Source organism: Cryptomeria japonica, chromosome 2, assembly GCF_030272615.1.
Source record: "Cryptomeria japonica chromosome 2, Sugi_1.0, whole genome shotgun sequence".
NCBI lineage: Eukaryota > Viridiplantae > Streptophyta > Pinopsida > Cupressales > Cupressaceae > Cryptomeria > Cryptomeria japonica.
Window position 1 is genome coordinate 599,255,728 of NC_081406.1, and position 72,089 is coordinate 599,327,816.

The following is a 72,089-nucleotide window of genomic DNA, read 5'->3' on the forward strand; positions in this document are numbered from 1 at the left end:
GTGCATGAGATCATGAAAAATAGTGGTCATCGCTCTTTGATAAGTGGCGCCTGCATTTTTCAGCCCAAAGGGCATGACATTCCAACAGAAGGTTCCCCATGGACAAGTGAATGATGTTTTATGTTGATCTTCAGGTGCAATCCTGATCTGATTATATCCAGAAAATCCGTCCATTAAAGATAACATTTCATGGCCTGCTGTGAGATCAACGATCAAGTCAATGTTTGGTAATGGGAAATCGTCCTTTGGACAAGCCTTGTTGATATCTCTGAAATCTGTACATATTCGGATGCTGCGATCTGGTTTGCTGACAGGTACTAAATTGGAAATCCATTCGGGATAATCAATTGGGCGTATGAATCCGACATCCAGTAATTTCACTAGCTCTGCCTTGACTAGCAATGCCACTTGTGGATGCATTTTCCTTAATTTCTGCTTTACTGGTTTTGCCCCCGGTTTGACTGTTAAATGATGCATCACCAAATCCGGGTCTAGCCCAGGCATATCCGCGTAAGACCATGCGAAGTTGACTTGTCGTCCCTTAAAGAAGCTTATGAATTTTGCTCTCTCGGCCTCTGTCAATGATTGAGCCAAAAATATGTTGTGTGGAACCTCTGCTGTACCAATGTTTGTCTTTATAGTCTCCTCTACCAACATAGATGATTTGTCCTCGTATGATGCTGGGAGAATGTCGAGCCTTCCATCTTCGGGCGCCTCAAAGAGGTTTTCACCCTCAGATACGTCCTTTCTTTTTACTTTTTTGGAGTCAGATAGCGCCACAGTGTGGTTTTCGCCATAAGACCCTTGTTTTGTTTTTATTTTCACATTTTTGCGACTAGAAGGCCCGACACCCTCACCAAAGTATGCTATGTTGTTGAGCTCTATGGCATATCCTGCTTTGTGGTCTCCAGGGGGAAGATCATCTCGAATGCCAAGGTAGTCGATAATAGCTTCGTCATTTTGAAATGTATCAAATTGTGCTGGTCCTTCATGATCCCAATCAATGAGTTGAGGATGAACAAGGGGAAGGTCATTAGTGTTTTCAGAGTTTGCTGGACTAATAGTGAAGATGTGGTTATATTCAGGTATGTCAAGGCAATCGTCGAGGTCATCGATGGCACTCTCCTCATCAGTTTTGATCTTGAGCGAATCCAAATTGTCATCACTAGTAGAGCCTTCTGGGACAGGTGTCCTCATCCTATGTGATTTTGACCTAGGACCTTGAAACGAAGCTTGTGTGGGATCCTTATGGGTTGGTTCTTGACCAACTCTGAACTTTTTGTAAAATTCCTCCTCCTCTGTGGGTTCATCTAGCTCTCTGAATGTTTCAGTGAGCTCATAGTCTCTGGAGGATTTGTCTGAACCCCATTCCCACTCATTGGAGTCTGTGGAATAGTAATCCTCTTGTTGAACTTCGGCAACTTTGATTCGCCATACCTCTTTTGTTCTTTTATTATGTAGTCTGGGATTCAGAAAACCAAGCCCCTTGGAGTGTTCCCTTCTTGTAGTTAGCTCAGGTTGTAAGGGCTCCATGACACCTTCTTTGCATAGTCCGAGAGGGCTTTTTCCATCATACCCAAATCTTTGCAAAATTTTGAAGCCTTTGCCATAGTTCTCACAGGGTATAATAATCTGATCATGTGTGTCCTCTTCAACGTCCTTATAGAGCATTTTATATAAATTTTCTTCTTCTAGTTCACCCCATTTTTGAAAGATGGTAGGATCCCATTTGAGTATCATGATGGAGATTTGCTTGTTAGGATGTGACCTCCCATATTCCTTGGGAGAGGTCATGACTTGTCGTAAAAACATTGTTTGATTCAAGGTGTATTCTCCCATGCCTTTGTCTTGAAACTTGGCTCTAAGTTCACCTTATTTGGATGTCGAGGGCTTTAATGACTCAGGATCAATATATGCTGAAGAAGGAGTAGCCTCACGATTACTGGGAATGATAGTTTCAGTATGTGATCTCAAGTTATTACAATATATGAATGGATTTGGATCACCATTGACGGTCACTTCAACTCCATTGTGAGGAAACTTAATGCACTGATGGTATGTTGATGGGACTGCCCTCATTTCATGAATCCAAGGACGCCCTAGCAATATGTTGTATGTGAGATCTAGATCTAGGACTTGACAAACCACATCCTTTGTAACTAGCCCTATTCTTAGCGGTAAGGTGATTGTGCCCTTGGACGAGCGCTCTTCATCATCATAAGCCTTGATGGTGATTTGGTTTGTAGAATTCACAGCCTTGTCAGAATATCCCAATTGTCTGATGGTGCTCAATGTACAAATATTAAGACCTGCTCCTCCATCTATCAGGACTCGCTTTATTCGATGTTTATGTATGAAGGCTTCAACATGTAGAGGTGCATTATGTGGCTGACTTATGGAGGCGTCATCGGCTTCTGTGAATGTGAGGGAGTGTGGAACAGATAGGTATCCCACCATGGCTTGAAACTGGTCCACGTTCAGATCAGTAGGGACGACAGTATCTCTCAAGATTTTGTCAAGGATAGCTTTATGCGCAGGAGATATACGTAAGAGCTCAAGAATAGAGATAAGTGCGGGTGTTTTCCCTAATTGTTCTACAAGGTCATACTCAGGCTTGGTTGATGAAAGATTGGTATTCTTAGTGGAGGTACCTGGCAATGTAATCTTACCTCGACGGGTTGTAACATGACATTCAGAGGTAGATTCGGACGAAGATCCCACACCTTTTAGGACAATTTTGGGTCTCTGAGAAGGATTCTCAGGATTTTTGTTTTTGATAGTAATGGTAGAGATATGATTGTCCATTGAGATGTGATTGATAGTAGAATCATAATTTTAAGGTGCTCTAGTATAATTGGCTTGATCATCTGTGACTTTTCCTTTTCCTTTGTCATGTTTTGGGAATGGTTCCTTAAACACCTCATGCTCTTGATTAGATGAATGTCCCTCAATCTCTATATCTCCTCTGTCAATGAGATCCTGCACAATGTTTTTCAATCGATGGTAATTACCTGTCTTGTGACCCTTGCTCTTATGAAACTCACAATACTCATCATCATTCCACCAATTTGGTTTTACCTTTGGTTCATAAGGAGGAAAATCTGGAACTGTAATTACTTTGTTTGCTACAAGCTTTTTGAATACTGATTCAAGTGGTTCCCCCAATGGAGTGTACTTCCTTCGTGGTCTAGAAGTTGTTTGAGTGTTCACCTGATTGTTGGTAGAACTTGATCCAGAAAAGACGAACTTGGGTCTCACTGTGTTGGCATCAACAACACCATCATTAACTGTGTTCTTGTTCTTATTCCAAAATTTTGGTTTGTCCTTTCCTTTGAAGTCCTCTTTGTTTTCTTTGAATAGTTTGATAAGTCCTTGTTCAATTAAGACCTTTTCTGTTGCTAGGCCCTTTTCAATGACATCCTTGAATGTAGACAAACAAGCTTTTCTGAGATCATAGCCAATAGCCTTGTTAACATTTTGTGTGAACATCTCCACCATTTGTTTTTGCGGGATTTCACAAGAGCATCTGCTAGCTAGATTTCTCCATCTTTGTAAAAATGTTGCGAAAGATTCTCCTTCCTTTTGTTTAGTATTGCACAAGGTAGTAACTGAGACATCTGTTTCAATGTTGTAAGAGAAATGCTGAATGAATGCCTCTGCCAAGTCGCCCCATGACTTAATACCAGGAGGTAATTGAGAAAACCATTCCATAGCTTGATCGCCTAAGCTTTGTGGAAACAACCTCATCAAGTATGTTTCTTCTGCCGCTACCTCAATGCAGGCTGTGAAGAATTGTCTTATGTGTGCCTTGGGGTCTCCTCTCCCTCTATATTTGTCAAATTTTGGCGTTACAAAGTGTGGAGGAAATGGAGGCATTGGAATGCTCTTATCGAAGGGATAAGGACATATATCTCTCATAGTGTATGTAGGTTTTGGTGTACTCATGTCCTCCATTTTCTTTTGTAGATCTCTTATTTGTTGCTCCAAATTGTTCTTGGGAGGAGATGGATTTCTTGTAGCATACCCCATGTTTGAAACACCCATTTGAGGAGGAGCTTGTTGCATGTATGGATGATACTGATCGTAGACATGTCCATATGGAGGTCTATATTGTTGCGACATATATGGAGCACTTGGCATAACTTCATGTTGAGGGACCCCATATCTATTTTGTGCATATATACCATATTCAATAGGCCTTTCATTTTCCATTGTGTTGCCCCCAATTTTGACATGAGGTCTCCTTGCGTCAAAATTTTGAGGATGTCCTTGAGTATCCACTTGTTTTGATTGATTCATACCTTGAGCATGTGATTGAGCATAAGGCCTCCATGATGGTCCTTGAGTGTAAGTATCATATGTTTGAGCTTGTGTATGTGGGATTGCTGGTTTTTGAAGCAAAACTGATGGTGACTCAGGCATCATATTATTCGGTCCTCTATTTCCTCCACTATTTGGTCTCCTTTGATCCATGTTAGGTTGAGTTTGTTGTGAGGGTCGACTTTCCATAAGTTGAGATAAGTCAAAATCATGCGGTATTTTAGCTCCACTTTGTGCCATCATGTTTAAAAAGTATTGACGATCTCTCCTCATTATCTCTTCAACCAATCTATTGAATTGAGGGTCCATTATGGATTCTTGTATGTCTGCTGATAGTATTGAAGAGTTGTCCACTGTGTCATTGTGTGTAGCATTGTTATTTATAGTGTTTGCGCTTTCCACATTTGGATTGTGTCTATAAACATTCATGTCTAGTAATGTAGTGTGCTCAGGATTGTAGAATAGATCATTGTCATACTCATAAGAACTCATATTTACGGATTCTTGAGCTTCTTTAGCTATTCTCTTAGATTTTTGAAGGCGGGTTTCAACCATGAACTAGGTGTTAGACCAAGATGTGAGAAACTAGATGAAGAATGAAAAAGTATGGAAGACCAAGAGTTGTATGGAGTGTAAGTGAATCTTGAGGTGTACTTGCAATGTCCAAAGTGTAAGACCAATAATGTAAGTAGTAGAGTAGGTGTGACTTCCAAAGAGAGGATCATTTCTCTTGATGAGGTAAGCTGACCTTGACTCTAAGTAAGACCAAATGAGACCCAAAGGTAAGAAACCTTGATGAGGGACCACTTAGCAAAGTGTAGTAGTATGTAGTGTGTTGAAAGAGTATAGTGAGGACAAACAAGTGACCTTTTTGACCCAAGTTTTTAGACAAGTATGAATGTAAAATGAGGTGTGAAGCAATGATGGACTATGTGAAACCTTAGAACAGGCTGAATGCTAGATGAAACCTGAAGAGACAACCTAAGAAGCTCAAGTATGCCGAAACTGATTTTTTTTTTTTTGCTTGACTGTTAAAGTTTTCAAATCCTGACACAGACGCCTCTGTATACTTCACAGACGCGATTCCCAGACACAGACGCCTCTCTGTTTGACACAGACGCTGATAAAAACACAGACGCTATTCTGTACTTCACAGACGCGCTTATCCGACACAGACGCGGTTTGAACAGACACAGATGCGTTTCTGTAACCTTAGTGCAATTTTTCCTATCTGTGAAGTTGTTTTGTTGCGACCAAATCCGATTTTTCGACTGTTTTTCGTGACAAGAGGACACAATGTTGATGACTCAATGTTTGCAAACTGTTTAGACTCCAAAAGTGTGTTGTTTGATGTAAAAAGTTTTTGCATACACTTGAAGACACAAAAGACACAATGTTTTGCTGTTTTGTCTTGAATGTTTGAATGTTTAGCATAAGACAAGCACAAATCTTAGGGCTGGCCAAGACAATAGTTGTTGATCCCACATAGGGTTTTACCCCCGAGGCTACGCTATTCAGAGCGGATACTTAGATGCTTGACCTCACTGGCTCCACCCTCGGCACTCACTTCTCAGGTCAGCCAAGCATCAGTCCCCATGAAAACTCCCCATGGCGAACTTTGTATCTCTACTAAGAATCGTATGTGTGTGGGCCGCTACCAGAGGTCCGACCTCCTGCCTCAACAACTAGAAGGATTTGGGCATCTAAAACAAAGAGGTGCTAGTAAGGGCATCCGCTCGTGTGGCCATACATGCGGCACTTTCAGCTCTGTAAATACAGAAGGCTCCCAGCCGGTAGGGGTTACGCCCTACAAATGATCAAATAAATTTGATCAAACGGGTTTATGGGGAGACATAGTGTCGGTATGAACTAATCAGCACACGTTATTCATAGTTTTCACCATGAATACATTTTGATTATAGTGGTTTGGATGAGGTGGGTTTTCCTCGCTACCACTTGGGTCGTTCTCTTCTCACTAGTAGTCCTAATGACCACACGGGAAGACAGGCCCTCTAAAGATTAAACAAAAAGAGCCTATTGCTCAAGACACAAAAGACACTGATTCAATTTTAGTGCACCAATGGAAGTGTTTGCTAGTCTATGAAAACAAGGCACACAACAAAATTACAAAACCCTAGCCAAGGCCCTGCAACAAAATTTGTTAGTAGTTTGGGTTGTTTCAAATGATTACCCCTTCCTGCAAGCACACAAGTTAGGTAAATTTTTAGAAAACCCAAAAGACTTTGTGAAAAGGGGGCCTTCAACAAAAACATTTTTTTGCCTCCAAAGCAAGCTGCACAAACTAGGTTAGCTAGATCTGCAAGAGTTAGCCGAAAACAAACTAGATCTGAAACCCTAAGTACAAAATCCGAAAACCCGAATCAAAGAAAAATTGAAAAAATTGCAAAACAGAATGCACAGACGCCTTTATACCAGACGCAGACGCGTCTGTACGACACAGACGCGGTTCTGTAGTTCACAGACGTGATCAGAGATCACAGACGCGACTTCCGAGTGCAGATGCGATAAGATCCAGCACAGACGCGGTTAAAATTCTCAGACGTGATTCCAGAAACCTGCAAAAAAAAAAGATTGGCAGAAACACAGACGCGATTCTCTATATTGCAGACGCTTCTGAAACACAAAAACGCGATCCGAACACCCGCAGACGCGGAAAAACCTAAAATGTTGTCGAAAACTGTCCGATTTGCAACTTTAAAAATGCAAAATCTGCAACAAAATTGTTAAATGCAAAGGGACAAGAGTCCCACCAGGCGTGCCAAAATGTGTATGGTGAAAATGGATAACAATAATAACAATATTGAAAGGCTAAAATGAATCCAACCACTAAACCCTAGCCTAACAATCAACAAAGATCCACCATAACATATGAAGATTACCTAAGACAATGCAAAATAACTCAAAATCACAAAGATTATATCATTGTAGATACCTCTCCGCATAAACATAACAAGTAACATCAATGTACTTTTCTAACTTGACATTTACCAAAATTACTTTGGCGTTGCATTTACTGTTTGTTATGATTTGTTTTGCCTGTGCATTCTTGGCAATGCAGGTGTTCAGTAGTTGAAGATATGTGTTTCAGTCTGGAGGAGGGTTGTGGGTTGTAAGCACAATGTCTACTGCCTCCTCCAACCGATTCTCTCTACACAATGCTCTCAGTTTGGGATTGAGATTGATACGGGCTATGGATGACATCGTATGATTATTATTTAAGTGCACGCTAATATTAATTTCAATTCTACTTCTACCGCAGTGATAGCCCATCAGTATCACTGACTTCGCCCTCGAACATGGTACTAAATCCATCTAGTTATATTTCTGGGTTAGATTTTATGCTTGACTTCCCAGTGAGAATATATTTTGTCTTGGCAAACTGCTTTGATGGAAGATTGCACTTTCCCGTCTTACGCTAATAAAATCCCACTTTCCTTATTCGTTTTCTTCCCATTGACCAATTTGGTCATTTGTGTGCTTAATCATCTTTCATTAAAATGCATAATTTCTTTATGTCGTTTTCATTTTCTCAGTTGATCTCAATGCTTTTTTTTTTCAGTTGTTATAATTTCAGTAGTCAAGCGCGTTTCAATTGTTGTGATAGAAGTTGTTGATTTAATATCCTAATACTTGTTGATTTAATGTCCAATTTTTGTACAACATTATACCAATAGTTGTGACTTTAAAGTTGTTATTACTGATAATGAGTACCAATAATTGAATAAAATATACCCTTTGTTGTAAAAAGCAACCAATCATGTGATGCCACATTAGCTGCACAAGTATTGGGGCACCTTTTTTTGGGGCTGTTTTGGACACCTTGACAAAAAGCATGCTGATATGGCATCATATTTGATGATGTGGCCCTAAAACCTTAGTTATAAGCAAGGGACTTGCTAAGTAATCTGCTGTAAAAAACTAGGAGTAATTTGAAATTTTCACATAGGATTTCGAGAAGCGCGAAGTTAGGGTGCACAACTACTGGGTCCTCTCCCCTAGTTCTACTTTTTTGCCATCTCTTTAAGTTGATTTGTAACAACACCATTTAATTTTCAAGGCATAATGGACACAGGGGCATGCAGAGCGTCCCTCATCCATAATAGTAGCATAACTTCCAACCCATGCAAGACAAGCTTGCAAATTCAATAGGTAAGAATAGGGTCTAGCAACAATATATTCAATTTTTCAAGAAAATCCATTGCAATGGTCCTCCAAGAAATAGGCTCCCCATGTTTTCCACTCTAATTGAGCCAAGACATGTTTGATCATGCTTAGGGTACCCTGAAAAGGCTGGGAGAAAATATAGAGGAGACTTTCACTAGCAGTCGTAGCCCTTGCTCAAGGATCCTTGCTACCATTTGCCATGGTGAGAAGGAGAGCCAATAGCAAAGAAGAATCTATTGTCGTTGAATTCGAGTGAATGAGTGCATAAAAGTGAATTTACTTACACTATGTATGGGTAAATGTTTAAGAGATACTATACTCCACCATTTTCATCCTAAGAAAATCGGATGGCCACTAATTTCCTTTGTCGAAGGCATGGGCCCCACTCCTTGGCTAGCCAAAAAAATGAGCCATCTTAATACATTTTAAGTACTTAGAAATTTTCTTGTCCAATCCCATGTATTTAACATGGTCCCTTGCAATAATCTTGGAGCCTTGTATCAATATTTTCCATTCTTTCTTATTATTAGTTTTATGGCCTAACATGAAAGGCATTGCAAAAATCAACCTATTTGAGTAATTCTTATGGTAATACCTTAACCCAAGATCATTTAGATTATTTTTCAAGGCTCTATCAAATTTCATTTCTAAAAACTTAGAAGAAGTTTTTTCTAATAGAAAATAGCTCTTACCCAATTTTTATCTACCACCCATGAATAAGGTAGAGAGGTTGAATCTACAAAGTAGACATCAAAGCAACCTTTAAAATATAGGGGGTAAAAGAAAATTTGATCTAGAGGAGGCATAAAATCCCATATCAAAGATTTGATGCATGCCTAGATCCTCTCCTAAGGTTCACTAAAGTCATGAAAAATGAGAGATGCTTAAAGCTACATGGCCACTTAAATAGGTTCCTAACAAAGGTCTTAGGAAAGATTTCTCTCATAATTAAATTCATAAGGAGGCATTGGCAAATAGGTTAAGAGTATTCACAATGAAAAGGGAGGTGATTGAAAGTTTCATCCCCCTATAAATAAAGGATCTATCTTTAAGGGTCCTTAAAACCTCATTTTTTATGATTGTCAAATGCAAGGCTTTTGTTGAGAGTAGTCAACCAAACAAAAGCATTATGTTTGGGAGAAATCACTCTTGGATTTGGAGATAATCAAAACTACATAGCCATTCACACCCATCTTTATTTATGTAAACCCTAAAAGAATCAACATTTCATATGAGGAAACCATTCAATTACTTTGTGAGAAAGATTTTTGAGGATAAACTTATTAAAAGAAAAGAAAAGTCCTTTCAAACTCTAGATCTACTGCTATTTTTCACCTACTAAATCTAATAATCTCTAAGTTTACCCCTTATTGTGCTTCCTAAATAGTATGAGCAACCAATAGATCTACATTACTTTCCCTATGAAATATCCATCTAGAAGTTGATAGATTTGTCAATGCTCATCATATTCAAGGTGTTGGGATTATATTCACACACCTTGCAAGTCCCAATGTTCTAAATGTGTATTTAATTGTATTTATTTATTATAACTATTTTATTTGGGAAGTGAGTTTTGCCACTTATGAGTTGGCCAGTATATTATAGGTATGCCTTTGTATGATGTGTGAAAATGTAAAGAATTATGTGATGTAAGATGTATAAGAGTATCTACAACATTGTAAGAGATTCTATAGTGCATGTAAGAGCATGATTTTAGGGAGGTACAATGTAGACAATCATGACCAACATTATGACAATGTATGATGCATGTCATAAAACATCTTTGAATGGGAGAATAATGCCAAAATGGGGAACCCAAGTTGGTGGGTAGGATAACATGTCATTACTTCTATGATACATGTAAAAGGAATATTTTATTATTAGCCTCAAGGCCCATGATTAATCATCTCTCTCTCTCTCTCTCTCTCTCTCTCTCTCTCTCTCTCTCTCTCTCTCTCTCTCTCTCTCTCTCTCTCTCTCTCTCTCTCTCTCTCTTGCTATACTGCCCTTTTTAATATCACTACCTCTCTATTTATTGAGCTACCCCTCCCTCTCTTCCTTCATATATCTCTCTCCATCTCTCCTACTCTATTTCTCTATCTATCTCCCTCTTACCCCTCTCTCTATCCATAGCTTTCTATACCTATATCCCTCCATATCTTTGTTTCACCCTCTATCTATATACCTCCCTCTCTCCACCTCCCTCTCACCCCTCTTCTCTTTCCATCTCTACCCCCCCTCTCTCTCCCTCCCTCTCTTCCATATATCTATAACTCTCTTCTTCTCTTCTCATATTTCCTTATCTCTCCCTCTTTCCCTCTTCCTATCCCAATCTTCCTCTATTTCTCTCTCCCTCTCCCTCTATCTTCATCTCTATGTCTATCTCCCTCTCTCTATCCTTCATCCTAGACATCTATGTATCTTTTCCTCTATCTCTATCTCTCCATATTTCTTCTTCCATCTATCCATCTATCTTTATCTCTTTATCTCTCCATCTCACTCTACCTCAATATCTCCCCCCCTCTCCCCCTCTATACATTTATCTCTCCCATCTCTATTAATCCTTCTCTCATCTCTCTTTATCTCCTACCTCTCTCCCATCTCCCATCTATGTCTCCCTCTCTCTCTCCCTCTACTTATTGCAAACATAACATGACACTGTTTATAATGGATTCTAAATGTCTTCCTAATTCATAGGTTTTTCAATTGTGTTTTGAACCCTTTAAGTGTATGCATAGTTGATTTGAAGATAACAATTGTCCATTAAAAATATTTGATTCAAACACAAAATTATTTTCTAAATGGCCTACCAATTGACCTTATTTATTGCACAAAAACATGCCAAAAATAGATCAGTTTTTTACTAATTGACCTTCCACATCTCCCTGACGTACCCATTGCACACCAAAGTGCAATTGCTAGTTGATTATCATTTATATATCACATAGACTTCAATAAGAAATGATTCTAAAAGTCATTTGTAGAACACTAAAAGGAACCAAATTCTACATCATCATTCTAGGATATTTGTATGATTTTTTTTTTTAGATTGCAGGAATCGGGTATAGAACCCCCTATAAACTGCAGTGCGCCAGGTAAACTTTTTAATGTGCTGGCGCAACATGTCCTCCAATACCACGTGGGCTGGGGGGAGACTAGACCTCGTGACCTCGTGCTTCACCACTGTAAGCTCTCACTAATCGAGCTAGGCCCCCAACCCCAGGATATTTGCATGATTAAATATTGTTGTCTTCAATCATTTTTTGTGATTGTAAAGATAATCAAATCAATGAAATTGTCCTACCATAACATGAAACTTGCAATTAAATCATTTCCTCAAGGTATTTTTAAGTACCACAAATCATCAACAAACTGTAGAGTGGAGTTTTAAGTAACAAAAGTTGTAGAAGTCAACGATGCACAATATCACTTCTACATATTACGAAGCACCTTTGCATGCTAGGTCAAGTCCACATGATATAAGATTGGTATCGTACTTGCATGGATTTGACTTGCGGCAAAATTCACACTATTCCATTACCGAGGCAAGGTATAGACAAATAACTTATATATTTCAAAACTCGAGGTGAGTGGATTTGAATGGAACATTAGTCTCATTCAACACTTTTGTTCCTAAAGCTTATCCATTGCGTTTAATTTCCTAAAGTACCATTCACTTTACATGCTTTATCATTGTTTATTATCATTTTAACTAGTCTAAGTTGATTGTGTTGATGGGTATGCATTTCATTCAATTGACCCATATTTTGCTTAAGGAAATCTTTCCTTTTCATCAATATTAATTTCTTCATTTTAGTTATCACCCACATTTTAGTCAAGCAAAATCAACATCAATCCAATTTCTAGATACAACTTATAATCAATCTTTCCTTTTACTTATTATATAATTTTTACTAATTAAAATTTTTACCGACGAACCAATATTAAATTTTACTTATATCAATTACTTAGTCATCAAGTTAAACCTTTTAAATTAATATTTTAAACTACATTCTATCTAAAATGTTTGACAAATCAATAGGACCAAACAATCTATAAGATAAAATGTGGCAATGTAATTATGTCTTTATCAAATTGGTCAAACAAAAAAACATGTGCACTCAATTATCCCCAAGAAAATAACGGAGACAACTTACCGACCGTTTCCAAGGCTAAACGTTGAAAACATAGTGCTAGTAAATTTTTTAAAAATATAGATATATAAAGAAACATAGAGAAAGCTGCCGGCTAAAATAAGTACACTTTCCAGACGTATAAACCAACGCGAACATTTATTTTTTCTATTTCCATGTCGGTGTTATAGAGAGCGTGCAATTACCAATGGATCAGCATTAATTTTGCAAATTCGTTATTTTATTCTTCCGAGCTGCTGAATTTAGTTGCAGCACATTTTTCTCTCGTTTGCAGCGCTAAATCTTGCGCAACGATTACTGTTTTCATTTAGAAATAAAATTGGTATTTTAGTTTATACCGAACAAGCAGATACAGACGCCCTAATGCAGAAGACGAAGGAGGAGAAGAAGAATTCTTTTCATGATTTGCTGGGGATTTTAAACAAGGGTTTGGATAAATAAGAAGTATTGTCATTTGGGAATGAAAAATAAGGGTTTGCACAGACAATAGAATGGGGTCTATTTGTGCTGGCACTGTGGAGAAAACGACATCAAAATTGGTTGTAGCAGTGGCGGGGATCATGAGCACCCTGGTTGTTTATGGTGTATTGCAGGTATGGATTTTAGTTTCCCATCCAAATATGTACATCTCTTCAATTCACAGGCTATTTGATGACCAAAATTTTGGCTATTTTGTTTAAAGCGCTTAAATTCTGTCTCTGGGATAGCTTGAAGTTTTATTCAATTTGTTGTTTTTGATGCACGATATAAATTTATTGATTTATCAGGTTAATTGTGTTACATACGCACACCATTGCCATGAGGCTCTTAGCTTCTAAATTATAGGGTAGCGTGGGTAAATGCCAGAAAAGTCTTTGGGTTTGTGTAAAGCATTAGTTTTCACGACGGTTTTTTATTGGGGGTCTTGCTTTTTGATAAGAATTTTTAAATTATTTGGGTTGTGTGGGGTAAACATGAATTGCATTCTTATGATTTATAAATATGGTAACACTGTCATTGGTACACCACAAATTCTACAACTCTGTTGGAACACAAATGTATTACAAAGTTTCCGTTGCAAGATTCAATATTAACCCTCTATGATCCTGGAAGAGAGAAATGAATATCATACCTCTACGATCCTGGAAGAGAGAAATGAATATCATATTTTAAACGACCACAATAAATACATTCAGAAGTCAAATGTATTGTAGAGAGGACTTTCAACAGCACATTCTACCGAAAAAATATTTAATTGGTTCATGTAAAAATTTGAACTCTCTTAAAGCCAACTCTCTTAAAGCACAAAGCTTTTTTCTACTAGGTCGTGATTTCAAATTTGACATGATGTAGTTGCTTTTCCTTGCAGTAATTGGTTTAGTTTGGTCTGTCCTTTTTTTTAATCTCGACTGTTTTCTACAATTATCAAATTATGTCAGTCGGACTGTGAATCACTATTGAAGACTTGAAGTTGATTTTGCTGTTATGCAGTTCATCAGGTTTTATATGGGATGGAATAAGGTCTCCACATATATGTATAAGATGCTAATCAGTGCAAAGGCAGAAGAATCACCCTTTGGAACTTGCCTACTTAGCTCTATGAAGCATCCTTTTTTGTGCAGGCTCTGAAGCTTATTGCCTTGTTTCCACACTTCCAGCAAAAAGAAAATATCATCAGATGTCATTTTACTTTTTTCGTCAACACTAAGAATCATTGAATAAACCCAACCTTCTGAAAGTAGCACCAAGCTCCTCTGTTTGTGCACATGGTCATCACATCTACATAGGGGTATGATTCTATTTGCTGCTGTAAGTTAACATATTCTTAGTAATAATTCAACAGTAACTGGTTCCTATGGCCCTAGGTTGATTTAGGCGATAGATTTGCAGATACTACAGTTAGTTGGATTTTATCACTTTATGTTAAATAGTAAGAAATTGGGTTTGTTTATTCGGTCTTCCTGTTGCATATTGTAACAGCTAACAAGGCAAATGGTTCTTTACTTCTTTGGGGGTTGATTCCTGTAGTTGGATTACGCATGATTTTTGTTTGAAACTGGCATTAGCTGATGAAACAAATTACTGTGCTAAACTATTCAAGACAAATAGATCCAGATTTGAATTCTTTCAAAAGCATGAACAATGAATCATAAGTCAGCATGAACAATGATTTATCTTCACCATTTGATCTCTAAGCTGCAAAAAGTTAGTGAAAATACAACCTACTTAGTCATCACATCCCCTGACAAAATGAGGGTTCAAGTTTTGAGATGGATTGCAAGAGTATTTTGAAATAGGATCCCAATAACCTTGGTAGCTTATGGGTTTTGCTATTTGCATTTTAAATAAATTCCTTATTTCATGAAATATTGACCTAAATTTTTTTATGTTTTTAAACTTTAAGACTACAAGCAATCTTACAGTATTGCAATTTTATGAACCTCTGTAAGTCTAGAAAAGAGAAATGTAAGAAATGCAGTTGATGCAACGAGTTTCACCCTAAAGAACGGAACTAGAATGTCACTATTGAGTCTACATGATGCCACAGGCTGCAATCTATTGTTCTCACTGTAATAGACTGCTTTCATCAATAAGCATCACGATTCTTGGGAAATCGTAAGTTCTAATAGACTGAGCAAAAATGTGAACAAGTGATGAACTTGTTGACAAGTGTAATGACGGCTGGGTTTCCATAGGGAAGTTTTTGAATTATTTATTTGTAATGCCATTCACCTAATTCCCTTGCATATCCCCATGAAAAACATGTAAGGCAAAGTATATACAAATTTGTAATCCTCCCATTCTTACAACATTTGTCATTTACAAATTATGACATACCATAATTTGGGGTGTCAGGATGACAATCCCACTATCCTAGAGATTGAATGCAAGAAGTTACCAAGGGTCATCCATTCTTAGTTTGATCTTGCCCAATTAGAGTGTTCCTGCCACTCTTCAATAAGATATTTTTACGAAATTTTAGCTTGTTAAATCAAAATCAATGAATCAAGTATATTTCAATAAAGATTTCATGGTTTACTTGCTCAAAATCAGCAAATCTGTCATAGCCACAAATGACATTGACAACTAGCAATTTTCAAGAATCTTATTTGATGGGCACAACATGTTTTTCTTGGCTTATTAACACTTTTTATGGCAACATTGAACCCAGAGTACAATCTGTACCAAGGTTATATACACTTGACTGTCCTTCAAGAGATTTACAGTACAACTCTCTTTGAAGAGAATGGGACTGTGGCTTTCCTTCTGGTCATTGTGGCCATTTGTCACTCTGCCACCAATCTTGTGTAATGTGTGTTGACTTGCTACATATATTGGAAGTTTTGGGAGATCAAAGATGGCGGTGTGATCATGGAGCTTTATAGCATTATGTAGTTGCAGGAGCTGGTGGAGGCTGAATAATTTGTTAAATTAAAAATAAATAAATTAATAATTAACAATATAGATCTCAATAGAATCAAAAGCTAATGCATGACAATATTTTAAGGAAAGGCTTAACAATGTGTAACTAGAGGAGCTTGGAATGTCAACATCCAAAAAGAAACATAAACTTGTTAGCGTTGAGTAGGAAAACTGAACCACTGTGAAGGGTGGTTAGACCCCTTGAGGACTCAATTTCCTTCTCTCCACTCAGAGTAAACCTTCAGAGTCTTCCATCCTCCAAGTTTACTCACTAAGGATGGAAATGCACATGAAACTCTCTGGTACTAACAAATAAAAGTGTTTTAACTATGAGAGCTGAAAGTGCAGGTCACTGAGACTGTCTGGCAAGCTCTGTGTGCTCTCTATCCAGGACACATGCGCATGTCGAGGACGGCAGTGCGGTGTGCAAGCATCCTGTACAGACTAAACACAGAAGATCGTACCAGAAAGTGCAGAAGTGACCAAATACAAATTTAAAGTACTAAATGCAACAGAAACAAAAGCGGTGAAATGAAATTAACTGAAACAAACCATTACAAAGACAAAGATGGGAGAGAGAGAATTTCACAACGAGTCTGGCGAATGAAGCGTCTAGCCAACACTATTCCACTCTTCTCCAAACCTGCACACAAAACAAGCGAGGATGAAAATGTTGGGTGTCATGTCCCTTCCTTGATTGTTATATATATATATCTGAAAAGAAACAATTATTATTAATTAATATAATAATTACCAACAAATGACTATTTGAAATTTATTTATTTATTAAATATTATTTTGTAAATATACATTACAAGTCCAGACTATTATTCGATGCAAATATAATAGTTCATTATTGGAAACTGGCTTTAAAGAGTTCAACATAATTATTCAGATAATGAGATATATGTGTCTCTATAGTGGGATTGATTCACATAGTAACAATATGGAATTCTCTATTTATACCACCGTAAATATCAATCGACCATCATTAGGATTAATTCTGCTCATGAACAACCCATGCAAAGAAAATATCTTTGGCGATAATGATGGAATCACAGAACCTTAGGTATTGTAACTATTAATACACTCACCATAATATTAAACGAACTATATTGTTATATTGCACGGTGTCAATCATTGGTGACGACAAACAAATGTTTATAGAACTCTGGAACAGGCATCATCGTGGGGATAACATAAGTTACGTCAAGTAAATAAGGGAGCGATTTCATACAAAGCCCACCTCAGCAAGGATATTCCACATGGAGGCTACATATTCCCAAATACGATGGAGGAAATGGAGCACTTTATCGTGAATAAGGATACATATCCAAGCTATGGAAAAGCCTTACTTATAATTGAGTTTATCAAATCGTTGGGAAAAGTATGGAACGATAATGAACAAGAAGGGACAATTCAATAAGAACCGTCAATAAGTCATTATCTATATATGAAGAATCAATGCTTGACTTAAAGAAGTAGTGACAGCGATGTACAGGAGCCGTAATTTCTGTGATAAAAGTCTATGTTTTGGAACAGCCGATTAAGCAACAATCAATACAATGAGAGCTGCGATTTAAGAGGTTATCGTTTGGAGAAGAATTATTTAAGGAGTCGATGAAGTCACAATGACATAAACCAGTGAATATCCTAATCAGATGATTAGTTATCTAATGAACAAGCAACGATTAAAGAGGTAATAAAATAATCATTAGTATGCAGATCGATGTAGTTATGTTATGAAGAGGTGCAAACCGATTATGGAGAGAAGATGTCTCCCAAAAATGCATCCCTTCAGATTGTGCAAAGATATAAGAAAAGAAAATAGATGGGATATAGATGGGCAGATAATATGAAGAGAATATAATAGAAGGTTTGTCAAAAGAAGAATTTGTGAAGGAAATATAAGATGAGGATTATAGCAGATTTATGAAGCACAGTTTAGCATATTTATTAAGCACATGAGAGTATATATAAATATAGAAAGGCAGACCATTCAAGGAGAATAAATATGAATCAATGAAGCAAATAAATAAATTTTTGTGAGATATTAATTAAAGAACGAAGTCATCAAAGTCTATCATCTTGTGTAAGGAACTGTTGATGTGTTTTTTACGCACATGCGAACACAAAATAAAATACCCAAGAGTATCTTATCCTCTCTTAAACAAAATCTCTCAAATGCTGAAGATTAGCTTAAGGATCACTGGAGAAGACTCCAAGGTTCATGAATGTAGGGTCACTATGTGTGGATAAGCTCTGTTGGTTGATGTGATTATGCTGGAATCACAAGGGGACTTACAATTACGTTGAATTGTCGAATGCTTGAATTGCTGGAACTTAGATCATCTGATGTTGCGATCTTGTGATGCTTTGTTTTATCCTCAACTAGCTTGAGTTTGTAAAAATGACAAAAGATGAAGGGTTGAGAGAGTTTATTCTAAGGCCTAGAATGTAAGAATATGGTTGAATGATTAGATGGAATCCAACCGAGTGAGGTTTCACCATCAACTTGAACAATTTGACACAAGCTCAGTGTAGTCTTCTAAGGACATTTCAAAGATATTCGAATCAATACCATCGAACACTGTTCACCATTCAAGTTAATGCATGAACAATGGATGTATAGAGATTTGAAGTTAAGCTCATATTACTCCAGTTGACCACACAAGGCACACTTACAATCAGCAAGAGGCTAGTGGTATGGACGAAACGGATTCCACGCAAATGCATTCGAACTAATCAACATGAAAGTAAATTGAGAAGTAAAGACCATGCGGGTTGTTGAAGCAACAAATCAAATTCACCATAACTTCAATGAAATCAATTGTTCTCTACAACAAGGTTTGGCAACAATCTTTGCCTTCTCCTAATCTAACTCCTATTCTAATTGCTATTCTTCTAAGTTATCTATTATTCTATTCTATTCACTATTAACCTTTACAAATGAGAGACTTGAGCCTTTTATAGTGTTCTCAATACAATTCAATGGCTTAGATCCATTTGAAATCAATGGCTGAGATTTTACAATGAAAACCCTAATTAGGGTTTGTTACAACAAACTCAATTCTGGCCAATGAAATAATGACAACACTTTGGCATGACCAATAGATAACAAGGGTAGGTGCCTCGAAGTTTGTGCCAACATTGGTGAGTCAGGTTCATTGAATTAAGATATGCTGAGGTAGACCTTCCCTGATTGGTAGAGATAGTGACTGGGATGATGATTGGGACACGACCTCCAACTTGCACTTTGTAGACTTGATTTGATTCATCATCACGAAGGGATGTTGAGAGATATCTCTTGATTCTCAACATTATCCAGTTTGCTTAAAGTGATGATGATGATGAGAAGCAAACTTTGATTAACTCTTTTGAAACTATCTGCTCCCTCGATCATGCTCGATGTAGGTCTTGTGATGACTTGGGTTGATCCTCCTTCGTTTTCGACATACTTGATGAATGATGCAACTGGTTGAATGTAGCTCTTCATCGTACTGACTTCAATTCTTGGATTCCCGAAGGGAATTCAAGACTGTAAAACATCCTTCCATCATGTTGGCTATCTTTCCTTTATGTTCTAGTGCCTTGAGGTAGTTAGATGATTTCTTCTTTGCACTCCTGTGATCTCTCCATGTTAATGGGATAGAATGAGAACCTTGAAGATATCCTGCTCTATTGCTTGCAGCTATTGGACATTTGAAGTCTTTCAACATGGTAGCATTTTGAGTCTCTTTCACGGAATCAAGGCGGTGAGAGTCTTTAAACACTTTGAGATCTTCTCTTCCTTGATGTTCTTGTGCTTGCTGATGAAGCTTCTTGAAGAGGTCCTCTTTGTATCTTGCTTCATCTCCTGCACAACAAACAAGCGAGTATCAAATACACTTGATATATAGATTTAAAAAGAACATATAAAGAGAATTCGCCCTCATGAAGCGAACATATATAGATTTCATGAGTTGTTTTCTGCTCGTGGAGAGGAGTTCGTGAAGTTTATTCCACCCTTGATGTTCATTAAGTTGGCCTCGTCTTGCCTTTGAATTTACTTTCATTCTTGAAATTCGCTTTGCAGCTCAGAACATGAAGTTCGCTTCCCTATATGCATTCATGAAGGTCACTCTTGTATGTCGAGTTCGTGAAATTCAATATGAAATTCGCTCATGCATGCTAATTCATGAAGTTGAGATTTGCTCATGTAGGTTTGAAGATGAAGATTGCTCTAGATGGTGTGTAGGTGAAGCTTGTTTCGATCACCTTGCTTATTGAGTTCTCTTGTCTTTCTCAACTCATGAAATTCGCTCCAATCTTCCAAGTCATGAAGTTCACCTTTGTGGAAATTCGCTCCAATCCTCAACTTCCTTTATGCTCTAGTGCCTTGAGGTAGTTAGATGATTTCTTCTTTGCACTCCTGTGATCTCTCCATGTTAATGGGATAGAATGAGAACCTTGAAGATATCTTGCTCTATTGCTTGCAGTTATTGGACATTTGAAGTCTTTCAACGTGGTAGCATTTTGAGTCTTTTTCACGGAATCAAGGCGGTGAGAGTCTTTAAACACTTTGAGATCTTCTCTTCCTTGATGTTCTTGTGCTTGTTGATGAAGCTTCTTGAAGAGGTCCTCTTTGTATCTTGCTTCATCTCCTGCACAACAAACAAGCGAGTATCAAATACACTTGGTATATAGATTTAAAAAGAACATATAAAGAGAATTCGCCCTCATGAAGTGACACTTGAAGTTTTTTTTTGCTCGTGGAGAGGAGTTCGTGAAGTTTATTCCACCCTTGATGTTCATTAAGTTGGCCTCGTCTTGCCTTTGAATTTACTTTCATTCTTGAAATTGGCTTTTGCAGCTCAGAACATGAAGTTCGCTCCCCTATATCTATTCATGAAGTTCACTCTTGTATGTCGAGTTTGTGAAATTCAATATGAAATTCGCTCATGCATGCTAATTCATGAAGTTGAGATTTGCTCATGTAGGTTTGAAGATGAAGATTTCTCTAGATGGTGTGCACTTGAAGCTTGTTTCAATCACCTTGCTTATTGAGTTCTCTTGTCTTTCTCAACTCATGAAATTTGCTCCAATCTTCCAAGTCATGAAGTTCACCTTTGTGGAAATTCGCTCCAATCCTCAACTTCCTTTTTGCTCTAGTGCCTTGAGGTAGTTAGATGATTTCTTCTTTGCACTCCTGTGATCTCTCCATGTTAATGGGATAGAATGAGAACCTTGAAGACATCCTGCTCTATTGCTTGCAGCTATTGGACATTTGAAGTCTTTCAACATGGTAGCATTTTGAGTCTTTTTCACGGAATCAAGGTGGTGAGAGTCTTTAAACACTTTGAGATCTTCTCTTCCTTGATGTTCTTGTGCTTGCTGATGAAGCTTCTTGAAGAGGTCCTCTTTGTATCTTGCTTCATCTCCTGCACAACAAACAAGCGAGTATCAAATACACTTGGTATATAGATTTAAAAAGAACATATAAAGAGAATTCGCCCTCATGAAGCGACACTTGAAGTTGTTTTTGGCTCGTGGAGAGGAGTTCGTGAAGTTTATTCCACCCTTGATGTTCATTAAGTTGGCCTTGTCTTGCCTTTGAATTTACTTTCATTCTTGAAATTGGCTGTTGCAGCTCAGAACATGAAGTTCGCTCCCCTATATCCATTCATGAAGTTCACTCTTGTATGTTGAGTTCGTGAAATTCAATATGGAATTCGCTCATGCATGCTAATTCATGAAGTTGAGATTTGCTCATGTAGGTTTGAAGATGAAGATTGCTCTAGATGGTGTGCACGTGAAGCTTGTTTCAATCACCTTGCTTATTGAGTTCTCTTGTCTTTCTCAACTCATGAAATTCTCTCCAATCTTCCAAGTCATGAAGTTCACCTTTGTGGAAATTCGCTCCAATTCTCAACTCCTGAAGTTCGCTCCAAACCTTGAACTCATGAAGTGCATTTCATGCTTCTCAATACACTTGAATTCGCTCTTCCACCTTTGATCATGAATTTCGCTCCATTTCCCTAACTCATTAAGTGCATTTTGTATAAAGTTCTCTCCAGTTCAGTGATTCATGAAGTTCATTTTGTAAAGTTCGCTCCAAAAGTTGAACTCATGAAGTAGGAAATTCAGTCCAAATGCTGAACTCATGAAGTAGGAAATTCGCTCCAATTGCTCAACTCATGAAGTAGGAAATTTCGCTCCAAATGTTGAGTTCATGAAGTTTATTTTCAAATTGAATCTATTCAAGGCTAAATGCTATCAATCATCCTTCACTTCTTTCAATTTCTCTTCATGTAGGCTTGCTCATGTGTGTTCATTGATAGAATTCGCTCCAAAAGGTGAAGTCATGAAGTTTGCTCCAAACTTGCAACTCATGAAGTATGAAGTTCGCTCCAAAGTGCAAAGTCATGAAGTTCTCTCCAAACTTGCAACTCATGAAGTATGAAATTCGCCTTAAAATGCAAAGTCATGAAGTTCTCTCCAAACTTGCAACTCATGAAGTATGAAATTCGCCTTAAAGTGCAAAGTCATGAAGTTCGCTCCAAACTTGCAACTCATGAAGTCTGAAATTCGCTCCAAAATGCAAAGTCGTGAAGTTTGCTTGTGAATGCTTGAACATGAAGTAAGTGATCCAAATTTCCTTCATCTCTTTATCTTCAATGTCGCTCATAAAGCTTTTGAAGGTGAAATTCGCTCCATTTTCCTCATTCATGAAGTTCGCTCCAAAAGGTGAAGTCATGAAGTAGGAAATTCGCTCCAAATGTTGAACTCATGAGGTAGGAAATTCGCTCCAAATGTTGAACTCATGAGGTAGGAAATTTGCTCCAATTTGTCAACTGATGAAGTCGCTACAAATCTCCAACTCGTGAAGTCGCTCCATTTAACGAAGTGCCAAAGTGCGCTCATCTGTGGTGATTTGTGAAGTGCTGAAGTGCGCTCATATCCTCTAATTTGTGAAATATGCTCTTCTGTTTCAGTTTGTGAAGTGCGCTCTCATTGGCTTGAACATGAAGTAAACTTCTTATTTGCCCTTCAAACACTTAGTCAGATTTTTTGATTACATTAGACAAATTTTTTAAACTTCATTCACATTTCAGGGATGCTAGGCGATCTTTAATGCCCTCCTTTGCAACTTGACACTTTGATCAGCTAATTCAGGCAGCTTTGCAAACATGATAGGCCAGATTAGGGGACCTTTGCAAACCAAAACATGACCGGTGAAATTGAAAACCTTCAAAGCTTTGTCAACTAGCTGGCCTGATATGTCATACTTTCAAAGGCACAATATCATTTCCAATGAAGCCACCTTGATTGGACTTGGATAACCACTGAAACGATTCAAGTCTCAGATCTGAACTTTATATTGCCATCTTGGAGGTCAAACTTGCTGAAGAGTGACAAATTTACTGCCCTTTCAATCACTGTTGAAGTATCAAAACTCAATATCGTGGTCCTTCAAGGCTGAGTTCAAAACAAAATCTCCTTGATCATAAATCGATGGGTGAATCAGATTGCCTTTGGGGTGATCTCTGATGATTATCATTGAAGTAAAAGATCAAGATTGCTGCCTCAAAACGATCAGAATTTGATCAATATCACAGTTGCTGCTGTATGCACTAGCTGGGCGATCCTTAGTAAATGTCTTCAAAAAATGATTTCACCACCTTCGAAGCGAATCTTCTCTTTTGAACATGGAGATTTGGATTAAATTTATAGTGAAATGCTCTTTATATTCTCCATCCTAAAGTTTTAGTGGAGCCCAAATATGCCACGGGTGTGAAAAGGGAGTGGAAATGTGTAATAGAAAAGAGGATATTGTGGCAAAGAAGATGGGGTGATGTGGTAAAGAATTGCCACGGATGGGATAAGGTGGAAGGGATGAAGGGGTAGAGTGAGGTGGATGCTTTCCCTTTTATTTAAAATTCATTAAAAACCTTTTCTTTCATTTCAAAATTTTGGTGGGGCCCATGCAATGCAAAAAACCATTCTAAATTCCCAATCCAAAAGTTAGTGGGTCCCAGCAAAGAGTCCTTTAAAAACTTATTTAATTCTCTATTTTGGAGTGTGTGGGGCCCAGCATGTAATGTGATACGGTGGAGAGAAATATGAACTGTTGTGGGGGAAGGGAAGAGTGGTAGGGTAAACGCCACGTGAGGAAGGGAAGGAGAGGATGTTTGGGAAAAAGGGAGACATAAGGGGTATGGGTATGAAATACGTGGGGTGAGGTGGTCTAGGATGTGGGAGGTAAAAGGGGTTGGTGAAAGGAGTTAGGATATATGGGGAGCAAAATGGAACGGGAGGTATAAGGGGTAATAAAAAAGGTAAGGGGGTAAGGTGGTAGTTAAGGGGAAAGGTAGGAAATGGAAGGTGGGTTAGGATAGGACAGGGCTAAAAGGGTAGGCTAAGGGAAGTAGAAGGGTAAGAGGCTGTGAGATGGAGGGTAGAGGATGTGGGTGTGAGGTTATAGGTGAAGGGTAGGGAGGTAAATGAGATGGAAGGGGTAATGGAGGTAAAGGTAGAGGTAGTGGAAGGGGTAGGTTAAGGATGTGGGATGGAAGTTAGGAAATATAAGGTAGGTTATGTAGGTGAAGTAGGTTAGGATATAGGGATGGGTGGAAGGAAGGATAGATGGAGTATAGAAAGGTAGGTGGGTAGAGGATATGGTAAATGGAAGTGAAGTGTGGTAGGGAAGGTGGAAATGGAAGGAAATGGAATGGTGAAATGATGATGGCAATGATGAGAAATGGAAATGGGAGTGATCGGGTTTGGGCACCCACAGGTAGTGCTGGGAGAATTGGAAGTGATTATGTCTTTGCTGGGCAAAGGGAGTGTTGAACCTCACTTCATTCTTAAGAGGGGGACTTGATCAACTCCTGAGCAACTACAAACAAAAAGGTTAATAGCAAAGACTCGACAACAACTAACAACTAAACTAAGACAACTAACCTAGAAAGCGAAAAAGTGGGGGTCCCCATTTGCAATGGGGCAATGTGTGAATACCTCACAACAGGAACCATAACCAAATTCAAGAGCAACACTTTGAGATCTGTAGACATCATTGTTTCAGTCATAGTATATCTCCCATGGACAATTAGAGGAAGTTATCAAGATAAGTTTATCTTCCAAAATTATTCTTAGCATTATGAATTAAATATTATAGAAAAATGTATTCAATATTAATGAAATTATATTTATAAATGCATTACAATTTTCACTTTAAGTTAGAATTATTGTTTTTGGACTAAATCTAGGTGAATCCCCAATGGGGACATTACATTGGGGTTGTGATCTAAAGGTTTGTCATAGTCAAACCCCCGTTTTGGTGTTTCCACCTCCACGGACAGCCAAGATTGATGGATTGATAAATGATAATGGAATACAATAAAAGAGATAATACGAAATGATATGCTGAAATGGAGTTGAGCAAATGAACAATGCAACTGGTGAGAGAGAGAGAACTCCTTTTCAACACCAAGGAGTTGAAGCTTATTGGAGCAAAGACAAGCACAAATCCCTCAAATGTGTGAAGCTTTGATGATGGTGATAGTGCAACGAACAGGTGCAGTAATGGTGGACGAGATGCAAAAAAACTAGTAAAAACATAAGAGTAAAACCAAATTGTTTACAATTGCGAGAAAATGCAAAAGAGACTGCAAAATGAACGAAAATGGCAAGATAAAGGGATTGGAGAAGTGTCCTATATTTGGTGGGTGTGAAAGGAGGTGTTACACTGCCATAATTAGTAGGTGTAACATCCCAATGACCACCTTTGGTCTGAATATTTGGGGGAGGAATGTGCGGTGTATAGACGTCTTTGTAATGCACACGTGTCCTAGAATAAAACAGTCCACATAGTTGGGAACTAGGCAAAAGGAATGACAAAGCAAGCTTAGTGAGCTAATTAGGTGGAAGGTTGGTCATCATCTTTGATTCAGCTTAAAGTGAAGGTGCCATGTGACGTGGAATTGCATGGGGTGCAATTTACGATGTTACAATTTGCCCCCACTTTAGTGAGCATATCATAAAGAAATGTGAGTTAAAGTAGAGAAAAAGAGTTAAAGAAATTATATCAAGACACGAAGGGGAAGCAGAATCCTTTACCTAAATAGAGTTGCCCCTAGGGAAGAGACTTGAACCTTCATGTGACATTGTTGAGCTGCATCATCACAAACGTGTAAGCTGGAGACAAACATGCTAGATGAAAAGAAAAAATCTAGATGCAAAAACGATTAATGGTCAAACACAAACTGCAAGATAGTCATCACTGAGATAAAAGATTATTAGATGGTGTCGGTATGGGTAGTAAGTTGTGTTATCCTAGATAGCCATACGATTGGGCAACATGTGACTGCTACAAATTGTATTGTAGGACAGCCACATAAGAGATTAAAGATTATTAAGATATTGTTTTGGCCTCCACAAAGGCGATAGATGAAATAAAAGAAAAATGTGATAAATGAATGCAGATATGATAGCCCCCCTTTAGAATGATATGCATTACACAGAGGGAACGAAAGTCATTCTAAGGAGAAGAGATGTTGTGTCATGTCAACATAGCTAGATGTTTCCATGGAATGCCACCTTGCTTGCAATAGATGACACATGATACCCACAACATCAACAAAAACACACAAAGAGATCGGGGGATGCGATTATTCGGTGTCAGAAGAACTCACAACAGTGAAATTAAATTATATATATGGTTGCATATGAGTTACTCATCGTGGTCCCAAAGTTTTTGAATTTGAATAAGGGCACATGAAGATAGATAAAATAAAAATTCAGGTCAACATGGAAGAAGGCTTAAATATCCCCAATGCTTTGCATCGTCCATGAATGTCGAAAGTCAAGATACAATAAAGAGAAGAAGTCTGAGACAAATTGAGGAAGTGCATGACAAATAATTTCTTGTTTCCAAGTACCTACGAAGTAACTTGGGTCCCTTAAGAGAGCACAACATATTAAGACAAGCACGAGGGAAACACAAACAGGCAGACGCTAATCTAAAAGATAAGAAGAGTACTGTCTTAGAAATTCCCTCCCCCCCCACCCCCCTCCAATCAAATCATCGACCTTCCTATCTTGATCATACGGGGAGGGAGGATGAGCTTGAAGAGGGACAATCACCAGGGCAGTACTAGGCACCTCACTAGGAGCAAGAACCAAGGATGAGGTTGCCTCAACATTCACATCCAACAACTCCTAAGAGGCAAGAGTCAGCGATTGTGTGAAGATTATTTACAACCTTGGGTTTAATCTATAAAGTCAAACAAATACCTCTTCGAAGAAGAGGTAGGTGACTCGACCCAAGATGGTGAAATAGGAGCAGTACTGTTGGCCTTTGAATGTGGGGCGGTGACAAACTTTGGAGAGGTGGAAACTCCTCCACTACATGCACGGAAGCAGACAAAGAGGTTGTAGGAACTGATTTCCAATGACGAAACTACAAAAATGGGCCTTGCTTGAACTTGCGCTTAGGCAACTAAGGTGAGGGCTTCACATAAATTGTAGCATGTCTTAGGACCCTGAGAAAGGTGAGATGAAGATGCAAAGGCAAAGTGGGAGGACCAGACATAGCTGTACAAACAAGGGATAGTTGTTGATCCTAGGATCATATGCAACTGAGTTGAATATGAACTGCTTGATCTGACTTGACATCTGAAATATGCGATTACTGGTAAAATAATAACCCCTATAGTGATCCCACTGCTTGCAACCAGTAGTGTTGTAAGTGATGTAGAATTTTTTCTTGCAACCGGCTTGTGCCTTCTTATATCTTGACGGTGAATATGACAGGTGGCTTTTCCAAAAGGTACAACTATTCATTAATTCTTCTAATCATATGCTAATCGTGCCTTTCCAAAATGATCGTTGTTTACTTATCACGCCTCTTTAATTTAATTGCACTGTTCTCTAATTAGTGTTTGCTAATGACTAATTAATCTTCTAATCTCCATGCACTGTGTAGCAGTTTTTTGCATCAACATTTCGGATCACACTCCGTGATCCATCATCAAGATACTAGAGAGATAAGAACATGAAATGATAAGCTGCAAACCAGACCTTGGCTAAAAAGAAGAGAGGTAAGGAAAGGAGGCACGGGGTTCAAAGTGAAATAAATTAGATTAAAAAATAAGAGAAGAAAATAATGAAAATAAAAAATAAAAGGTGAGAATGAGAGAAAAGGATTAAAAAATGATGACGATTAGAGAAAGCTAATAGTGATAAAAGGGCAAGATAAGGAAACTAACAAGAAGAGATGAATAAAAAAAGAAACAAGAGAATAATAATAATAATAATAATGATGACAATAATGAAAGGAATTATTATTATTATTCTCTTGTTTCTTGTTTTTATTCACCTCTTCTTGTTAGTTTCCTTATCTTGCCCTTTTATCACTATAAGCTTTCTCTCTTTGTCATCATTTTTTAATCCTTTTCTCTCATTCTCACCTTTTATTTTATTATTTTCATTATTTTTTTCTCTTATTTTTAAATCTAATTTATTTTGCTTTGAACCCCGTGCCTCCTTTCCTTACCTCTCTTCTTTTTTTTAGCCAAGGTCTGACTTGCAACTTATCATTTCATGTTCTTAGCTCTCTAGTATCCCGATGATGGATCACGGAGTGATCCGAAACATTGATGCAAAAAACTGCTATAGTCTAATCCAGAAAGTGTGAGATTATAAGCTATGGATTGTGGAAATCTGATATCATTAATTAATTAATCTTCTTTATTAATTGGATACTCAATGCTTACTTAGTTGATATCGTTCCTTAATATATAGACTGGTATTGAACACAATGAAAATGATCAAAACACTATCTCCACTCGCTGCCACTGAGTCACAATAATCTTTCTTATCGTGTAATGTCCCTTCAAATTCGTCATTCTTCATAATAGCTTATTAATCGTTTCCTTCATTATTATTTGGTCATTGGTTTAGACTTTGATGCATCCACATAACTTAATCCGGATATAACATCATGCCTCTTCATTAATATTAATTCCCATGTATATTCACTTCTATTGGATGGCAACGATAATTGTTTATGTTGTTGATTTCTTATTGTTGATTCGTCCTTCGTCCTTTGTCTTCTTAAACAGATTGAATGTAATCTTTGTATTAGTTATATCAACACCGCTTGATTTGAGTCTCAATATAACTTACTCGGTTACAATCGATATTTTAATTGCAGTCTTAATCTTCTATCATCGTAATTTCTTTCAGCCACTATTTAGTTGCTCGATGCTAATATTGACTACTTGATGTTGAGTTGGCAGCTTAATCTGTGATACTTGCGATAAGCTCTATAGGGAGTACGTAGCTTCCCCATGAATTATCCTTGCTGAGGTGGCCTTAATCATTATTTCCTACGTGCTTATGTAAATTATGTTTATAATTTATAATAAATTATAATATAATATTAACTAATTTTTATTTGAATATTTCAAGAATATTATTAGTAATAAAAAATAACTATTAATTAAATAATAATATTTAATAAATAAATAAATTTCAAATAATTATTCATTGGTAATTATTATATTAATTATTAATAATAATTGATATATATATATAACGATAAAGGAGGGGACATGACACATTATCTCTTAATAGTTTTTTTTTTGCAATATGCTCAAATAAGAAATGGATAACTTTGTAAATACCCGATTTTGCTGAGGCTCTTATGTATTTCTCTCAGTTGCCTTAGGAATCATAATTACATTGGCCACAACATGAGAGTTTGGAGCAGAATCTCCGAATTGAGTCAGCATATGCTGATAATTAGTGAGAGCACTATAGAGATTGGTGATGTTCGGATATTTGTTTAAGAAAAGTTTTTCCCTCAATGCTGATTGTAGATTACCAATAAACATTCTTTGGAGATCACCATCTGGCAAGGCAACTGAGCAACACCATTGACAACTATGGGGATCAAAGACTAAGTTTGACTTACAAATGGAGAAATGGTTGAACTGTGGCCAGCAACTTGACACAATACGATTTTTTTCTATGGATACAACATCTGTCACCAATGAAAAGTTTAGAATCTTTTAATGCCTAGATAAAAATTAATGGTGTCTTTGTTAATCAATAAATAAAATATTAATGTGAAATAAAATCCTCAATATGGAGTATGCAACTTTATCAAAATAGCATTACATTATTAAGACATACTTTTAAACGAGATGATGAGATCAAAATCAAGGATTACAAAAATTAACGAATATATAAAATTTGGAACAGATCAACTTGTTCCATTGACATATTTATGATGGAGTTTGACAATTACTTAGGAATGCCATTTGAAGACTCTTCTTAGTGTATTATGCCTATAACTCCAATATAGACAAGGTGCACCAGTGTAGCCGGAAACTCCTTTGTCCCTCCTTGGGCGTGCGTATCCCCGTATCCAATATGGCCTGAATACACGTTAGATATTGTACCCACGCGTGACCAAAAAACCTTGATTTTCCAACCATGCCAGATACTATGTGATTTGATTTTTTTAAAGTTTAGGTAAATCTTCCTAAATTTAAAAAAACTTCATTTGTGTAATTTAAAAAAAAATCGGTATAAACAAAACCTACACCAAATGAGAAAGACAAATGAAATGTTTTTCTATTTCAGTGGCTCATTTTTTTGGGTTATCTTTGAAAGATCCCTGATAGATCTTTGCTGTTAACCTGCTGTAATTTTTTTTATTTTTAATTTTGTTTTCCTGTTTATTTAAGTTTTTCTTACAGAACTAGACAGAAGTGCAGAAAGGGTTGTTTGTTTTTGTGTTTTTGATTGTTTTATAGCATAGGAAGGAATAGATAACAGCAAATATGAAGCAATACTGAAATAAATGAGGTATACAGCAAAAGTCAGAATTATTGCAAATCGTACCAGGCAGATTTGTCTGAATTACAAAGCCAAACAATGAATCCAATGTATTTCCCAAGCTCTCATACAAATTCGAAGTCAAACTGGAAGATGAAGAATGTTCTCCAACCCCACATACACTGGAAGTGAATACAAGCAATACCCTATACACCACGTGGTGTATTTGCTGCAAATGGCATTCCTCCAGCTGCAATGAACCACGTCTCCATTGGAAAGATGGTAGGCTACGCTGAAACCCTACTGAGAATTGATGCCTCTGTCCTTAATCACCACGCACAATGCCTTATAAGTCCGGTGCCAAAGATTGCTGAGGGCTACGTCCCAACCAATCCTAATCCTGGGGTTTGCGTCCCAGTCTAGAAATCGCTCTCCAGAGCAAATTCATACAAGTTGTCAAATATGCAAAAGATGATCATAGAATGAAGCTCCTATCCCCTTATAACCCCTCTCAATTGCAAATTGAACCCTAATTGTCTCCAAGTGGCGTGGTCTAGTGGAAATGTTATAATTTCTTATTTTAAAGTGGTCATGTTACTAGAAAATGACCTTTTTCCTCATAGACAGAAATCCGCTCACTGAATTGCCCTGAGACCAAAGAGAAAGATTTAAAGAATTTCAAGATCTTTCCAACGAGCTATCACACAATAGGATGCGCATCCAGATGAGGCCAAAAATCCCCTTATTACTCCAAAATGGCTAACAACTTAGCCTTATTTAATTATTAAACGCTAACTTAGGAAATATTAAAAATATAACCCAAATAGCCACAAAATGCCCAACTGACATTACAAACCCTAAAATCATCCTGTCACCTGTCTGTGACTGAAGTCGGAAATCAAGGATTCACTAGTAGTCTCATCCCTAAAATCTAGGGATGCTCCTAAAATTTAGGAAACAAGCCCAATCTCTCTGAAACTGAACCCAAAGAGGCATCTCATGGAGACCCAACCTTGGGCATGATCAAACCTCCTAAAAAGTAGGAACTGCCTCCTAAAAACAAGGAATGTCTCCCAACTGATCAATAACTGCTAGAATACCAAGTCTCCAACACTGAATAACCATACCGGGTCTCTGTCCAACCCTGTCAGCCTACAAGACCCCATAATAAGCTGACTCACATGTCTCTGCTAGACTGAGCTAGAGTGGGGACATGACAATCTTCCAACGCAAATCTACTATTTTTGCATATTGTAAATTGTTAAATCAACTTCTAATTATTTATATAGCAGTTATGTGTCTATAATGCTTTTGAAGTAATGAAATTTCCTTTAATAACTTAGAAAATTGTGTTAAGTATACATGTATGTGTTTTTTATGAATGTCATATCCAGCTATATCCATATTGGGGGTCTTAAAAATGGCTGTATCCGTATCCGTGTCCATGCAACTTTGTAGCAATCTCCTTCCTAAAGGATTCTCCAATAATGACAACTGCAAGAGGATGATGATTGCAATGCTTCTGCAAGCATTCAGTCATGTCTTCAGTTTCAGCCTCGTGTTCTTCATAAAGACTGTTGCTAAGGCCCACATCTGTGCCAATGGAAAATAGACTGATCTCTTTCTGTTTTGCTCATGACTTATTTCTCCATTCCCACTAACTTATTTTTGTGGTCATCATGGTTCTGAACATTTTTTGGAAAGGAGAGGCTCTACTATTCAGAACAAAAATTCCACAAGGTCATGGAAACCTGATATTATTGTTGTTAGTTGTTACTCCCACAAGGTCATGAAAGTGGCTCTGAAAGCACTTTTGTGAACTCACCTGATACTTCTTACAACTGCTGTAAAGTGTCAACCTTCCAGAAGGAACACAATTCTGAATTTGGGTACTCATTGGAAAAAATGGTTTCTTTTTAAAGACTGACAAAAGCAAACGATTTTTCATGGTAGAGATTAATTAGTTAAGAAATATGGAAAGACAAAACAAAATTGCAGCATTGTTCAAATATTACTTAAAGGATACGTAGAAGAGAAGGGATCTTCTTGGAGGATGTCTGAGTATCATCTCAGGCCAAGTAAGTTTTGATTCTTGAAGCACACATATGGGCACTGTACCTGGCCAAGACAGTTTTCTATACTATTGCACAACCCCACTTCAACACTGAAGAGCCTATTTAAATCCAGTTTACCACTGTATCTGTTTTGTCCATTACATGTGGGATGATTAGATTTCTTACAAAAAAGAACCCGACTGATATGATCAGAGAGTAAAAAGTATTATAAATTTCTGATGAATCCATAATAGTGGTTGCAATGAACACATAAATTTCTAATGGACATACAAGGTACCAATAAATAGTACGGAATTTTATTATCTCCACGCATTGTAACTCTGTGATCATGTATACTTTTTGTTTGTGTTTTATTGTAATTAGATGCAATGTAAACTTTGTATATACTATCAAACTTTGAAAATAAAAAATTGAAGCAACACCATGTAAAACTACATGGATTAGGGCATCAGCTGAGGCCAACTTCTCAGAATAAGCTTTCAATTATGTATGATGTAGGTCCTGTGTGCAATCTTTTTTCTGTAATTGTACATTTTTTTAACTCCTTCCTGGGTTTGGCATGAGCAATTTATCTTTTTTGAAAAGTTAGTCTGGTTATATATCACATTCAGATCACTTTTTAACTCTTCATATTGAAATCTTATCTTTTGAATTGCTTCCTTGTCTGGATGATGAAATGTCCTCTAACATGAGCTGCATTTTAAAGGTGTTGCCCACATTGTTACCTTAAATGCTTGAATTATGTGTCCTAATGCCTTGTCGATACTGAGATGTGACCTTGTGCCTTTGGCATTGAAGGCAAATGTACTTCAGATCAATGGCAATACAGCTTAAGATTACGTCTGCTGTGCTACTCTGATTATCTCCTCTTTTGTAAACTTTAATCTTTATTTCTAGCCATTTGCAGTTTTCTTGGTGTCTTCAATTTGCATGTCTAGTTCCCAACTGCATTTGCTTTTGAGAACTTTTTATATTTATCAGTCTTCCATTGTGTTGGTCTTCATTTCATTTCCTAAAACTTACTGAAGTTTTACCAGACATTGTCCTCCTAGCTAGTTAGCAATTGGAGTATGAAAATTTTACTCTGCAACTTTCTAATTATGAGGAACAGTGATAGCTCAATGGGGACGTGCCCCCCCCGAAAAAATCCGCGTTTCTGAGACTTGGGGACTTGGGGGAAATGCCCCCCCACAGCACCACCACTTCCACCACTTCCATCACCTCTGGTGGGGACGCCACTGGGTTGCTTGCTATATGTCACATGCCATTACATACTGATTGCAACCTTTAACTTCATGAAAACTAGTTGGCCTTTCATGGGGTGCTCACAGAGATATTATATTGCAGATTTTGCCTTGAAGATTTCAATTAACCTTTATTTTTATATCAGCACTGCTTGTCCACCTCCGCTCTGCCTCCATCCCCCTACCATCCCCTTGCTGTCCCCAAATTTAGGCCCTTGGTCCCCTGTCCCCGAAACATGTCCCCATGCCCCCCCATCCCCCAGTCAAGAAACTCCATGGAACAATTAAAATAAGCCACTCCACAAATAGATTACCACGGTTTCGCGTATATTGCCTCTAATTTTTAGAGTGGCTGCTTTGCCATTTAGCCAAAAGTTCTTACGCACTATCAAACATCATTTATTTGATTGGATATATTATCTGTATGGAAATGTCAAAGAATCCTTCATTTTTTCCATAATTTGAGCACAGCGTTAATGCTTTTGCAATCATCTAAATTGCTATGGATGTTAAGCCCATAATTTGCCAATTGATTAAATTTGTTTAGTACATTAAAAATATTAGAGTTGAAATTTGACGCTAAATTTTTCAAGTTACTTCATTCAGTCAAACTTTCATATAATGTGCAATAAATTCAAAGTCGTCCTTAATTTGTACTTGTGCATAAATATAAATCTTGGATATTTTAGGCCATGGTATAAATATGGTGATTAGACATTGGCCATGTTTAGAAGAAAGACTCTTTACTTCTGTGCAATAAAAGATCACACTTCCAATATCTACCTCTAATCGAGTGATATTGAGTTTCTGAGGGATAAGATACAGCCCCAAATACCAAAACCATCAGAAAAATCTAAGGGCATTGTGCAAATTATGTGCATATATTATGTAAAACCATATTTGTTTTTGAAAATAGTTGGTCTTGGAGATTGTGAGTCCTCTGTAACTTTTGAATGTCTTTGTATTACTACTTATATCAGATGTTCACAAATGTGTTTTTTAACTTCTTTTTCTATACTGTTTTAAATAATACACAATTCCTTTTGCAGGAAAAGATCATGCGGAATCCATATGGAGATGAACGGGCGTTTTTCAAGTATTCATTGTTTCTTGTTCTGTGTAACCGTGTTTTGACATCTACTGCAGCTGCAATATTTTTACTGGTATCTTTTTGATCGACTTCTTGAGTAGCCAGATTAACTTAGGATATTTTGGTTTATGTGATCTCATCTTTCGCTTTTTTTTTCAGGCCAATAGGAAGACCATGGGCCCTGCTGCTCCATTATATAAGTATGGGGCTATTTCATTATCAAATATATTGACTACCACATGTCAGTACGAGGCATGTATGCTTTCACTTTACATACCAAGTCTGCTTTATTATGATCAGCTGTAGTTGGTTATATCGAGAAGGATATCATATCTCTTATTTATGGTAGAACAGTACTTAATTGAGAAGAAGGGATGCAGGCACTCAAGTACGTGAGCTTTCCAGTGCAAACATTAGCAAAATGTGCAAAAATGATTCCTGTAATGGTACGTATTAATTTTTGAAATTTGAAGTCATTGTTTGAGAATTTGAAATTTATACCTTGTTTATATTTTTTTTCATATTTTGCTCCACTCCTTATGTCCAAGTTAGGTTTTGTGCTATCCCATTACATTTTTCCATCCTTGGTTGTAAGGTCTATTAGAAATCGACACTAAGTTTGGTAGATGGCTAAGATTATAGTTAGTCTAGAGACTTGTATTGAGAACAACTTGTTATAAAGAAACCTTGCTTATTCCTTAATGTGTCAGGGAACATGTTAAGAATCTTGGACTGGGAGGATCTTATTGCATATTGACAGGATACTTTTAGTATTGTATATAGGGTTTATGGTTAGGTGGAAGATATCTCTAATTTGATATATGGGTGGTATAATTTTTTTCACTGTTAATTCAAGTCTAGTGTCTTACTTGAAATATCTTCAAACTACCTTCCTTTTGCCCAAATATCCCTGTGGAGACTGGCTAAGCATTTATTGCAGCTAGTAAGGACAATAGAACAACTTGCTACACCAAGCAAAAGCATCCATCGTTAGCTAGCTAACAAGGGATGGACACATTGTTGCAGGATCAATAATCAATGAATCTTGCACCATCAGAAGTTTTCATATTTTGCAGTTTGAGTAAGCAATCTAGTGCTGTTATTTTGCATTGAGAAGGGCTTTCACATATTCACTATTTTGAAGGCTTTGTACCAAATCATTGGCTGTGAAACCTTGGTGGATCCACTATCTTAACCCAAATTTGATCCGAACTGACTTCAAAAACTGCAAGTGAATCCTTGCAACAATTCACATAAGAATACGTGAATATTAAAACTTTTGACGAGATCCCTTTCAGTCATAATACTGCCCTCGAGTTTGTTTTGGCTAGACATGCCGGTAACCAAACCAAGCTAAATAGTGAAAGTGTTTCAAAATTTATTTACAAGAAATCAACCATACAAGATCTCCACAATAGTTTTGCCTAGTAACTTGGCTGCAAATAAACAACAGATGTTTGCTGTCTTCACTTCCTAGAGTTTTCCAGGATATTGATGATTCTCCTTTGCTACCATCTTGACAAGATCCTTGCCTTCTATTTTGAAGGCATCATGTATTCCTTAAAAGTTAAATATTTAGCCATACAATCCATTATGAAGATATTGTTTTGGAGAATACAGTTGTCCTACAACAAATTCTACTTGTGAGGAAGACTCTCTCTCCAACCACAACCTACTATTCTTACTATAATGTTTCCATCTCCTTGTTGTTAAATATATACCGTAAATTCAATCTTGAAGCAGGTAGGACACCTAGTGAATTCTTAATCGGCACTCTCTATGATCTATGGATTGAATCCTCACACAACTAAAACACTATTTTGCAGTACCAAGATTTCCCATTTGGACAATATATTGCAGGAGCTAAGATTCTGATATGAGGATTCTTTTGGCATTGAAATGGCCTTTCATTCTCAAAGATATATCATTCTCAAGTTTATCATTCAATGTTGGAGTCTATCTATTTTGGGATTCTATTTCTACTATTTTATGGTTTACACTCTATACGCCTCAAAATACAATTTGAATTTTTGATGGCTCATCTTGACAGCTACAGAGTGGTTTCAATCACCTGTAAAAAACCTGTGTTAATTACCTGGAAGTACGGAAGAAATAATGAGATATAATCACGAGCTTGCATATTTCATTAAATATGGTCACATGGGCAATGCACTTTATTAAATCTTCAACAATTTTATTTGAGCTGACAATATATTCTTGAATGTTGCATATATTTCCATGAAGCTTCTTTTGTCTAGAATTTTCACTTTCTCCTTTTCTCTCAGAACTTTCCTTTTGTTTAGAATCTTCTTTTTAAATCCTTGTATGTAGATACAGTACAATTGAGTTTCTCTAACTTCCTCATATGTATTGTTGCAGTTAATTCCTTTGTGTCTTTTTCTTGCCTGCAACTGTGCTCGTATCAATCCTTTGTCAAGATTTGAGTTTGACATTCTCTTTGAAGTTTGAAATGAAAGGGCCTCCTTGCAAAAGTTTGGCGTTAACTCTTGCAGTGCAACACTGTCCTCATGAGGTTTGAACTAATGAGCACCAGTATGCTGTACAATGCCTTTATCAAGATCTTTAAGACAAACCTTGAGATAGAGTTAGCAGGGAGATATTGTTAGTTACAAATGTAAGGAAACAATAAAGAGATTTACAACTAGACTTCCCAGCTGATCTGACAGTCTGTGAACATTGACAGCTGTCTTCAATGGTTGTGATCTAACTGACAAATAGAAAGGTGCCACTCATGAATGGAGAGACCAATCAAGACGCGCAGAAGAAGCTTTTCAATATCAAATATTAATGTGCCTGAAGGAATGTAAAATATAGATGGAGCTACTAGTCAAATGCCAACTGGCCTAGTGGTCCAATTCAGCTGCCAGCAATCTGGTGTTGCTTACAATAGCTTGAATGCAGTTTCCATGGAAATGATCGTGATTGTGTCCAAACACTCAATATTGGAGGGTAGTGTTGAAGGTGCACTTAATAGCTAAATAAAGGGACATTGGTGCCTTATAAAGTCAACAAACGCTCTGTGCTCTCTGAAGATGACTTCCAACTTCCACAGTATATCATGCTGCTAAATACACAAACACAGTTTTGAAGCGATATTGTTATCACAAAAGTAGTCCACCAAACCAAATGCAAGGTCAGAAGATAACAAGCATAGTAGGAGAACAAATGCACTCGTAATGTTGCTCTCTGGTATCACCAATCAGTGCAACTGCAATAGATACATAAAAGATGAAATTCAATCAACGTAGCATTGCAAAATGTTCTTTATAGTGACTGGATGTAGCTACAATCTCGAGGCAAATGTTGCTGATCAGAGATTTAGAGTTGATTTAAATGAAATGCTGCAGTCCATTGTGGACACCTTTTAGGATGCCACTCAATAGAGCACTATTGGGCAAAAGGAAATGTAATGCTAAGCAGGTTGATGCTCACAACTTTCTTAAGAAGTAACCTGCAACGAATATTAAAGACTTGGTGACTAAAGGTGTAAAAACAAAAAACTATTAATGTAAACTCACGTAATCAGACTTAAATAATTAAGAATGTTTTATCCAATCATCTTAATGTATTATGGCATCTGTTTTTAAAAATGTGGAACCTCAAATTTATTGCTTGTGTCTTCCATTAAAAAAGGTGTCAACAATGAGCCTGGTATTGGCACAGTCATGTGGAATGAAGCAACAATTTCACAGAAACCTCACAAGACTGGTGTAGCTTGATAAACACTGTAGGTTATTAATATACTACAAATAATAGGTTTCTTGGCACAAGTGGGAAGTCTGCTCCACACTTAAGGTTATTAATATGCATTTGAATGAACATACATAAAGAATGACCTCTATAAAGTAAACTTATACTTTCTGCATCCTCAGGAATGTGACAGTGTTTAACCTTTGGGGAATTCTTTGAGGCTTGTAATACACCAAGGGAGCAAATAAGGGTATGTTGGAATCATCTTATAAATATGGGCACTGTGGAGCTTGAATCTGCAACTGATGCCCATGTAATTGCAAGTAAAAATAACTTTGCAACTCATGCAAAACCTAGTTTTTCTACACGAACATGTTGAATTCTACAACAAAATTTTTCATAATCTGATGAAATATTTCTGAAAGTATATACTTTTTGGAATTGTGTAAAGAAGCAATATGCATATATTAAAGCATAATTTCAAAAGAAGTCTGTGTTTTCCTCTGATGCATAGACAATCTAGATGATTATATCAGAAATGCAGTTTCAAAGAAACATATACCTTCACCCTGCCTTCTTCAGTAGGGCAAGGAAAAGAGTAGTTTCTGCCATAAGCTTGATGCTCAAAGAAATCTAAAACTGGAAGCTCTTACTGCCGAAGTTCTGATAACATGTTGAATATATTATTAGATCTGATTAGGATCAACATGTTGCTCCACAGATCAGTACAGAAAATATGAAGAGTGAGAGATTTGAATGAGTATCTTTGTATACCAAGAATGCCTGCACTAATTAAATAGAGACTGGGTAGCCAAGTAATATGACATCTACAACATATTTTTGTAACTTACCAAGATTACCAATGAGGGGTTAAATGGCTCATATAAATACTTGGGTTGGGGAAAATTTGGCTACCCATTCTGTAAATCCCAGTGATGCCACAAATCAATGTGCATCAATTCAAGTTTACCACCCAACACTATAATACCTGATTAATTGATGAAGGCTTTTTATCATTGCCTGGCTTCACTGTGATTTGCTATCCATGTTTAGTCCCATTTTGCTATTGATGGAATGAAGAGAACTGAAGTTTTGGTGATATAATTTAAAATTTATGCATATGTACATCGTTAGAACCCGAGTTGTTAAATTTATAGCTTTTGGATTCAACTGTGTTTGTTTTTCTGCATCAGAAAAATGATCAAAGTTCATTCCAAAAGAGAGAAATTCAATCTTTGTGGTGTGTGAAAACTCATGCCTACCTGAGCTATTGTAAAGTTTTTTGTCAAGCTAGGTGTTTCTGATTATTATATTATAATGGTATGTGATTTAGGTAGGGGTATGTAGAAACACATGAATGTGGATATCAGTTTTACGTTATATTTGGAAATCACCTGTCTTCAATGTTTCACAATTAAACAAAATTAGTATTCAAACAAGTGATACAGATTTTTTTGTTTTTCTGGATTTTGTTTGATTTCTTATTGTCAACTTTTGCCCTGGGAACTTTCAGATTTCATGTCATTTTATCTCCACTAAATACTACACATTAGGCACCATGACGGTAATTTTAGTTTTTGATTCCCAAATCACTCAAAGTTATGTTTTTGTTGCATTTGCAGGTTTGGGGGACAATTATTATGCAAAAGAGATACATTGGGCGAGACTATCTGTTGGCAGTTTTCGTTACAGCAGGGTGTGCTGTTTTCATTTTATATCCAGTATGAATGAACAACCACTTCAATTCAGATGCTATGCTGTCATTTTCATTGTTTCTATTTTTTTTCACCAGCTACCTTGTGTTGGCTCTAGAATCTTACTTCACATAGCTTTATATATAGTGCTTCATGTAGATTTTTCCCCTTAGTAGGCTTTTTTACTTACTATATTTATATTTATATTTTAATAAACTTATAATTTTTAAAAATTACAAATTTAATCATAAATTTTTTTGGAATTTTTTTCCATTGCTGAACTTCACCAAATTTTATTTTTGTTGGACACAAACATGAACTCAAACCTTGTGACATAGGTTGTACTTATCTTTTCAATGATGTAGTTCCAAGATTTTTTATGACATAATTATTATTTCTTGTAACTGAATTGGTTGGTACTGTAAAATTCTAATTAAAATCTACACAGGTGAGCCTGAGAACTTCTTGGAGAGAGCACTATTGTTGGGGATGGTTATACCTTGCATCACGTATTGATTGTTATGCTCATCTTTTACAATGCTATGGTCCGAAGGATTTATATTATTATAAGACAAATAACCTTCTTGCTGGTAACTGAATTGTTTGTTATTGTGATAGTTGTAAGCACACGCCCCTTCACTATGTAACAGGCCTGGTGATTCAAATCATTGTTTTCCACTCCAACCCTGTACATTTTTTCTCTTCTGCTTCTGTCTGAGTGCAAAAAATAAGTCCACTTTTGAATCATGTGATGATCACAGGAAACTACAGATTACATCTCCCTTTGAAATTGGCATGTATTCATGCTCAAAAATCAGCTTGAATTCATTTTAAAATTTGGCGTAAGATTCTTTCAGAAGGTCCTTTTCCTACAATTCTCATAACATGCCAATATTTGTGTCTAACCAATTACAGCATCTTGCCAATGATAACAATGCTATTTTCAGATTGTAAGAACATCTTCTCTCTTTGCCATCATTATTCTTGGAACCATTTCAAAGTGATTTAAGTAGATTGGCCAATTTTTATGGAGAGTTTAAGCATCATCATTGGCTTCACATGTGTTGTTGATAAATAAGGACTTGGAATCCAAACCAATTGTTTACATAGTTGTCCCAGCTTTTTCTAATCTTGTGTTTCACTTTGTTAACCTAGATCCAATTTTTTTTGTACTTTTACTTGTTCTTTGCCAAATCTAGACTTCAGTAGCCTGTGTTCTTTTGGGACTTGTCCCACCCCTTAGACCGTAGCGCTGTTTGTATGTCGTTTTCCTTTTTGAATGCCATTTCTAGGATTTTAAGGCTTATTTCTAAGTGCCCTCTTTTTTGTGTCCTTGTGTTTCCCTGGCTTTAGACATAACGGGGCTTCATGGAACATAGTTCTTAGCTAAAATGGAACTTGCTGTTTTGTTCTGCTAGATAATTTTGTTCAGAAATTAACTTTAAAACTGTTTTTTATTGAAATATCGTCTGACAGACTCTGTAGCCTGGAAGATCACATTGAAAAACTTCAATGTTTCAAATAATCTCAACAAAACCGTATATGAAATGTAATATCTAATTGTTAAAACGGGAAACAAAATTTGGTGCTATAGTAAGAACACAAAACTCTAGTGGTTGGCCATTTAATCATATAGGAAGATTCGATGATGAACCTTGTATAGATAGGGTCAAATCCCCTTATTAAATTTCATATTTAGCATCCCATAAATCCAAATGCTTATTCTTTGCCCCTTTCATAAAAAATCACCATGAGTAACCTTCTTGGTGGAATTTGTAGCTTTCACTTTATAGTATCTTTTATTGCATGAAGTTCGAAGTCTCAGATGTGGACAAACAATATTTAGATTTTAAGACATTATCAGACATCTTTTGGGCTCTGATTCCTTTTGGATAATTTGCCTCTTGAAGAGTCATGACCTTGTTGTTTTTCCATTTCCTTGTATATATCCTTTAGTGGCAAGGATATACCACAATATAAAGTTGATGCCACTGCCCCTTTAATTCCATTTGGGTCATTTCTCTCTTGAAGAGTCATGACCTTGTTTATCTCATTTCCTTGTATATATCCTTTAGTGGCAAGGGTAGACTACTATATGAAGTTGATGCCACTGCCTCTCTAGAGTTTTATTGTTAGATGTTCTCTTCTTGCTTTGATGGCCTCATTCCTACTTTTACCTTACTATATTTCGCTAGCCTGGGGTCCCTGGTAGATTGAGCCATTAGGTTTCATTGTCATAAAAGCCAGCTATTATATTAGTTAGAGACAAAGTGTTAATTTTTGTCTTTATTGTTGAATCTGTTTTAATATGTTAATTTTTATCTTTATATCATACACATAGTGTTAATGTTGTGGAAAGGAATACATTGATTATTGCCTTGTTTTTATTTTGTTAATTTTTGTGCCTGTAAAATCATACAAATGCATTTGATCTTGTTGTTATGTAAAAATACAAAGCCATGCTTTATCTGCTTATTAGGTGAACTTTCAAAGTTTTTTTCTAAATATATTTCTTGTTTGGATCTGTGGATTTAGTATGATGTTTCAATGTTTTGTAAATTAATATTATGGAGTGCTAAAATTTCCATCTGCTTTTTTTTCTGTGGAGTTGCCATGGTACAAGACATTCTAGTTTCTATCAAAGTAAGCTCCTCAAAATTCAGGTCTTTCTTCGATTTCAGGTTTAGTTTTAGGGAATGATAATTTTTACTACATCGAGTGCCTATTTCTGTCTTAATCACTTTGTGCCCAAACTAAAGTTTGTTGCTTTTGTTAATCTCTATTATTGACCTTGTTATCAATCTTGAATTGTCTTGAAAAACAGGAAAACGCATCCCATAAAAATAAAAAAATGCATGTCGTTTTTCATAGTGAAGGTGCACAAACACATCATTCTTTGATCATACAGAATAATGAAAAAAATTAGGTGCTGTATGTTATGTAATCATTACAGATAGGCATCATATGTTACCTTAGTTTATTTATGGCTGGCAAGAATGGAATCCTAAGGACTACTTTTTGATTTCCTGTTGCCATGGCTTGTGAACATGGTATCTGCTTTGTTTTCTTTTGTCCTTGATATGGCTGAATATTGTATTTCACATAAAATAGTTATTTGTTGATTTGATCATTTAAGAGAATACTGACTCTTTTTAATGTGGATGTAGGCATCAGAAGACATCACACCGTACAATACAGGAAAGGAAAGCTCATTTTGGGGCATTTTTCTAATGCTAGGTTATCTTGGGTAATTGCTATGGCTTTGACTCTCTGGATGTTGCAAATATTAGGAGTAAAATGAATGATATGCTTTGTTTAAAACTTTGAACCAATTACGTTTGCAGTGTCTAGTGCTTGTGTTTAGTTGGTTCATAGAAGAACCAAAATAGTTTTTTTGGCAAAAGAGATGCTAATAACATTTAAATAGGCAAGTTGTCGTAAGTACAAATTTCAATGAAAATTTCAATAGTGGTCTCCAGTAGATAGGATGCATCTTGATTCTCAGTGTACCTAAATTTTCTGCCACCGCATAATGACTCACATAAATTATCTCTATTCACATGCACATGCAGTGTATGGGGTGCTTTTGTGAAATGGATTTAGCTTGATCTCTAGCTGCTATTGTCAGAAGACATCACACCGTACAATACAGGAAAGGATAGCTAATTTTGGGGCAGTTTTCTAATGATAGGTTATCTTGGGTAATTGTTATGGCTTTGACCCTCTGGATGATGAAAATATTAGGAGTAAAATGAATGATATTCTTTGTTTGAACTTTGAACCAATTACGTTTGCAATGTCTTGTGCTTGTGTTTAGTTGGTTCTTAGAAGAACCAAAATAGTTCTTTTGGTGAAAGATATACTAATAACATTTTAATAGACAAGTTGTCTTAGGTACAACAAATGTTAATTAAAATTTCAATAGTGATCTCCAGTAGATAGGATGCATCTTGATTCCCAGTGTACCTAAATTTTCTGCCACCTGATAATGACTTCCAGAAATTATCTCAATTCATGTGGACATGCTGTGTCTGGGGTGCTTTTGTGAAATGGATTTGGCTTGGCTTGATCTCTAACTGCTATCATCAAGGAGATTTAGGCAACTTTCCTGTTATGGAGGAGACTATTAGGGGTCAGAATTGCCCTTGTAATTGCTATTTGTTTCTCTATCTGAGTAGAGACCTGCTCAGAGATGCCATTTTTTGATAGGTTGGAATACATGATTTTTTTTGTTAGCTTGGTTCCCTGCTTGGGAATGTGTTGCATTTTACCCTCTGTCTTGAGCAGAATTGACTTTCCAACCAGCCTGCATGCATTTTCCTTACCTGTCCCACATGTCCATAGTCAGCGGTTGCTCCCAAATTTGGCCTGTCAACTTCAATTCGTAATTTTTTGAATCATATTGACATAGATTCTAGAATATACATGATCAATTTGCTTTGACATTCCCTGCGCCAGAATTTAAGATGGCTAGAAATCTCACCAATTTGGTGCTGTAGATGGGTTTACCTCTAGTATATCCATGGGCTTTCCTTTTTTGGAATACCCAACAACGATCATCCTGTCTTGTAAACTTTAAAAAATAAGAGTAGTCAAGAAAGCATGACAACTGCTCTTCCTGGATTGATCAACTGGGTTCTCATTGTTCATCTTATGCTGTTTTCAGGATCAGTCCAATCCTGAGGAACTGCAAAGCTTCAGAACAATAATGTAGCCTTTTCTCGGAAAATTTTGTTTTCTCTCAGAGAAAGCAATAGCTTCTCCATGACCTATCATTTCAGCTATGTGATTTTGAAGGAGCATACTACTATTTGTGAAACTTGGCCGTATGTTCCTGCAACTACTTAAGTCTTATATTACCATGAGTCATGACTGCTATGATGTTAGACCTTGAGGGTGTAGTTGTGGCTTCTTCTTTAACATAAACTTTGGTATGCAATATTTTTGGTTTGCAACTGTTGTATACATCTGTGAATGATTTTTTCACCTTGAAAGTTTTCCTTGTCCAGTAAAACTTGAGTTGCTATTGTACGTGCATTGCATTAGTTGTTACTTGTAAGTATGAAACATTGTACCTTTATGTATTGTGTTACACTGTTACATATGTGAGTTAATGGGGAAATTCTCATGCTGTGAAAGTTTGCTGTTCCAGAAATTCATCTTTTTTGAATTTAGTTTCTGGTAAAGTGGTTAGAGATTAATTATACCTGTTGTTTTAAATTTGTGCATTGGAGTTGATGTTTATAACCATATATTGGTCTCGAACAACTTAAGGTACATTTCTAGGGTTGTTTGAGAAACACATTTTATTTACAAATGTTACTTTCAAAATGCAGATTTGATGGGTTTACAAGCACATTTCAAGACAAGCTCTTCAAAGGATACAATATGGAAATTTACAACCAAATATTCTACACTACCCTTTGTTCTTGTGCTATTAGTATGATTGGTATGTGCCTTCCCTTCTGTTGTATTAGGCTGAATGTAAACAACTTAAAGAATGTGACATAAAGAGAATGTACATAAACATCAGGAGCAATTTTTTTTTTATACAGAAGACAATTCAAGATTGAAACTGTCTTTGTGCTTTCCAGATATTGTTTTGAGCTGTCTTATGTCTTTTTTAACTCCATCTCTTTTCTATCATTTTTTTTTACACTTTACAATTCTGTTATAGTGCAATTAAGCTATTTTCACAGACAAGATTCAATACCCTGAATCTCTTTCCTCCAGTATACAAACTCCAACTATGTTGACACTACTTGCCCATTTGCCCACTTCACTTCTTTCATAGTGTCTTAGCTTTGGTATCTACCCATCCCATTTTTTCTCCTCTAGAGGGATTATGGTTATCATCAAAGATACCAAGGCACATCATGCAATCCTATGCTGCTGATATAGGTGAACTCAACAACTTTGCTGAAGCATGCACCTCTTTAGAATGTCTACATTTCATCGCAAATCTAGATCTTGAACACCTAATAGTGGTAATGATTACTAATTGTTAATTTTGAAATAAATATCACCTCAACCATTTGTAAATTGGACATTCATAGACATCAGCAAATCTTATTCTGAAGGTGGGGAAGGCCATGGCAAGAGACCATTGATGTCAACTGTTTTCGATGAGGCTAATGCTCGAGGAACCAACATCATTATTATTTATCAACTGAAAAGACCAAATGCATGTTCTAATAATGCTTATAAGGTAATGTCCAGGATTGAGGGACCATCCTGTACAAGCCTTGGTGAAATTTGGGAAAATTCTCCAAGACATCAATTAGCATCAAGTTTGGTTCACGGTCAAGCACAGAGGGTAGATGCAATATGAGTTCACGGCAATGTTTCTGGGTTTATGCGCTCAGTTGTATAGGGAAATGTCTGGCAACACACTGCAGCAGTTTGAAATAAAAAAAATTAGAAAAATAAATGTCACTCATTAATTAGAAATTTTACTTTATATTTATAAAACTAGATTATTGTGTCAAAGAACAAGGACTATAAATATACATTATGCCATAGAATTATAAATTAATTTAATTTTCTTTATTTATCTACTGTAATGCAGTGAAATGGCATCCTAGCCTAGAGACGTAAACTAACTATTGCCAGCTTGTAGCAGGCTGATTAATTCCCCAAATCATTATCATTCGTTGAAGGAAATAGCCAACAAGATCAAGCATCAGTCCAAAAGGAGAGCTGGATGCTGTGTATGATTATTTCCTCTTTTGATTTGATTTGATTTGATGTTAATGTGTAAGATCTAGGTAAAATGATGCAAAATTGACAATATACAACATAAACAGAAAGATATAGAACTGGAAGCTAACATAGAAGTACAGATTTGGACATGAGATGTAGATAAGAACTTGTTATTGAAATCTGGAGATGAAAGTGCTGGTCTAGTGAACCAAGCACCCTAGGCTAGGAGATGCTTTCACCAGCTGAGGCTTTGAATTCCAAATCAGGATGCTTTGTAGATCTTTCCATCCAAAATTCAGCCTAAAAAGTGTCGGTCAAGTGAGGTAATCGGCATAGTCTAGGGGTTTTCCCTTGTTCAAAGTCTGGAATTGTGTGTCTCAGTCTTCTCTGTTGTCAGATCTGTAATTTGCACACACAAAAGAGGGAAAAATGTTGTGTTGTATAGGGGCTTGCCTAAGTCAAACTACGTGCTGGTGTTTTCACCTCCACAATATAAATGATGATGAAAAAGAGAGCTTACCCTTGGTAGGACAGAGGCTAAATGATAAATGAAAAGCTGAAATCGACAAGATTATACCTTAGGAGTGATAATGGTGGTGATGCAATGCTTTTTAGACAAGTTTTCCAAGTGTTGATGCAAGAAAATGACAAATCATATCAAAGTCCACCATGAAAACATACTTGAAGATAAGTTGTTGTAGCTTGATGCATCTTGTACTCAAATTTGCACTTGAATGAAGGAATCAAGACTCTTGTATTGTAACTTGTAACTTGTGAATTCTTAGATTGTGAATGATAAATGATTGCCTTATATAGAGATGTCAAGGTATTTTCACGTTTAGGCCGACTTCCAACGGTCATATCAAAATATCGGGATCAGATCACAAATGGTGGGAACCGACACTTGCACATGTTCAAATTTGGGCCCCTTTTGGAGGGACTAGGGCGCTAGGTGCCATAGTCCACACATAAAAGGCAAAATAAAGGTGTTTGCAGTTAATTCAGACCTAGGACATAGGATCAGGTCACCTCATGAGCATATGACAACAATTTGGATGAGATAAGGCCCAAAATGACCTAGAAGGAGGTGCACTAAAGCAAGGGGCCAAAAATGACTATGCAATTGTAAAGGGGTAACAATTTACGACACATCTACATTGAATTTTAAATGTATATTGTACTTTGGGTCCTTGGGCCACCTCTAAACTTGCACCCAACTTTCAAAAGCATTATATTTGATACCTATCTACCCTTGCAAACACTGATAAGACTGGTTTAAGGACTTCGATTCATTTACAAAAAGCTTCAAAAGATCTAGAAGAAATGCCTGGAATTGTCAAACCCTTGTGTATGTTAGTGATTTAATTAGGAGTACACATTTAACCAGTAGTAGGGCTATTCAAGCATTGTGTAGAAATATATTAGTATAGGGACTTTGCAGGGGTTGTGTAGCACTAAAATGAGTCAAACCAATTTAACAATCATTAGTTATAAAATGTAACTACTATATTTGGCATTATTTGTCATTACAATCTCATTACATATTTGTCTTAGATGCTTTTGAAAAAAATGTGCCATCTCTTGGGGTAATTAATTAATCACTTAGCCCACAAGATGCATGAACTTCCAACCAGGACCAAATCAATCTCTTGGTGTAATCAATTTATCACTTAGCCCACAAGAGGTAGGAACTTTTAACTAGGATGAGACCCATCTTTGGGGTAAACTGCATCTCCCTAGCTTATTTTCTCCAATTAGGGTTAGGAACATTAACTCAATCATACGATATTCATATATCTAATTTCATTAATGTTGTTCAACCATAAAGGGCTAGGATAGGGAGGCATGATTGGGTACCCAAGAGATTTTCTACCCTAGGTCCAAGAGTGGATATACCATCCCTCTTCTCCTCATGTGGCCTTTTGCCATTTCATATGAGGTGGTGTACCTAGTGAGGAATCCTATAGCCGTTTATCCTCATCTTACCACCCTTATTCATCTCTTGTTTCTTTATTGGCTTCAATATTATGGGCTTGGCTTTTGTTCCCACAATTATCCCTTGGCTCCCATCTTTCTGTACATTTGAAACACAAGTTTTTCTACTTAAGGTCCTTTGAATTACAAATGTGTATGTGTTCATCTTTGCATTTGTAGCACACCTTTTTCTCTTTACCCTTGTTTGGCTCACAAATATGCCTAGGCGCCCATTTTTCCTTGCATTGGAAGCATAAATTCTTTTTTCTTAAGTTATCATGGTCATCTCTAGAAATAAAGGCTCTCTTATGCCCTTCCTTAATATAGAAGGTTTTGTCTTTTGGTGTTGTGTGTTTAGAGCATCCTTTTTCCCTTGCTTGAGCGGCATCAAGTCAGGTGGCTTTTAGGATTACTTCTTGGAGTGTGGTAGGGTGGAAGGCACTTCCTAGGCTATGGAGTGTATCCGATAATCCTTCTATGAATAGGTAAGTGAGCGTCTCCTTAGATATTTCGAGAACCATAACTGTTTGTCTTTGAAATTTTGCTATGTAGTCGTCAAGGGTTCCCCTTTGCCTTATTCTTGTTAGTTCTTTGAAGTGTCTTTGGGGGTGTTTTTGGTCGAACCTTTCAATGAGGTTTTTCTTGAAGGGATCATAGGTCTTAATGCTACGATGGCCTCGAGTGATTAGGCCATGCTGCCACCCCTTCTAGATGCAATATGGTGAATGCAATGGCATCCTTCTCTTACATGGGGCTAAGAGTCAAGTAGGTTTCTAGTTTTTGGATCCATGCATGGGCCGTGATTTTTCCCAACCCATCAAAATTTGGGATGGACAATTTTCCAACTTTGTGTTGTAAGTCCTGATTAGGTTGAATTCTTTTCTTTCTATGGTTGCTTCTTACCTCCACCTCTCAATACACTGTGAATGGGATGCTTCTCTCGACTTTGGGGGCAGGTCTGGCATATTCCTCATCGAGTTCATTCATATTGGGTGCATTACTCCCCATTTCCCCTTGATGGCTCCCCCCTAACTAAGAAGGGAGGCCCAATTGTTCTTGGGGTTGATCCTAGTGTGGTTCTTTTGTCACTTTCGGATTGACTAGGAGTGTCATCCCTCTCATTCATGTGGTTAGGTCTAAGAGTACATATAATGGCATTTATGTTTTGTAAGGCTTGGGCTGTTTGTTCCATAAAGGCCCTAAATTCTTGTTCCATTTGTTCTTCTCGTGTTGTCCTTTCTTATTGTAGTTTTCCTCTTTTCCCTATTTAGAGCCCTCACAGCCCTTTAACTAAGTTGCATTAACAGTTGTATGTCCCTAAGGCTGGCATGAACATGCTCTGATACCACTTGTAATGCCCCCTTTTGTGATTACCTATCTTTTGCCCTAAATTTACAAATCCAAATGAGACATAGAATGTAATATGGTTTAGAGATATAATCCTCACCCAAGAATTAGATAGGATAAGTCTGTTTGGAAACCACAAGAATTTGATATGTTGTTATTTAATGAGATCTGCTGTGAATAAAATATCTTTGCTGATGTTTGATCTTGCTATTTCTGCTTTTAGGACAGACTGATATATATTATTTTCTGCTCATAAATCTATAACTAGTCGCCCTTGAAGTCTGCAATGAATTACCTCCAGGGTCTGCTTATACTCTTCAAAGTTTTCTGCTCAACAGGTTTGAAATAAGCTGCTTCACAAGACTGCCCACAAGTCTGAGACAAGCTGCACATTAATGTCTGAAATTATCTCTAAAAATACGCTTTCATGAATCCTTAAGATCTGCTCTTAAAGTCTGCTTAAATCTGCCTTTAATGGAGAAAGATATGCAATGAAAATAAATGCCAGAATGATCCCCCCAAAACTCTTATTTATACACAACAAAGCAACTCTTCACCCAACGATTGCACTCCCTCAAACAGGTCAGCCAAGGAGTAGAAATTTATTTATTATTTTTATTTCTCTTCACAAAAGTGGGCAACATAGTATTTTTATCTTTTATATTAAATTAAATTTCTAAAAGGTTAGATTAGTATGCAAAATACCCTTTTGTCATTTGATTTAAGTAATTTGCATTTTTCAATAACCATTATATTTTATTTTCTTTAAAAAAAATGAGGTAAAATCATATAGTTCGAGATTTGCATGTACTAATTGTTCTTTTTTTGCAGGTCTTTTTATTCAAGGGCATTTTTTACCAGCTATAAACTTTGTTTTACAACATAAAGATTGCTTTTTTGATATTGCATTACTTTCCATGGTAAGCATTTAGGCTATCTTTTTTATTGGTTTTCTAATACTTTTAGTATTTTCTTTGAAGTGGTCTCTTAGTTAGTGAACATATCAAGAAACTTATTAAGTCATAAATTATAATAGAAGTGAACCTAGTTGTGACTTTATTTACCCATGTTCTTGAATTCAAAAGATGTAAAATTCTTTTGTCTTGAATTTCTTATTCTTTGATGCTCGTAGGCTTATTGTTGTCCTATTGTCTCAAATGATCGATACCAAAGCTGACCCATATATATGATACGATAGGTTCAATGAAGTAGCTTCTGGAAAACACAGTGTTTTCTTTTTGCATCAGTGCTTCAGAGCACACTCCGTGATCCATCTTGGGATGAGATCATCATGGAATGCGATCTGAAGCATTGATGCAAAAATCAAACATGACTTTTTTCAGAAGCTCCTCATTTGAATCTCATGGACTGAAAACTTTGTTAATAATAAGTGTTTGACACCTTATTAATCTAATAGATCAATATAGTTTTACAAATCACAAGCATGTGATATTGGGTGAATTCTTAGCAGAGGTATATATTTTGATAAGCCTCTTGCTTGTAGGTCACAATCACATCCACATGTGATTGTGCTCCTCTCTCTCTCTCTCCCAAAGATAAAAATTACAAAACTCTGTACAAAAGTATTTCAGTAATTGAAGGAAAAATAAAATAGGAATATGCAATAGCTTTTTTTTTTTGTCCAAAAAAGAAAGTTATTTTAAAATGAAACTCAAAATATATTAGAAGACTTGGTTTCCAAATGGCTAGAGCCATAAGTAAAGCAAGGAGAGAAAAGTTAGAAAACCCAGATCCACTAAGTTACCGGTTCAGGTTCGAGAGCAGGTTCGATGACTCAAACCCAGTTTGTGGGTTCGGGAATTTTTTTTTGCCTTTTGGGTTTGTGGGTTGGGTTCGTCCGTGTATATATAATATACAAAAATTAAAATAAATATACAAAATTACAAATTTAAATACATTTAATAGTATGCTACTTCATCATTGATCAATGCCAAATGCCATTTCAATTGATAGTTCAGAATTCCAATAATATCATATTATGTCATATACTCATATGCCATATAATATATATCAATGTATCATAGATTTATATATGTCCAGGTTCACGATTTAAATGAAAATCATTACAATTGTAAAATTGACAATCAAAAATAATAATTGTCTTCTATCTTCAATGTTCATCAATCATTAAAAGGATCTTGATCAAGATCATCATCATTTGCTCCAAGTTCAAATTCAAAATCATTTGAACCCAAACAAGTGCCACTCCCACTAGCTCCATCAGCTGTAGGTATCTCGTCATCATCATTTAAAGTGACTCTAACCAGATCATCAACAATTGCATCCAAGTTGGTACACTCAAGGGTTACATCCCAAAGCTTCATTGCCCCTTGTATTGTTGTCCCTTATGTGTTAGAAGATGCAAATTGGAATGAATATAAACCAAGTCTTCTGCTCTTTTTGAAGCCAATCGGTTACGCTTTACTGAGTGGATAAAGGAGTATGTACTCCAATTCTGTTCAGAAGCGGAAGAACTTGCAACCTGTTGAAATTGGAGAGAAAACCAACAAAACTTAAAATTAAAAAAATGCAAAATAAATTAAAGAACGTTAAAAACTTAAAAGCTAAAGTCTACAATACAAATGTTAATATTTAAAAGTAAAACTTGTGATAGTATCTTGATTGTAAGAGGTTGGAGGAACATAAAATCTTGACCATGGAGGTACCACCATGTAACTCCATCCTTTTTGGATTGGTCATTAATGGCACAAGGACTATGACTTCTTCCTGAGATAAACAAACCAAACTCTTTCCTAACACTCTCCACCACTTCAGGATCATTGTAGAGGCTAGCAAATGCCCGCTTGTACCCAGCAGCAACTTCAGGATCTCTATATGGTTTAGTTCTCCCTAGCAAGGAAAGCACTTCATTGCTATAGTACATGGGAGATAAAGCATGTGCAAGGAGGTGCAATGGCGTGGTCATCTTGTTCCACCGATGATGAATGATTTGTTTCACCCTTTTGAAAATGCTTCTTGGGGGTCCTTGTCTCTTTTTGCTATTATGACTTTGATTTTTTCAATCATGGTGTCCATGCTATCATAGACTTCCTCCAAACGTGCTGCATCTGTATCGGTATTCCACATTATCCCACCAATTAAGATTCAAGATCAAATCCCTAACCTTTTGGGCCATCACTAAATTTGATTGCTTCCAAATACTCCATTGGTTACTAATAACCATGGCACTCAATGCCTCTTTCACCTTCAAATATTAGAATAATATCTTTCTCTTTGTATTAGTAATGGTCATTTAAGTTCTTTCTAACTTCGCCTCTAGTTAACGATTGTTTCTTTTAGAAACATTGTCTTTGTAACTCTATTTAAAAGAGCTCTGTCTCTTTGATTAATTGAACAACATCGATTCTTTGAAATCCATATGCTTTTGCATCTGTATTATGGTATCAGAGCTCGGTTTAAAGATTTTGTTTTCAAAAAATTTCGAATAAAATTTTTCAGATTTTGAAACAAACTTTTTCCGTTGCGTTTTTCCCCTCGACCTGTGTCTGGTTGGCTCTGCGACCTCCCGTCTCTTTGCGCGTTTGCAGCGACGACCCACGATTTGTTTTCTTACGCGACATCGAGTTTGTTAGGGTCGTGATTTTAAAGTTTTTTTTTACTAGCGATTCTTTCCCGCGCATTCTTTTTGCCTTCGCCGCGCGCGACCTGCATTTCGCATTTTTTCCACCTGTTTTTTCCCGAAACGACACCCTTTTATCGCTGCTTGCGTTGGCGGCCTTTCTGTTTGCTTCGTTGTGTTGTTCCTGTAAATCGCGTGTAATCTTGTTAGCGGCGCCTGTATTTAGTTCATGTTTGGTGACGCGTTTTTTTTTCTGATAGCATTCTGCATTTCGCGATTTTCACCCAAAATCATGACGGCTTGAGACGGGTTTTTTGCAGATTTCTCAAGTTTTTTTTGTGGATTCTAGCTTCTTGGTTAGAAAACTTTTCTGGGCATTTGTTATTTTCATGGCCACCTAAGGCTTTTGCAATTTTTGACTAGGGTTTTGACCCTTCAGTTCAAGTTGAAATTTTATTTTGATTGAAAATTCTTGGTGGGTTTTTTGAGAGCTTTTCTGGGTTGGTCTCAAATTTTTTTGGATGCTTCGTTTTCCGTGCCTCAAATTTTGTGCCAGCGAATTTGTGCCTATACTTGTCTCAGTGCATTGAACTTCGTACCTCAGGTTTCGTGCATTCATCATCTTCTCAGTACCTTGTTTTTTGTGCCTTGAAAAGCGTGAAGATGGCTTCTGGGCATCGATGTTTGTTTCAGTTTTTAATATTTTTTCCCTGACAAAAAATTCTGATGGGTTTTAATATTTTTTTTCCCTTAAAAATATTTGTGGGTTTTAATAATTTTGTCCTAAAAAGTTATGTATGGATTTTAAATATTTTTAATTTTTTTGTCCTTGAAAAAAATCATGGGAGGGTTTATGATTTTTCCCTCAAAAGTTGCACTTTGCTGCAATCTGTTTTTAGTCGCACTTGGAGTCATTGTGCGAACATCTGCACCCGTCTCTTGTTTGCAGTCTATTTTCGAGCATCTTGCTCATTTGCAATAGTTTGAAGGGTTTGTCGATTTTTTCGTCAAAATCGTGACAGCTGTTCTTGGTGTCTCTGGTTACAGGGAGGGACAGTTTTCCAACATCAGGTTGGACGGTTGGTGTTGTTTTGGGTATCTCCAGAAGTTTTGTAGTATCTGGGAGGGTTGGTGGCAGACTCATCTCAAGTGGTAGAGTCAGTGGCAGGCTCGTCTTTTGTTGCAGTGTGTTCTGAGAAGAAGTGGGCAACCTTCTCTGTTATTTCTCTTGGTAGTTAGAACAATGACCATTAAGGGAGGCTATTAGAATAATATCTTTCTCTGTGTTATTAATGGTCATTTAAGTTGTTTCTAACTTCGCCTCTAGTTAACGATTGTTTCTTTTATAAACATCGTCTTTGTAACTCTATTTAAAGGAGCTTTGTCTCCTTGATTAATTGAACAACATCGATTCTTTGAAATCCATACACTTTTGCATCTGTATTACAAAAGACGTCTCAACATTATTGTATGTGATGCAAATCGGGTCGCAGCAACCTAGGTTCATGTAAAAAATATATCAATAACACATTTAAAAAAATATAAAATAACATTAAACATGGCATAAATAAAATTAAATAGATAAATTAAATTTACCTTCAGCAATTCCAACCTTGAGAAGCTCCTGAAAATGGATTTGTGACATATGGTGGTTTGTCACAAACATTTGCATCTCCTCACCCTCTTGGTAGATATCCTTCACCCACTCTATTTGAGTGCCAATTGCTTGGATCGCCAAGTTGAGGGAGTGTACAATGCATGGTGACCAAAAAATGTGTGAATATCTTTGTTCAACTAGCCCTACAAATCTTTGCATTGTCTGTGATGACTTGGACAACATTTTCATGTCCCACCATATCTACGCAATCAAAGAGGATTCTGAAAATGAATTCTGCATCTTTGAGCTGCCCCTCACAATCAATTGCTCTCAAAAACATTGTCCCTTTGGGGGACGCTACAATAACATTTATCAATGGGCGGTTTTTGCCATCCTTCCATCTATCAGAAACAATAGAAACACCTAATTCACCCCAAGAATCTCTAATCGTTTTCAATGATTGGTCTACAAAATTCTTCTCTCTTGCCAATAAGGTGGTGCATACCTTTTCATACCTAGAACTTTTGAAACCAGTAGGTGCATTATTGATTGTTGTCACCATCTCCCGCCAATATGGTGATCTTACCAAGTTGAAAGGAAGACCATTGGCATAGAGGTAACGCGCAATGTTTTGCTCTACAATATCTCTTGATACCATTTTGAATGCTTTCTCCAATGGGCCTCCTTTGCGGGAAACAAGGGAATTTTCTACTTCAACTTCATCTTGCATAGTGGGTATATCCAAGAAAGGGTGATGGGGGGCCTTTTCTAGTAGTGTATGATCATTGAGTAAAGTCATTGGTGTTTTGCTTGCAGATGGATGAGCTCTTAGTTTTTCTCTTGCTATAGCTTGATCAACTTCTTCTTGTTCTCTAATGAATGTTGCTATTTGTGTTGCAAACAACCCTTTCTCATTTGGCCCTACACACAGTTTAATTCCTTTCCCAGCAGTGCCACAAAAGTGACGTCTCACTCGATAATACGAGCACCTATAATTGGTTTTACAAAAATTACAAGTCCATTCATATCCCCCACCTCTTGGAAGTTGTTGATGCATTGTAGTATAATTCCATAAAGGAGATCCTCCATCAATTTGAAATTTTTGGTTGAGAGTCTTGTAACCCCCACCCACTGAACTCGAACATGTTGCCATTTTTTTTTTGCTATAATAAGAAATTAAATATTTTTAAATTAGAAAAAATATTAAAAAAATACAATATTACACAATGTAAAAGTTAATGTAAGTATGAAAAAACATTATAAAAAATAATAGAACTTAAGTATGAAAAAACATTATAAAAAATAATAGACATGCTTCAAAGAATTCTAACCTTAGCTTATAAAATAATAATTTAAAACACTTATATGACGGGCACATGCTTCTGAATTCAGTTTAGTTTAAAGAATTATTAGTTATAAACTTGATGGGGAGTTTTTGAACTTGGTTTATTTTTAATTTTTTTTTAATTTTGAACTTCATCTTTTACCAAATGTAAACTAATAAGGTGTTTTGTCAATTTTCTATATATGCAGGTTGCAACAGCTAGTCAATTTTTTATTTCCTACACTATCCGCACATTTGGAGCACTTACCTTTGCAACTATTATGACAACAAGACAGGTTGATTTTTTGGATATCATATGTACATGTGATTATTTTGGGAGTTTGTCCTATAGAACTTTTCCTTTTCTTTTCACAGTATTGATATTCACTTTTTGGCTGAATACTTGATCTATAGATACGATAGCTTAGTAAAATATGAGAAATAATATTTGACTTACATTTGAATAACTATGTTGAGCAGCTTGTTAGCATTTTGCTTTCATGCATATGGTTTGCGCATCCCTTAAGCTGGGTACAGTGGATTGGGGCAGTAAGTGTTTACTTGTCTGTTTTTACTTTTCAAATGCTTGTCTTTATTGCTAAATAGCTTTAGTCATATACAGTAAACATTTTTCTGGTAAATTGTACACTTGTAGAGATTCTAAGCTTCCACAGAAAATAACTCTATTAGACAAAATTTCTGGAAATATTGTTACGTGGTTCTTTCCAGAAGAAATTTGTTTACAGAAGTTGTATGTTAACAATCATTTACTAACCAAATAACAAATGGTACATAAATATTTCAACATGTTCAATTATTCCAATCAAAAACAGATGTTATGCTGTTTAGGTGAAATTAACTTGTAAAGCGTATTGTTAATTTTAGTTTTGTGGCAATTGATTTTGAACAGGGGTTAGTCTTTGGTTCTTTGTACTTCAAAAACTTCTTTAATGCTCAAAGGAAGAAGTTCGATTTGCCAAAACAACAAAAACAAGCAGAAACAGAAGAGAATGATCCATTGTTAAATCAAGAAAAAAATTGCGGGAAGGATTCAACGCCCAAGTCTTTTGACATATCTATTAGATAGTATCAAGTAGCATGTCTATGATTGGAATAGTGTACTCTGGAAATCTAGCAGTACACGAATCATGGACATTGAACTGTAATGCAACTGTAGTCTAATGTTTTTGATTCAACTGCAACGACAAGAGCTTTTTTTATGAGACTACAGGTGATAATGATATCAGGCAATTCTTTTAAATAGAAATCATCAATAAATGTAGTTGAATATTGGGAATAATTGGAGAAAAAATATGTATTGAATGCGCTTTTGTTTCCCTGCGTTGAAATTAATATAAATGTTGGGGCTCTGTTTTAATACTAAATTTTTCAAGGTTTAAAAACTTTGTCGATAAAGCACCACTGGTAATCAGAAAAACTATTTCAGTAACATATTTGGGTTAATTATCTCAATTTTTGACTTTAATTGTTCTGTAAGAATGTCTCTATTATTTGATTAATTTTGGGAGTAGCAGATATATATACATCCACGAGTATGGTGGAGCGTACTTGCCAAATCACTAAACTTAACAGAAAATTATGTAAGTTTCTGTTTGACGAGACTAGCCTAATTCATTATTATAAGCGATATTCATTTGATTGTTTGAAGAAGCCTTTATACCATTCAAACCACTATAGTTACGTAATGGTATTGTGACGGATATAAATGTATGATTTTCATTTTGAATCCATCATTTATTTTGGAAGAGTGCGGACATGGATCGGCTATCTGTAAATTATTAGCAATTGGTGGAAAATAATATTTTCTGATAAAAAAGGTAACCTTGGTTTTCTTCATCTTGTCTTTCATGTTTTATTTTGTTATTGTTTTACTAAGGTCAGGAATTGTTCTGCATTTATATTTAGATACCTTCAATATATCAGTGAAGAAGCACGGAAATAATGCCATTTGTTAATGGAATCCGCTGAATTCCAGTTCTAATATTAGGGTATATTATACTCAAGGAAGGATTAACAATAATGCATAACATTTTTTGTTTCGAAATTAATGTGAATAGAGGGTCTCTCTAAGATATAATCCAAGGTATTCAATAGCGAGTCAAAAACATAAAAAACCAGAGAACTTGAGATACATTTTTTTCTGTACTTATTTGTAACTGAGACGGTGAATCAAGATTTCAGTGAAGATCCGATGTAATCAACAATTTCCAAATCATAGGTACATATATTATGATGCATAATTTTTTTGGCTTAGGATTGTTGGTGGCAGTGTGACCAAGATTGGTATGCCAAATGCTATTCCAAATATGATACTCATATCTGCAGGCACCTATATCAGAAAGACATTGCATAAAGTTTACATTATCATATGTTACCTATGGGCCTTATGGCACTTAATTTGGGAAAAGTAGAAAGCCTAGCTTACCAAGCTACAGACTTTCTAGGCATACTTGTAAGCAATAATTATGTTTTAAGATGAGTTCTTACGAAGAAAAATGTTTTCTATTAAAACATATTTGAGGTAGTTAAATGATCGCCATACTTGTAATCCAGAAATTCGAAGAGAAAGTAAACTACTGAAATGTTAATAAAAGCTGGCTCTTAAAGTTGGTGTGTAACTGTTGTTACTTGTAGATGAATTAACAAGTCCCGCTATGCTCTCTACACAACTTTTTCTAGGTGTAATCCCGACCCACAATTCCAAGATCCCTCTCACCATCAGCTCTTCCGTTAGTCCGTCACACCCACTTTTGGATTATCTCATCACATGTATTTCAAATTTGCAACTTCTCCTGAAACAAACGAAATCCGTGGGAAGATTTCCATCGATTCCTAAAAGATGGGAACAAATAAGTCATAAAGTCCGTTCCTCCCCTCCAAGGAATTCCACTTTTGGATGAATGAAACTAAACAGAATGGACAATTACAGAAAAAGTTTTGATCTATAGATTTATGGGCGCTTTCTCAGACTTATAATAATGCCATGAGAGGTAAGGACATGGTACTTTTCTCCACAAAGCAAGAAACAAACTATATCTTCCAAGGGGACCCTTGGTTTATAAAATAAACTATTGACTCTTCACGAAACATTGGTCTCTAGCTTTGGATCTTATACAAGTTTTTTCCTAATGATATACATAAATGGTATGATGTGCAATTTTGTATTTTTGCATTTGATGATTACCCAATGTTATGTAGATTGTCATTCGTTCTACATGTGATATGATTTATCATAGAATACCATTGAGGGTTTATGTTCTTATTGGCTTATGTCAAAGTGGAAAGAATTCCTATCTATAGAGTTAAAAAGGGTAGATATCACACTTTTACCCATATTTTGGCTTGGAAAGAATTCCTATCTATAGAGTTAAAAAGGGTAGCTATCACACTTTAACCCATATTTTTTTCACTCATTTTAGTTTCTATCACTCCAAATGTAATGAAGCATCATTTTGATTGTTTTTGAGCCTAAAACCCATCACCTTTGTGTTAAACCTCCAAACCAAGAGCCCTTCTATTGTCAAAATCTCATCCCCCTTGATTGCATTGCTATGTCCTTTTAGAACACGAGTGCACATGCAATAGCACTCCTCTTCAATTTGAATGCCTCTCTTGCCAGTGGTAACTCAAATCATATTCTTCGCCTTCCAATCTTTGGACAAATGTTCCCAGTCTCTTCTTGTTTCTTGGCATTCTCATTTCATTCTTCTATTGTTTCTTGGCATTCTCATTTCATTCTTCTATTGTTTCTCTAGCGTTCTCATGTTAAGTACTCCACTTATATTGTAGTATCACAAATTCACGTTGAAGCTCCATTTAGAACCCCTAGCACATCTTTGAACTCCTTGTTGCCACTAGGGGGCTAGCTTCGCCCTATAGTTATAGGTTACCCTACTAAAGAGGATAGAGCACTTGGAATGGTGCTAAACACAATGGAATGAAGACTACAAATTTGAATTTTTTATCTCTTGCTCAACACATAATGGAATAAAGACTACAGTTACCCTAAAGAATGCTCCTAATCATACCTATTGTGTGCTTGATTGTCTCATATAGTTTTAGCCCTATAGATAGTATGGGCTTTACATTCATATTGAACTATACTTGCATCACAATAGAGACCTTGACACTTGATGCTCCATACACAAGCACAACACATACTTTCCTAATTTGACAACCTTTTAAGACATCACTAACACCATTGCTACATATTTCCCCTGCATGCCTACACCTTAGGACACACAAACTTGAAGCTATGCAAGCTACTTGGGTTGAAGTGTGATATCTTCCCTTTTTAACAACCATTTTGACACCCTCAAGATTTCTATCAATTTTTTCTCCCTTATAGGTGCATTAATTAGTTCTACAACCTTGGAGGAGCACAATTTTTGGTAGGCATCTTTATGAAATTTTAGAGCTTTGCAATCAAGGGACACTACTGTTTGATAAGGGTTACTAGCTTGACGTCAACAAAAGGATCCTTTGGTCACTAGTGTCCTTGTAGGTGACTAGTGTATTCATTGGTCATGAGTGTGCTTGATGGGTCATCTTCACCTAATTTTAATAAATGCTACAAATCTCCAAAACATCTCATGGTTGCTACTCTTGCACCTTCTAACCTTTTTGCCATTATCAAATTAACTCCAAATATTGAAATCAGACATGCATCTTTATCCCTTATCCTTTTCCTTTCCAATTTCTTGTTTAATCTCAATTGCTTTATTTTGCTTGAGCATACATTTGAATTCATTTACTTTATTGTTCTTTGAAAAGAAAATCAAATGAGTTAGTACACTAGTAATTAAAATAACACACATGGATCCTAGGGGTGGTATATTTTTTTGGTTTGGGATAACTCCAATTTTTAGCTTGGTTAGAGCCAAGAGAGATCACTTATGGGAGATCTTTTCCCACTTTATTGGGGAGACCACTACCATGAGGCCACAATCCTCAATGCTTTACAAACATTTTAGTTATTTGAACCCACAAGAACGATGACCTAGTAAAGGCCCACAACCTGTGAACACAACAACCCAACAAAGACACATCTCACAAGCATGTTAGCCTATTAGTTGGCCCACAAACACTACGTCTCAATTGGTAGAGGTAGTATATTTTTAACTACACAATCATTTCTAGAAATCATTGGTAGGAGTGATATGTTCCCTATTGAGTATATTGCTCAATTTGATATTGAAAGAAACCACAAGTTTAAGGTTTGGGTAGTCAATAGGCCATTATGAATTATAGTTATAAAATTAAATCCTTATAGTTTTCTAAAATATATATTTTTAGACTACAGGAATCGAGTAACCCCTATAAATTGCAATACACAGGGTAAACTTTTTAATGGTCTAGTGGCACTAGTGTGACACACCCTCTGGTACCATGTGGGCATGGAGAAGACTGGGCCTCGTGACCTTGTGCTTAGCATAGGAGGTTCTCACCAATCGAGTAGGCCCCCAACCTAGTTTTCTAACTTAAATATTGTTCTAAAATTGCAATATTTTTTTGGCTTGTGGGTAGCTTATTATAATCATTATTATTGTAATTATGAAAGTAGCATACCCATGGCTTCTTCCCTTATGTTTACATCCACTTTGACTAGATTTCCATTTATGCAATAACATGTCTACAAGTGGCATATTCTAGCATTAAATTTTACTCACGCCCTTATCTCAACTTGGCTCCATTATTAATAATAGCCATGAATTAGTTTTCATCCCTAGATCTCCCATTCACCAACTTGATTTAAATTCATGGGTGTAAAGTTTATGTAGGTCACATTTGCACAACCCAAAAGTTAAAAACTCAAATTTAAATTGAACCTTGTAGCCCTCTCTTTACTAGTAGTGAGCTTTTCTGGTGCATGTTCGTGTCAATTTATGAGTTACGTTATTTATATTTACAATCATTTCTTAGTCAATTGAAATGCATGCCTACACCCTAGAAGAGATGAGCATTCACATGAGAGCATCATCATATTATAGAGCATCCTAATTGCATTGTCAACTTGTATTATCATCCTAAGCATGTTGCGAGATTGCTCGTATTTGATACTTATTTATCATCGTTAAATTAGTTCACCTAATCCTTGTTTAGCAAGTTCCCAATTTGTGTCTCTTAACATCACCCCACTTCAAACATAGGTGCACAAATCTAAGGTGCATTGCAATAGTCATCAATATTTGCTAGTTCATTTTCACATCTTAGGTTCATTTCTACGTGCAAAAATCTAAACCAGAATTGTATTTCTGATGGTGTTAGCTTGTGTACTATTGTTGTTCCTACTACCACCATCCCTACTTCTACCTTAAAATGCACTTATTCAAAAGCTAGATAAATTAAAATATAAGTTCAACACTATGTCTAATGGTCATGATATAGATGAATATGTTGAAACACATAATGCACCACTTGGTTTTGAAGTTGTGAATTGTACTTGCTAGTTTTGTAGCACCTTGCTTTGAAATGTGTAATGTTGAAGGCAATCTTGTTAAACACACCACAAGACTAAGAAGAGTGTTGCAAGTTTGATCAAAATGAGCTACTTATGTGTTGTCAATATGGTTTGGTTGTCATTAGTGATTGGTTGGTATAAGTGATGTTGAGTTCTTTGTGCAGTTGTGCTGAGAGATTTGCTCAACATGTCTTCTATGTTGTACACACACATTCAATTTGGATATGTTTTTTTTGTTACCCAGGGTATGCCCAATCCCCGAGACCCCGACCCAACGTTTTCACTTAAGGGTGAGCCAAGGAGCAAGACTAGTCCCTGGGGAGTGAATCCACAACTCGCAAGCAGTCCCCTCTCTTAAACCTGGGAAGGTGTAGTTTGGATATGCTGCTAAGCTATGTTTAGAGATGTTATATTTTGGATTTGGTGCTCTGGATTGCTGTGATGAGGAAGTGTTTACCAATATGTTTGACAGTGTTTCCGTATGAAGTGCATGCTCCATATCTTGTAATGTCCCCTTCTCAGCAGTAGTCAGTTTAGTTGGCCATTAGCCTATTCCAGAGACCCGTAGGTTAGTTGGAAGCATAAATTAGGGTTTATAGGAGGACTCCTCATTGTTTTCAAGGGTGCATTTGATGGAGTTTGTTAGTTTGGTCTTCAGAATCCTTCTGGGTTTTTTGAGAGCTTCACAATGGCGTAACATGCAAATGAGTCTGGTGACTTTTATGAACTTACTATTTTTAGTAAGTTGCAAAGATTGCTCAGAATATGGAGAAAATATCATTGGACACACTTACTATTTTTAGAAGTATTTTATTTTTAGTAAGTGCTATTTTTGGCAAGGGATTTTGCAAAATAGTTTAGTGGCTATTTTTGGCAGTGATATTTTGGTTCAAATGACCATTTTTGCAATTCAACACCTTAGCTTTAGTTCAAATGTGCTAGTTGTGAAGAAGGTATATTTTCTTGATTAAGGCACATTTATATTATGTCTAGACTTGGACGACTTCAATAAGGGAAATTTTTTTTTTTTATCTTGTCTATTTGGGTGAAATATGTCACATTCTTTTTGGGATGCCAAAGTGCAATAACATTAATATTATTTTATAAGCCTCTAAGTCATCAAAAAGTGTGACTAAGGGAATTATGTTTTGGACGCCATGTGCTAAGAAGGAGAAATGAAATGCAACGCCTAATTAGGTGAAATGAGATGGCATTTGATTTGGGTGCCATTTGGAGTGTATTTGAATTTGAATTTGGCCTGGCAAGAAGTTATAAATAAAGGCCTTAGGTTCTCATTTGCATCATCCAATGATTTTATAACGAATTGCTATCGAAATGTTGTTGGAATGCTTCGAGCAATGCTTACCTCCTATACTATTTGCTTAGCTTCTTGCTTGAAAGATAACGACTAGTTGAGTTTGGGGACTGTTCTTCACTTAGAAGAATGGACATATTCATTGCTAGTGTGTGTGTTCGAGTTTTCTAATTCTGGAGTGTTGTGTGTGGATTTTCAAGTTGTTGGTTTTGGTGTGGTTGTAGCATGTTTTTGTTCATAACTCTATGTCTGAGTGTCAACTCATTTTGGGTAGTGGCTCATTCTCTTCCTATGTCCCAAGCGATCATTCTTGTAAGTTGGTAGAGCTTAATTTGATGCATTCATTTTTAAAATGTAATTCGTACTTCTGCCCTAGCTGTACCATGTTGGGCTGCCTAGGAATGCGTGCAAGAATTCATTTGGGGGTATTTGATGTAGTTTGTTAGGTCTAGCTTAATCGTCTGTCTCATATCTTTCATTTGCAACTATTTTGGGGTCATTTTGTTGAGTGTGGGAAAAATTATGAGCTTTTTGGTGAGTTTTTTAGGTTGCTAGTCTGCATTTTTTGAATGTGTGGTTTGCATTTTCAGAGTGTGAAGTTGTTAGTGTGGAGGGCATTCTTGGTGTGGTTGGTCTATGTTGGTTTTGGGAGTGAATATCTTATTTTTTGCGACTGTTGGACTTGTTATCATCATTTGATTTACCATTCTTATTCATTTTGTAATGCTGGTTAGTAGTACTAATAATAAGTTTCTTGATTACTCTTAGTCCCATTGCATAAGTGGAAGAGGTTGGCTTTGCCACCTATCTTTGGACAATGATATCTCATAATCAGAAAATCCATATTATGCATTGTATAGCTAATTAGTACTACTAACAACTATTTATTTCTGGATTGTTGCTCAGGACCCACTGAATAAGTGGAAGAGGTTGGCTTGTTGATTTTCTTTATTATTGTAACACTATCCTCTCGTTGAGTAAGCAGTTGAGTAGATTGCAATTCCATTTTCAGTCCTCCCACTGGATAAGTGGTCGAGTGATTGTTGCTATTTTCCGTTCCTTGTAATCTTGTAATTGGCTGGTTGCAACGCCAAACTACTCTGGAAATTTCTATCACCTGCTGGATAAGTGGAAAGGGTTGGCTTGCCGCCCCGTATTGTAATTTGAATTGTAATTTTTAGTTGATCATTGAGCTAACGATCCCCTTAGCACTGTATGCTCTCACCTTCCCACACTGGGCTCTTGGTGATCAGAAAGTGGAAGGGTTACTTTCAGCAGTGTTTGATTTTCATTTCCTAACCCTAACAGGGGTTTGTGTTGATTGTAATTGAGAAATAATTGAAAAATATCAAGGGGGTTATTTTAAGTGGTATCAGAGCTAGTTTTCCTGTCATCTAGTGAGTTTAGATTGATCAGAGTTCTCCATGAGTGACAAAGACATTCGTTACTACAATATAGAGCAAAGAAGACAACATTATCAGATTCCAACAATGCCAGTTGAAGAGACTTTTTTAGAGGTTTTTGAGAAACAGAGAGATAGTCGACACTATGGCAGAGAGAACAACAGAACAAAATGAGGCTCCTGATGTCAGAGCAAAAAGATAGTTTAACGCTATGATGGATATGATATCACAATTATTGGCTAAGCTTAATCAAAATGTTGTTGGAACTCCTAATCAACCAACTAATGGCCATGAAGCTAGCACTTCCAACAACCCTAGAGGAAATGCAAATGAGAGTAACAATGGGAGAAACAATGGAGGGCCAGTTTCAAGACCTTTACAACCTGTCTTCCTACCTAAAGAAGTGCCACAACCTGAAGTTGAGGTCCCAACAACTGATGAGATAAGGACTGCTGAGATCCAAAATATCCTCGCTCTAGACCAGTTCATGAATCAAAAGATGAAGAGAGGTAGAAGATATGACAACCGCCCTCATGCTCCAGGAGACTACCAACAAGCCCTTGGGAAGGCGACTCTAGCCCATTTTGATGGAAGTGATAAGTGTTTCGCTAGAGCTTGGGTGCAGAATCTAGACAATTATTTGTCTTTGAGACTGATGCCGGAGGAAGATGCCATCAAGTTCGCTACCTTGCACTTGGATGGAGCTACTCACGAGTGGTGGTATCATGGGTTGGTCACCCTTGGCCATAGCTTGATTGTCACCTACAATGAGTTCACCAACAAGCTCATTGAAAGGTTCGACACTAAGGACCCTAAGGTAAAGTTCCATGAGCTTGCACAACTGAAACAACACGGGTCATTAGACACCTACATTGTTGATTTCCAAAGATTATTTGTGATGGTGCCAAACATTATAGAGAAGAGACTTGTGGTCCTCTTTAGTGAATGATTGGATGAGCCATTGAAGGGGTGGGTGAAAGCTTTTGATCCTCCAACGCTCAATGAAGTTGTCAAAAAGTCAAAGAGTATGGAGTTGGCTACCCCTAAGTCTTAATTTCAGTCCAAGCCTTTCCCTTATCGAAAAGATAAAAATAAATTTCCAAATCAGACCAAGAAATTCCCTTATCGGATGGATGATGAGATCCACTAGGAGCTCCAAAGGAAGAATTTATGTTACTCTTGCAAGGAAACATTTGCCCCGTGTCATAGGTGTCATGGAAAGGGCAATGCATGTCAAATGGAAGCCTATTCGGTTGATGGAACAGATTATGAAATTTCAAAACAATAGACTGACATGGAGGAGAGTGAGTATAAAGAGGTTCTAGAAGGGCCTAAAAGTGATCAAGATGATGGGGGTGTAGTTGCACAATTGTCTAGCCTTCACAAAAAATAGTCATTCAGTGTTCGGGGAGTGCTTGGAGAGCACCAAGTTATTGCTCTCATTGATACTGGAGCAACTCACAATTTCATTGATGAAAGGATTGTTGCAAAGAGAGGCTTGATAACTAATGAGGTTGAAGGATTCAAAGTCATGGTAGCAGATGGTTCCACTATCTCTTGCAACCAAATGGTCTCCAATATATCTCTAAGATTGGGAAAATGAAGTCAAGGATGACTTCTGTGTGGTGAGCATTGGAGGAATAGATGATGTGGTACTTGGCATCTAGTGGCTATGATCTCTTGGTGAGATCAGTCTCAATCTATAGATAATGGAACTAAAGTTTATGTCTGAAGGCAAGAAAGTAGTGCTAAGAGGGATGTCTAATGGAGGCTCTTAAATTGTGTCATTGAAAAGGATGGAAGGCTGATCCATCATGACCAAGTGGAGTGGGCAGCATAATGCATGATCATGCCATCCAGCTCACTCGAAGAAAAGAGAAACTATCCTTCTCACATTCAAGCATTGATCACCAAAAAGAGTAAGGTCTTTGAAAATCCACCCCCTGGGAGACCTCCTGAGAGAGGGACCGAGCATATCATTGAGTTAGAAGAAGGAGCCAAGCCGGTCATCACTACTCCATACCGATATCCAAAGAAGCAGAAGGATGAGATAGAGAAAACAATAACAGAGCTTTTGGATATGGGATACATTAGGCCGAGTAAGAGACCCTTTGCTTCAGTAGTGGTGTTAGTGAAGAAGAAGGATGGGACCATGCGCATGTGCGTGGATTATCAGGCTCTCAATCAGAAGACCATCAAGAATTGGTACCCCATTCCTAGGATTGATGAGCTCATCGATGAGCTACATGGTGTTGTTTTCTTTCCCAATATTGATCTCAAATTCGGTTATCATTAGATTAGAATGAGGGAATCTGATATTGAGAAGACAACCTTTAGATGCCACTTTGGGCATTTTGAGTTTTTAGTCATGCCCTTTGGCTTGACTAATGCACCTGGTACCTTCCAATCCTACATGAATAGGATCTTTCAGAAGTAGTTGAGGAAGTTCGTGCTTATCTTCTTTGATGACATCCTCATTTTTAGTAAGTCATGGAAGGATCATCTGCAACACTTGGATGAAGTACTCAGTATTTTGGAGTCTAAGTTTGCTAAGGAGTCTAAATGTGATTTTGTGATGAAGGAGTTGCTTTTCCTAGGCTATATCATCAGTGCAAAAGGAGTTAAGGTTGATCCTGAAAAGATCAAGGAAATAGTTGATTGGCCTCCACCTAGGAATTTGACACATCTAAAGGGGTTCTTGGTTCTGTGTGGTTTCTACATGAGGTTTGTGAAGGGATACTCTCAGATGGCTGCCCCCCTCACAGATCTCACTAAGAAATGAGATTTTGTATGGTCAGAAAAGGCACAAGCAATGTTTGACAAGTTCAAGGAGATTATGAGATCGTGCCTTGTCTTGGCTATACCAGATTTCACCAAGCCCTTTGAGCTTCAGTGCGATGCATCAGGAGAAGGTGTTGGTGTTGTTTTGATGCAAGAGAAGCATCCAATTGTGTTTGAGAGTAGAAAATTATGAGGAGATGAAAGAACTTATTCCATCTATGGCAAAGAGATGCTTGTAATCATACACGCATTAGCCAATTTCAGACAATACTTGGTGGGGAGAAAATTTGTTGTTAAGACAGATCACAATAGCCTCAAACACATCATGCATCAGAAATATTTGATTGAAAGGCAACAAAAGTGGGTAAGTAAGCTACAAGCTTACTATTTTGACATTGAGTATGTCGAAGGGAAGAACAACATCGTAGCTGATGCACTTTCAAGAAGGCCCCATTTGAGCTCTTTGTGTGAGCTCACTGTTGATTGGAGGGACTTGTTGCTTGCTGATTATGCCAAAAATAAGTTTGCAACCAGCATTATCGAGGGTACTTTTCATGATGAAAGGTACAAGGTGGTTGATGGGTTGATACTCTACAAGGGTAGAATCTTCTTGTTACCCAAATCTTAGCTCAAAAAGAAGATTCTATAGACTTTCCATGACATTCCTCTTGTTGGTCATCAAGGATATTTCAAGACCTATAAGCAGATTCGTGAGAGGTTCTCTTGGAAGGGCTTGAAAAATGAAGTATTGAACATCAAGGAGTGTCAGACTTGCCAAATGAACAAAAATGAGCATACTCATCCAGCTGGTTTGTTGCAACTTTTACCTATTCCCAATAAAAAATGGGAAAGTATCTCGATGGATTTCATCACCAGGTTGCCTAGAGCTAGTGGCAAGGATTGTATCTATGTGGTGGTGGATAGATTGACTAAGTTTGCTCATTTCTTTTCTATTACCAGCTCATTTACAACAACTTAGGTTGCTGATGTGCTCTTTCATGAGGTATTCGGATTGCATGGGCTACCCAAGAACATTGTAAGTGATAGGGACAACAAGTTCCTAAGCACCTTTTGGCAAGAGGTTTTCAAATTGTGTGGCATAGTGCTTACTCTAAGCATGAGTTATCACCCATAGACTGATGGGAAAATGAAGATTGTGAATAAATGGTTGGAAGACTATCTTAGAAACTATGTCTCGGAGTAGCAGAAAGCATGGGTGAGATGGCTACATTTGGGGGAGTAACGCTACAACTACTCATATCAGATGTCCATCAGGATGTCTCCTTTCATCGCACTGTGTGGTTATGAGGCTCCCCAAGTTTTCTGATTTGATGTTTGGTGATAGCTAAACCCCTCAAGCTAGGGACATGGTGCAACAGTCTCAGGACATTTTGAAGGCTTTGAAGGACAACCTTCAAATTGCGCAGAATCAGTAGAAGTTGTATGCTGATCAACAACATGTAGAGCGTTCATTTGAAGTTGGAGACTTCAGCCTTTCCGTTAGTCTATTCTCAAGAAGAGTGGGGCAGAGAAGCTTAAGCCACGTTTCTATGGGCCATTAAGAGTCATCAGGAGGATCGGTGCTGTGGCTTATGAGTTGGAGCTACCAGTGAGTAGCAAGGTTTATAATGTCTTCCACATGTCTCGCCTCAAGAGGGCACTTAGACACAATGTTGTGGTCTCTTCAGATTTCCCTCCCTTAGATGAGGAAGGATAGTTGGTGTTGATTTCAGAAGAGATCATTGATTTCAGGGAATGCCCCTTGAGGAGAAGAACAATCAAGGAGTATTTGGTGAAGTGGAAGAACTTACATGTGGAGGATGCTACTTGGGAGAATGAGGAGATTTTGTACCATCTAGACTTGCGGTTGCTTGAGGACAAGCAATCTTAGGGAGGGCGGATAGGAATGTCCCCTTCTCAATAGTAGCTAGTTCAGTTGGCCATTAGCTTATTCCGGAGACCATAGGCTAGTTGGAAGCATAAATTAGGGTTTCCTATTTTCCAGGAGGAATCCTTGTTGTTTTCATGGGTGCATTTAATGAAGTTTGTCAGTTTGGTCTTCGAAATCCTTCTGGGTTTTTTGAGAGCTTCACAATGGTGTAACATGCAAATGAGCCTGGTGACTTTTCTAAACTTACTATTTTTAGTAAGTTGCAAAGATTGCTCAGAATATGGAGAAAATATCGTTGGACACACTTACTATTTTTAGCAGTATGCTATTTTTAGTAAGTGCTATTTTTGGCAGGGGATTTTGCAGAACAGTGCAGTGGCTATTTTTGGTAGTGTTATTTTGGTTCAAATGACTATTTTTGCAATTCTGTACCTTGGCTTTAGTTCAAATGTGGCAGTTGTGAAGAAGGTATATTTTCTTGATTAAGGCTTATTTATATTTTGTCTAGAATTGGATGACTTGAATAAGGGAAATATTATTTTTCTCCTAAGTCATTTGGGTGAAATATGTCACATTCTTTTTGGGACGCCAAAGTGCAATAACAATAATATTATTTTATAAGCCTCTAAGTCATCCAAAAAGTGCGACTAAGGGGATTATGTCTTGGACGCCATGTGCTAAGAAGGAGAAATAAAATGCAACGCCTAATTAGGTGAAATGAAATGGCATTTGATTTGGGTGCCATTTGGAGTGTATTTGAATTTGAATTTGGCCTGCCGAGAAGTTATAAAAAAAGGCCTTAGGCTCTCATTTGCATCATCCAAGAATTTTATAACGAAGTGCTGTCGAAATGTTGTTAGAATGCTTCGAGGAATGCTTACCTCCTAGACTACTTGCTTAGCTTCTCGCTTGAAAGATAGCAACTAGTTGAGTTTGGGTATTGTTCTTCACTCAAAATAATGAATGGATTCA

The 72,089-nt window shown here is 36.8% G+C and overlaps 1 protein-coding gene across 2 annotated transcripts; it reads left to right on the plus strand.

The window, feature by feature from the left end:
* The first annotated feature begins 12,772 nt into the window (after nucleotides 1-12,772).
* LOC131063014 (UDP-galactose/UDP-glucose transporter 5B) lies at nucleotides 12,773-58,652 on the plus strand. Of its 2 annotated transcripts, XM_057996775.2 has the most exons (11): nucleotides 12,775-13,252; nucleotides 35,256-35,369; nucleotides 35,456-35,548; nucleotides 35,677-35,742; nucleotides 40,630-40,728; nucleotides 43,869-43,948; nucleotides 46,038-46,150; nucleotides 51,556-51,644; nucleotides 57,456-57,542; nucleotides 57,727-57,795; nucleotides 58,157-58,652. In XM_057996775.2, exons 1-11 carry the CDS (start codon nucleotides 13,151-13,153, stop codon nucleotides 58,331-58,333), a joined length of 1,089 nt encoding a protein of 362 aa, XP_057852758.2. In that variant the 5' UTR covers nucleotides 12,775-13,150; the 3' UTR covers nucleotides 58,334-58,652. The 2 variants fall into 2 exon arrangements, with proteins under 2 accessions (XP_057852759.2, XP_057852758.2); XM_057996776.2 differs by lacking the exon at nucleotides 40,630-40,728 and having other exon boundaries at nucleotides 12,773-13,252.
* Nucleotides 58,653-72,089: the final 13,437 nt, after the last annotated feature.

What these genes read in the sequence shown, in the direction of transcription:
- LOC131063014 (XM_057996775.2), top strand. Translation starts at nt 13,151, where the DNA reads ATGGGGTCTATTTGTGCTGGCACTGTGGAGAAAACGACATCAAAATTG. An exon ending in CAGCTGCAATATTTTTACTG is followed by an intron (nt 35,370 to 35,455) that starts GTATCTTTTTGA and finishes TTTTTTTTTCAG; the next exon opens with GCCAATAGGAAGACCATGGG. An exon ending in TTGTGCTATTAGTATGATTG is followed by an intron (nt 46,151 to 51,555) that starts GTATGTGCCTTC and finishes CTTTTTTTGCAG; the next exon opens with GTCTTTTTATTCAAGGGCAT.